At 46.8% G+C, this 72,089-nt stretch overlaps 1 protein-coding gene across 1 annotated transcript; it reads right to left on the bottom strand.

The window, feature by feature from the left end:
• Positions 1-23,006: 23,006 nt before the first annotated feature.
• LOC147661120 (DNA polymerase delta catalytic subunit-like) lies at positions 23,007-71,298 on the bottom strand (the record flags this gene model as incomplete). The annotated part of the gene is made up of 10 exons (XM_086951317.1): positions 23,007-23,018; positions 40,514-40,661; positions 40,998-41,111; positions 46,145-46,261; positions 47,225-47,313; positions 47,853-48,044; positions 49,705-49,815; positions 55,160-55,300; positions 57,015-57,119; positions 71,132-71,298. Coding segments are annotated over 10 exons (1,196 nt in total), but the record flags the coding sequence as incomplete, so codon positions are not given.
• Between the last annotated feature and the right edge of the window lie 791 nt (positions 71,299-72,089).

Raw genomic sequence — 72,089 nt, 5'->3', positions numbered from 1 at the left:
ACAGTTAATAAGAAAACGATATACTGGAAGGAACAGATCTACCTGCAAAAAGGAGAGCATCATCATCTCAATTTTATGGCAGACAGGAAGAGCGCAGTGTGGCGATTCTCTCAACACCTATTACAAATAAGTACCCTGAAACGTAGATTGAATGGTCTCTTAAATTGAAGTCTAACTGAGCCAGCCAAGTGGAGGAAAAATACAAAGCCTCCAAGGAGGTCTTAAAACCTTATTAGCTTAGTAACTGCTTTGGGGAGTGAGGGCTCTATAGCAGTAACATGAACCTATTGGTGTCTGATGTGAGGGATCCATTTTGCTTGAGGAACGAAGACCCACTGATGAAAGGAAATCGATGCAATACCTCCGAAAGAATTTGCATCATAGGAACTACAGCAACGTTAGAGACAACAACTAAAATAAACATTCAGCTACTTGCAGAACACTTAGTAGACACAATTATCTTGATTTTAAAGCCAACAAAATTTGGAAGGTAAGGGAACTTGGGAACCTAGAGATGACAATCCGTTATGTTTCACACTTTGTAGTCACAAGAATTAGAAACTAGGGTGACTTAATTCATTATTGCCCACTTAGCTCCTAGTTCACATCTTCTTTGTACTATCTCCCTAATAGATAAAGGAACATACAAGACAATTCTGCCTATGCTATCAAATACCAACTTGCATTATGTAAGGAACATATCTTATTCTCACTCGTAGTAGGTACTGTGAACTTGCGCCAGATGAGAAGTACCAAATATTTTCAGCAAATGTTTTCTCTAAGATTTCAGTCTTTTCTTCAATGCAATAAATCAATGCACTGACATATCTACCAGTAGGCATAGACAGAAGCTGCATTGAACACCCCAAACTCAGTGGAAGAGTTGCACTTTTTTTTGCAGCTCAAACCTTTACAAATATACTGTTTGTAAGACATAAGAGATTGGAACACATAAATGTTTTGCAGAAAAACCTCTGAGAAGAGGCAGGCCAGGCTGAAGTCCCTGCTAATGGCATACTGGATTTTCAGAGTTAGTCACATGTAAAGCATAGCCTTGTATTTCATGGATAACAGACAATTTACCATGCTGCTGTTTTAATTGAATTCATTCAGAGTCCTTTACATGCCTGTAACTCTTCTACAAGTGAGCTGAACACTTGGTGACAGTACTTCCCCACTGTCCTTACTTTCAAATAAATATCATTTTGTTTGTACTTTAAACTAGAAATATATTACATTGCGGTGAAGCTGTACCGCATTTTATTTTTTTACTGGAATGGACCTCCCCTGACCCATCGATGTCTTTCTACTAGATCTGAAATGATGACATACCAAAATGGAAAATGAGAAATCGGGACTATGATAATCAGGCCTAAATTAAAACAATCTTCTCCTCTGTGGTACATATTTAAATATACATGACCACTTATTCTTCACTACTTATTCTGAATACACAGCACATTGTAATTCAACATTCCAGCATGCTTTTTCCACTTTGATGCACTTAACTAAAAGTCAAGCTGTGACATATTTCACTCTCCTCAAAGGACAGAAGAAAATGTGGATTTTTAAAAATATTTCTTTGTGTACACTGCAAATCAATAGCTAAAGGACGATCAAGTGAGACTTTATAATCTCGGAAACAAAGATTCATGCCAGTATACAGCACACTCTCCTATTTCTATTACTAGGTATCACAGGCTGGCATGCGACAGGCACCAACCCATATGATTCACCTATAGTTCAGTCTGCCTTTACCCTTGTGAGCCAAGGAGACTTCACCTAAGACTGCAATAGGCAACTAGGGACATTGTTATTGAACTCTCCTTACAAGTGCATCCCTTTATCTTGGAGAATGAGCACCCATCAAGGCTGCAGAGGCTTTGTCGCGTTAAGACTAAGGCCCGAGGTGGCACATCAGTTTCCAAACCTAATCTCAGTACTGATCTACTCCAACCACAAGAAAAAGGTGAAGGAATCTGATTTCGGACTCTGTTTGCAAGACGGGAAAGAAGTTGATTATGGGATGCGATGAAGGGCAAAGAGCCGTACAGCCAGCAAAATCAGTTCGTTTATGGATCCAAGTTTCTTAAGCATGCAATGTTTACATACTGCAATAGAACGAGGCCGTAAATTCCGTCAGGAAGCATTGCTGGCTTCTCAATGATCGGATCGCACCTCAATCAGAAAGCAAAGCAGAGGAGCAGTTTGCCAGGTTTTTTATTATGGTTTGAAAGAAGAAGAGGCAACGCAAGGGAGAATGTGAATGGCTTAGAACATTTGTGGAATCAGTTACTACTTCTAGAGCAACTCTAAAGGTGTTCAATTTGCAGTCACACTCCAGGATCTCAATGCCTCAGTCAAATCCTAAAGCATAAATTCTGGAATTCAGCTAGCCAGTTGGACAGCCCAGTACGGACCCATAAGGGTGGATGAGCATGAAGCACGTTTAACAGGCGTACTCTATACAAAGTCTGGTCTCTGAAAAGGAATCCAACACCCTCCTGACAAGCTTTTATGTTTAACATAGTTTGCAAAGGTCTAACCCAGACTTTTCTTGAACAAGTTAATGTACATATACTAGGGATGTTCTTCCTTATTGTTCTACTGAGTCACCGGATGAGGACCTTCAAGGTTGATCAGTGGTTAAGCACAGAGGACATTGAATAACCCGGGTGCATGCTGGTTTGGTGCCTGAAGAGGAGGAACAGCTTCATTTTTCAGGCCCCTAAAAGTCTGTATTTTCTTCTACCCACAATGTGCAAAACTATTTATATACCCTCCGGGGTGGAAATAAAAAGCCAAGGAACATCTTTATCAGCTGCTGCCCTAAAATTGGTATTGTGTGGGAGCACTGGCCAGCATCTGATCATGAACTGTAATTGATTTAGGGAAAAAAGTTACTTTGGGCTGTGACAGTATATTTTGTACAATACAATGGTGCCATCTGGCTGTATATACATTTAGTTCACGTGACCTATGAAATGCATTACTTACCTCCAACTACAATACTTCAGTGTTGGAGTTGCACCTAGATTCTATGTCAGGACTGGAGGCTTCAGATTATGCTTTTCCTTCTTCGCTGTTTATTACAATTACAAAACACAGCAGCCCAGAAAAGCACTGAAGTTCAGAAAAAATGACTGTATAATCTCCAAACAAAGAGATTAAGAACATGTATCATCCAAATCCAAGAAGAAAACTACATTTCCCATCAAGTCCATGAATAACCATACAACAATAGTCCTTTCACAGTGTCCATCGCACGAAGATAGGGCGTCCATCTTGTGTCCCCTTCCTCTTTCTTCGCTGCTTCGCAGCCAGTTAAATCCCTTGCTTTTTTCTCTTACGCTTTGACTTTTGGTTAGAGTTTAAACTGCATGTTTCGGGCTTATTATGCTGTAAAATGCTTGCGTGGCTATTTGAGGGCTTTTTCTAGTGTGGTATTGGTGTGTTTTATTTCCACAGAGCCCTTTGTCAGCATCGCGGGGACGCTTTCGCCCCTAACGCAATGTCCCCGATCTTGATGCGGCGCTGATCCGGCCGCTAGAGGGAGCCGTCACGTCTCGTTCTCCCCGGCGCGGTTCCTCTCACTGACGGGGACCGCGCTGAGGAGAAGGAGCCGCGCCGGAGCCTCGCCTTTGCCGCCTCAACCCAGACGCCCGTTTCGGGCTGTATTTTGCCACAATTGAGATTTTGACGCCCCGACGGAGTCTGTAAGGCGGATTACCGCTCTCGAATGCCTGCCGGCTGTAAAACGGCACCATAGCGGTTTTAACTGCATTAACACACAGCGTTCCCTAAGTAAGGGCCAACTCTAGTGAACCTTCTTATAAGTACGCAGGGGAGGTGACATAGACCCGGTCCTTGAGAGGGTCGGCGCGCTTAGAGGCGGGTGCTGCCTCGATAGGTCTGGCCCCCAGTCCACCTTACCTACTAGCCTCTGGCTGGGCCATACCCAGGTACTGCGGTTACCTGTAATCCCCGTGCCTTCCACCCTTTTGTTTCTTGGCAGGGTAGTTCACCATGGCAGAGGGGTACTACGTAGAAGAGGAAGAATCTCATCAGTATCTTAATGATTATGAGTTCTACGACGCTGTTGACAGCTCCATTTATCGCTGCGTGCAGGAGATTGTAGGTCCCATGGAGGACAGGCTCTCCGCGCGCATTGTTGAGGAGTGTGCGAAGCTAGGTCAAGAGCATTTGGGGGCCTCTGGAAGCAACTCTGCGTCCTCAGAGGGGGTACCCCCTGCTCCTAAGAAAGTTTGTAGGGACGGGACTACTGGGGCCCGCAGGGTGTAGACAGGGATGCCTTTGAGCGTCTGCGTGACGCTTTTTTGGCAAAGGCAACCGATCCTACCCCTTCGTCGACCCCGGCTCCGGGACCTTCAGGGCAGACTGGGACAGCCCCTTCCTCCCCGGGAGGGATCTCCCCGGTAGACACGGACGACGAGTCGGTGCGCTCGTGGCGGTCGTCCGGCTCCGCGGCGGAGTTACCACAAGATAGCTCAGGCATGCTGGACCCGGACGAGATTGTCCATCCGCGGTCAGCAGCCTGGGGACAAAGTCGCGAAGTTCGTGGCGGCACGCCTCCGCAAGCCACTAGAGTAGGAAGCTCGGAGTTGTCTGAAGGGAGAATGTCCGCGTCCTACCCTAGAGGGAAAAGTCGCCATGACACCAGAATTAGATGGCAAAATGGCCACATTCCTGGCGAAATTTGTCAAGTCCCCCGTAAGGGAATTGACCGGTCCTGGCGTTCCTGTCAGGATAAACTGCTGGACGCCATAGGCCCCATAACAAAGATCCTGGACATGGCCGAGGAGGCCAAGGTTTCTGGCACCCCCATTATCGCCAGACGTGCTATCGAGCTGGGCGTAGAGGGTGGTCATATTTCTGGGGAACGCAAACTGCGCCCTCTCGACTGAACGCCGCCGGTCTCTGTTGATTAAGCTCGACCCCAAGTTAGGAGACTTAGCCTCTTCGGAGGCGGTAGCGCAGGGCGGCTTGTTTGGAGACCCATTTATCAAGGAGCTGGGCAAGTTCGTCAACACGTTTACCTCTCTAGACAAGGCCCAATCCAGCATAAAGAGGGTGTTCCAACAACGTTTTTCCCGAGGGGCCGGTCGCGGTAGGGGCCACGCGACCAGCCGTGGCGGTCAAAATTTACCCAACAAAGGGCAAGGCTCCGGCAGAGGCCAGTACAACACGTCGGCAAACTACACCAACTTTTACCCGACGAGAGGTCAGCGCTTGAGGGGGCGCGGAGGCAGTTTCCGGAATGACGCCGGTGGTAACAGTTTCCATGGTAAGTGTGATACCTGCGAGTCAGGTGCAAATTGGGGGACGGCTGGCGGGTTTTCGGGACGCCTGGGCAGCGAATAAAGCAGACGCATGGGTGCTACAGACAGTGTGGGGTTTCCGCATAGAGTTTTACGATCAGCCCTATCAGCTAAGGGCGCCACACCCTATAGTTTTTTCGCAGGCGGATGCAAACTTAATCGACGAGGAAGTCTCGGCTTTATTACGCAAGGGAGCCATCTGCCGGACAGAGCGGCATCCCTACGGGTTCACCAGCAGCGTCTTCCTAGTGGAAAAGACAGACGGAGGACAGAGACCCGTGATCAACCTAAGAGATTTCAACGGGTGGTTAGTGTACCATCATTTCAAGATGGAAGGGATCCATCTGCTCCGGGACGTTCTGCTCCCGAACGACTGGATGGTCCGGTTGCACCTCAAAGATGCATATCTGGTCGTACCCATTCATCCTCCCCACCGTCGGTTCCTTCAATTTCTCTGGAAGGACCAAGTCTTCGAATTCACCGCCCTTCCGTTCGGGCGGTCATCGGCCCCTTGGTGCTTCACCAAGCTGCTGCACCCAGTGGTGGAAGTCCTTCGGGGTCAGGGGATCCGAATGGCCGTCTATTTGGACGACATCCTGCTGATGGACCAGTGCCCAAACAGGCTGCTCCTTCAGCTCAATCGAACAATTTCGTTGTTGCAGGGCCTGGGGTTCATCAACAACGAGGACAAGCCAGTTTTTTCACCTTCACAGACGATGATATTCTTAGGTTTCGTAGTGGACTCTGTGTAGGCCTCACTCAGCCTTCCCCCAAGGAAGATAGCCAAGATCTGTCATGTACTGAAACAGACGATTGCAAAATCTCATACCTCCCTGCGGCAGATTGCCAGAGTGGTAGGACTCCTGTCCTCCTCCATTCAGGCATTCTTCCCGGGACCCCTGCATTATCGTGCCCTACAGCGCATCATCTCAAAGGGTTTGTCCTACGACCAGCTGGTCCCTCTATCACAGGAGGTGAAAGGGGAGATGGCTTTGTGGCTCTCCCATATGGAAGCGTGGAACGGCCGAGCGATCTTCGGCTCCGTTCCGGACTTGGTCATCGAATCGGACTCCAGCAGATCCGGTTGGGGCACCCGCTGCGGAGATTTCTCTACAGGCGGCGTTTGGTCGTCAGAGGAACAAAGGCTCCACATCAATTGTTTGGAGCTGCTGGCGGGTCCTTCGCGATCTGCTGTTGGACCAGGGACTTGGTAAAATCATGCGTCCTTTTACGTATGGACAATGTCTCGGCGGTTCGTTATGTGAACCATCTGGGCGGTCCTCGGTCCCGAGCACTAGCGGATCTGGTGACGGATTTTTGGGATTATTGCCTATCCCATCGAATCTCGGTGACGGCGGAATACCTTCCGGGCCGGGACAATCAAGTGGCAGACTGGCATTCAAGGTATCTGCGGGATTCCAGTCTTTGGAAGTTGGACGCCCAAGTTTTCCAATGGCTGAACAACCTGTGGGGTCCACTCTCGGTGGACCTGTTTGCGTCCCGTCTGGATTTCTAGCTACGGAGTCTACAGTTGGAGACCGGACCCACTGGCGGAAGCCACGGATGCGTTCCTCCAGGATTGGAGTCAGGGAAAGCCCTATGCGTTTCCCCCTTTCTCGATGGTGCTGAGGGCGGCAGCTCAGCTCCGCCGCCAGAGAGCAAATGTGGTTTTGGTGACGCCGTTTTGGAGGTCTCAAGTTGGGTTTCCAGTTCTTCTGGAACTTTCCTGGGATTCTCCAATCCTACTCCCCCGGCTCCCTCATCTCCTTCTCATTCCGAACGGTGATCCACACCACCTCATACTGCAAGATTCTCTCCGCCTCACGGCATGGCGGCTCTCCGGAGACGTTGGTCGCTCCGAGGCCTTTCGGAATCGGCTCAGAACCTTTTGTCTAAAGCCTGGGCCGGCAGTACTGCAAAGAGGTACCGATCCGCTTGGACCAGGTGGGTTCGTTGGTGTCTTCGACGAAACCTGGATCCCCTGGTCGCAGGAGTTGTTCCCATCTGGAATTTCTTAGCAGACCTGGCGGCGGAAGGCCTAGCGTACCGCACCATTAATGCGATGCGGTCAGCAATTTCAGCGGCTCACGAGCCTGTGGACGGAGCTCCAGTGGGGGAACATCCCTTTGTTTGTAAACTCCTAAGAAGAGTGAGACTGTCTTTGCCCCCGCAGCCGAGTTATTCCGTTCTGTGGGACGTGAACATAGTGCTCAATCTTTTTCTTTCCTGGCAACACAACAGGTATCTTTCCCTGAAGGAGCTGTCCGCAAAATTGGCTATGCTCCTGTGTTTAGTATCGTGCCGCAGGGTCTCGGATTTAAGGGCCCTGGACATTTCCGCAAGAATTTTCTCACCAGAAGGGGTGAGATTTACAGTGGGTCGTCGCACAAAGTCGGCGACGAGATCAATCTCCTACCCAGCTTTCGCGGATGTCCCCAAGCTCTGCGTGGTTCAGTGCCTTAAAACATATGAAGATGTCACTCTTGAACTTCGCCCTCTGGGCGAAAGGCAGTTGCTCATAGCCCTGCCTAAGCCACACAAGGCGGTTTCTTCCCCCACCATAGCCAGATGGGTGCGGTGGGTGTTACAGGAAGCTGGCATTGACACCAAGATGTTTGGCGCTCATTCGGCTAGGGGGGCCATGGCCTCAAAGGCTTTCTCGTTGGGTGCGCGTTTGGAGGACTTGATGCGTGCGGCGGATTGGTCCTCGGATTCCACCTTTAAAAGGTTCTATTTTAAACCAGTGGTGGATATTGCGCATCTGGTGGTAAGTAAGCTTTGAACGAGCATAATCTGAAGCCTTCGGTCCTGACATAGAATCGAAATTTGCCTAGCTTTGTAACGGTAAGTTTCAATTCTATTAAGGAAACGGAGGCGAGGATTATCCCTCCCGGTACTTTGGAGGAGATCCCACCCGTATGGCTGTAAGTAAACAGTTTATTCTTTCATGGTTATTAAGGGAATTGCTGCATTCTTCCTTTGCGGATAGTTGACGAATGTTGTTACTAATTTTCCTATTTGGCTTTGCAACACTTACGCTGTTGTTGTTGTGTATTCCGCTAGGTAATGAGGGTTCGAACCAGGACCGTTGATGTTTCGGCGTGACTCTCGCGAAGAAAGAGGAAGGGGACACAAGATGGACGCCCTATCTTCGTGCGATGGACACTGTGAAAGGACTATTGTTGTATGGTTATTCATGGACTTGATGGGAAATGTAGTTTTCTTCTTGGATTTGGATGATACATGTTCTTAATCTCTTTGTTTGGAGATTATACAGTCATTTTTTCTGAACTTCAGTGCTTTTCTGGGCTGCTGTGTTTTGTAATTGTAATAAACAGCGAAGAAGGAAAAGCATAATCCTCGCCTCCGTGTCCTTAATAGAATTGAAACTTACAGTTACAAAGCTAGGCAAATTTCGATTCACATGATTAAATACTGTTCCATTGTCAGACTGCATATCGAGGTTAATTGCTAATTATCTGTACACCATATTAACATGTGAAGAAAACAAAAGTGTTTGGGTAGAACTTTCACTTCCGTGAAAATAGTCCAAACCTTAGCCAATAAGGTGAATGCGCACTTCAGAGCCTGCCATAGCTCCTGTTTCGTAGCACAAGTACGTAAGGAGTATTGGTGAGCCTCAGGAAAGAGTAGGCAGGAGGTTCAATTGTAAATCTATGAAAGATACCAAGTTGGTGAACTATTTTACAAATAACTTATTTCTTCTCCATTTTTAGGTCCTTCAGAGATTTACATGCTTAAAACAGAATAGCCAGCATTGCATAATGCATATAGAGAATGTAAGACATTGGTGTAAGTGGGCTTGCCATAGCAAAACAGATTTCTAAAATCTGCTTGCCCAACTGCACAACCACCAACTGTCAGTCCAAGCAAAAATGCTTGATGAAGTTTGTCAACTTTGCCATACAACAGTCGACAGAAATGATGAGTGGAACCACCTACGCACAAGGATGCTGTGGTCGCCATGTCTTGTAGAACAAGCAGGGAATCTTACACCGAGAGGATGGCAGGGCTCATTATTTCAAAGAATTATGCAGGCTGAAATCAAACCATTGAGCAGTGTCCTGCTTCTAGATAAACAAAGGCAACACACAGCTGATTAGAGATACTAATGTTTTTTGTTATTTGTTCAATGTTCAATCTGAGATAGCACCAGACATCTATAGAAAGGAGGGGGCTCAAAGCTGCAGTAGTCTGGCTAAGAAAAGAAGACTACAGAAACAAACTGAGATGAAAGTTTGAAGGAATCTTCGGTGTGAATGTTCTGAATGAATTTGAGGTTTACATGAAGTATATCGTTTGGTTTGTCAAACCCAAGGTATGGTTCCTTGACTGTGAAAGTTTGAATGCCTTTCACTTGTCTCATTATCCACTTTGTGAATGGATTCAAAAGCTAGCATCTTCAACTGCATCAGCTAGGAGTTCAATTCTCAGGAAGCTGAATTCTGATGCACAGGATGGTAAACCTTTAATGATACTTAACACTTTTCAGCATTTAAATGTACTGGGTGGGTAAATTCAAGGCGCTCATGAAACAGAGTGCTGAAATATGACTTGCCCTTAATACTTGGGAGAGAAGTGTTGGATGAGCCTTAATGTCAATTTGCAGCGGAGGAGCTTCATGTGCTAGCGACAGTCTCGACCAAACTGGAGCAATTTGAACAACCGTGAATAATTCTCTCTTGATCTATCTGATTAATCTTTAAGAGTGTGGAAATTAAAGAAAATACAAGAAAACATTCCACACAAAATCATTGAAAGGGTTTCCCCTGTTTCTGGCTGTCTATATCTGAAGGCGAAGAACCAACATTTCTTGTTCTGAACAGGTGTAGATCATGCTGACCCAAATGCTAAAATACCTCCTCCAACAGCAATTACAGTCTGCGAGAGTTTTCTCCCAACCTGCTGAGAGAATCTACACTTTCTAGACTTGCCAAGTGTTCCACCTGCAGACTGATGCACTAAGGGTCTCGGAGGGTATTGCTGGTCATGATAAGCTGTGGCATTGGCTTCCTGACTGAAAAGCCCACATGGATTTTAAGCAGTTGCTGTCAACACTGCAATGCAACTTTCAAGTGTGGGGTGACATTAACTGTACCACCCCATGATTCTGAGACCTGCAGGCACAGTGTCCTGAAAGGAACACATGGGTCTTTCTGGAAGGGGCACGTGCATGTGGCAAACACATATTATTAAGATGCAGAAAGACATCAACCCTACTAGGGTCTAGAACAGATGTGTTTTGTAAATGTGTGTCACTGTTGGACGTGTCAACCAGAGCTTTTCACACCGGTTCCTAGGAAGTGTAATCTATTACATGAGATGTGTCTAATATTGCACCTAAAACTGTAAACGAGTGCTGGGATTCAGGAAAGACTTCTACCGATTTTTAAAACAAGCGCTGATCTGCTGACACTAGCATGGGGTAATGGACACCGCTGACAACTGTGCAGAAATCCTTTAATTAGTTAATCATCAACTTAGGGAAATTCTGATGCCTCCTCTCCCTGAAGTGGACTTCCAATGGGTAAACACATTTGAGAACATCCTGGGTACTGATTTGACCCGGAAAGTGAGGGTCTGTCATTAATACTAAAGATAATGGCCTCTGTGGTGCCTGAATAAGGATAAGAATATCGAAACGTGCATCCGATGATCCACGGAGGTAATAAGAATTCAACCTCTCCTTTCTGGAGGGTCACCACTGGAAATGACTGCTTTTTTCGGAACTTGCTAAGCTGTTGGATGTCTACAATGGGGTGCCATTTCGTGGATTTCTTCTTGACTAGGAATAATCTGGGACAGAAGCTCTGTTTCGTTGACATTCAGAAATACTTATTGTAGGAAGCTGGCTCTTTATATAGTATACCTAAAAGAGGTAGATCGTGCAAAGAGTCATATCCCTTACAAGTAAACAGAGGCTTGCTCTAGCAATCCCAAGGTGCTCTCTTTGGGGTTAGTGTGGTCGACCAGTGTTAGGCTTATCAGAGAGGAGTGTTAGACATCTGTAATACACACACAGTCCATAAATGGCACACATGACTCAATAAGGAGATCCAGACTTATGTATAAAAAATTCAACAAAAAAATCACACACACACATACACATACATATATATTTAGTCACCAGAATCAATACGATCAGGTATGTATATTTCAAAATGATAATATTTGCAGGTTTTAAAGTCGAAAGAACAATTTTCAAAGGCAGCAATGTTATCCTATGGAGGACAAACAATTACAAGTTCTTCGCAGCGACATAGGAGACCTACCTCCTGGATTTAAGGTGAGTATAGGGCAAGGTCCAAGGCAGCACCAAAAGGTCACCTCGGGCAGTACTGGGATGGCCGAGTGAAGGGGTGCAATACAGCGTTGGGTGCCCCGTTGAAGTCAATGGGTATCAGTTCTGTCACAAAGTGGCTGCAATTCACTACATTACTTTTCTGTCTCTTGTTGAAGAGCACCCTTGCTGTTTTTGTATTTTATTGGAGAGCGCTACTTGAGGTCAACCTTCACAGAAACATCCTTAGGCAGAGCTTTGCGAAGGGCAAATACAAAACCTCTGTCCCGGTCTCTGAGAATATTAGCCAAAAATGTATCGTTTTAGGAATGAAATACGGGTGCAAACAATAGAGACATTCCTTGCGAGGACCACATATTTAAGCCTTTTTTAAGGCAACACATAGTACAAGGCCTGAAGAGAAATGTGCATCTATGCTAATTTGTTTACTGCTATTTAGAAACTACTCTGGTCTCCAGCCTGATGTTGGGTGAATACTTCTAGCATTTGAACCTATAAAAGATCAAATGCTGAAGGATAAAGTCAAAGCAGACTGTGGACAGCCTGCACTCTGGTAACCAAAGGAAAGCAACCTCTCTACAAAAGTGACTTCAGTTATCGTTAACAGAGTCAAATGCCATATCCTTGGATATCAAGATGAAAGACCTTGAATCGCTACAACTTTATTTTTTGTAGTCATTAGAAACAAGGATCAGATGTGATGAAAAAAAACTGCTTGACATCACATTTACACCATCCTAGTCCAGGGCTGTGATCCAGAGTTCTACTCAAAATGGGGACACTGACAGAACCTTGCAGATATCCAGCTAGACTTGGACATCAAACCTAGAAACTTGGCGGAACTCAAATATGGGCAATGGCAGGGACAAACAGACGCAGTTACTGCCCTTTCGTAAAATTCTAGGACAGAACAACAAGGCCAGGCTTACAAAGTTTGGGAAATCACTCTGAAGGAATCGGGCAATACATTACTTTCATCCCTGACCGAACTATGCATATTTAGATTTGGGAGTACAACTAATCAATTCAAGAGGTGTTTGAGGCATAGCCTCCTCCAATGTTTGAGAGTTATTTCGCTTTCATTTGAAAGGTTGTAGGTTTCTTATCCACAGAAAGGCAATGTCAAGCATCAGGGGCCAAGCAACTTTGGAAAAAAAAGTGATTTCACACATGTCGACAAAGGTAGTCTCCGAACAAAATCTCCCTTCCTAAAGAACAGACAATGACAAAGTGCAGGGGACAACTGCCCTGCTGTTTGTCTTGGAGCGGACCAGCCATGTTCTCTCATTTCTTAACACTAACAAAATTGGTAGGCACTAAAGGCACAACCTGGATGTGGGCTTTGTGCCACAGAGAATTGGAAAAAAAACAAAAGGCTTTTTTCAATCATTTTGTTTTATTAATCTACAAACATTCACAAAAAAGGGAAGCTAAGCAGCAGAAAGCACCCATCTCAACAAAGGGCCAACACAGGACTGTGCCAGCTTCCTCATGGGAAGGGTCGCATTGGGCAGGACTTTTCGCCAACTTCTGTTTTTTAGAAGGCCTTTGTATGTCAGTTTAAGAAAGAAGTTGTTGTTTTCATGAGTGACCTCTGTAGGCATTTATGTGCATGATTGGAAAATGTTCAGGAAACATATAGGCTGCTGAATACAAGTGGCCTTTACCTCCCTCATATCTAAGTTTAAGCTATTTCAGTTTTCCACAATGAGAGAGAGCCCCAAAATACATATATGGAGGCTCTTCATCACATCTTTGGGCCCTCAGAACCTGTAGTTTTGTACACAGTAACAGAAATGCAAAGGAGGGCCCTGTTACTCATCTCTAAAGGATGAACACATTAAAAACCTATTTGAAAGTCCAAAGCTGCAAACTGCTAATGTTGGAGGCTATGCCAGGCAGGGGTTTGAGGGCCAGCCCATTTGACAGCCACGCACCTGCTCTGCAATAGCAGTGGACATCACCCGGATGATAGCCCTAGAAGTACAATAAGGAAGAACAGCAGGACTTGAAATTTTCAACAGCCTAAAGAACCACAAAGAGAACCGTCCTTGTAGTTTTGAGCAAGTGTAAGCTATGGTCATCTATATGGCTTAACAATGCAGATCTAGTGTCAGCTTAAAACAAGGTGGAAGTAGAGGGGAAGAAGAAGAAAAACAAAGATGTAAGTGTCTAGCCAACACATATTACATGGACGTTGATGAAAATGTTACACTGCCTCAGTTGTCAGTTTAGTGTATGGGCTACTTCCTATTTAGATGCACAAAATGTCTAGAATTCCGTCGGGAGGATCTGAGGACACCTTCAGTAAGGAAAATGCAACATATCCTGCAAGAATCTGTTTGTAGGATATAGTACTGTAGATTCACATGCGTAGCATATTCCTGCCATCTAGCATTTGCAAGTGGTTTTTCTTCTAAGAAGTTCCTCCAGTCAAGAGATGTGGTGTAACTCCTCATCTTGGCATACACTGTACATGGGCATGGACTCCATGCTAGGTTGTTTTCGCACAGCAGCTGAGAGTGTATATGGAGTGTTAATGAAGGTAAGGTTGATAAAAAGTCTATGTGCAGTGAAAACGCAGTAAGAGCTTTCCAAAAGACAGATGACTCTGGGGAGGAGGCCGGGTGCATGTGAATCTACTGCGCAACACGCTACTAACATATGTGGAAAGAGTAATTGGCAATTTTCCATTTGTATGATGTGTTGGTGGAGATACATATGCCTAGCATAGACTGTAAAGCAGTGCCCTTCAAAAGCAATAACTAGAATGTGGATGATGCAGATGTCTAGATCAAGGTCCTTAGCACCGTTTGGCTCATCTTGGCTTGTTGATGAGCTATGTCCCCACTAGTGCACAGTAAAGTTGCAAGGGAACACCCCGCCCCAAAGCAGTCGTGGCTGCCGTCGCCCTAGTAGGATGGGCGCGCAGTCCCACCAGAGGCTTCTTTTTAGCCAAAGAATAACAAGCCTTTATGCACAGAACGCCCCCGGGAGATGGTCCGCTTGTGCACGGCCCGACCTTTCTTGGCGCCCACGTAGCCAACTAGGAGCTGGTCATCCACCCGGAACTGTTGTGTGCGGTTCAAATCGAATGAGAGCGCACGTTTTGGGTTTAGATGGTGGAGGCTCTCTTCCCCTTTTGAGGAATGCGGAGGCGGAAAGAAAATGGGCAAAGTGATTGTCTGCCCGATGTGAAAGGCATTGACAACCTTTGGCAGAAAAGACGAACGAGTCCGTACAACAACTTTGTCCGGAGGGATTGAGAGAAATGCAGGTTTAGAAGAAAGAGCCTGGAGCTCACTCACTCCTCTGGCAGAGGTGATGGCCACCACGAAAGCAGTCTTTAAAATGAGAAGACGAAGAGGACAGTTGTGAAGTGGCTCAAAGGGAGCACACATCATATATGTCAGAACCAGGTTCAAGTCCCTATGAGGCATTATGAAAGGAACAGGAGGGAAAAGAAGAGTAATGCCTTTAAAGAATCTATTTACAACAGGGGGCTTGAAGGCTGATCTGGAAGCCATAAAAAGACTGAAATGGCAGAGAGATGGCCTTTGATAGTGCCCAGAGCAGAGCCCTGCTGGGCTAAAGAAATGAGAAAGAGGAGGACCTCTGAAAGAGGGGCAGAAAGGGGATCAACAACCTTTGCTGTGCACCATGCCACAAATGTATTCCACCTGCAGGCGTATACTGTTTTAAAGGAGGGACGCCTGGCTGCCAAGATAACATCACAAACTTCGGGAGGCAGGTCAAAAGAGGTCAACTACCGCTGCTAAATCTCCATGCAAGGAGGTAGAGGCTGGACAGGTTCAGGTGGAGAACCCTCCCCTGCTGCTGCGACAGAAGATCCTCCCAAAGAGGAAATCGGAGCTGGGGATCGATCGCCATGCTGAGTAGCTCGAGATATCATACTCGTCGAGCCCAGTCCGGAGCCACAAGAATGACTTGGGCACGGTTGCGCTTGATCCTTTTCAGCACTTTGGGTAGAAGTGGTATAGGCGGAAAGGCGTATAATAGACCGCAACTCCACTGGCGACGAAAAGCGTCGCCTAGCGAGTGCCGCCTTGGAAATTCCAACGCGCAGAACTGATGACATTGTGCATTCCCTTTGGTGGTGAATAGAGCTAACCAAGGTTCTTCACATCGCTGAAAGAGACCTTGCGCCACGTCCGAGTTCAGACACCATTCGTGATTAATCATGCACCAGCGGCCGAGTTCGTCCGCCAAGGCGTTTAGGGAACCTGCCAGGTGTTGAACCACCAGGGAAATGCCCTGATGTTCCAGCCATGTCCAGAGGCACAGAGCCTCCTGGCATAGGGTTCACGACCCCACTCCGCCCTGTTTGTTGCAGTACCACATGCAGTTGGGGTTGTCCGTGAACACCTGCACTACTCTCCCCAAGACAGACGGAAGGAATGCCTTCAGTGCAAGCAGGATCGCCCAAAGCTCCAGAAGGTTGATATGGAGTTGGGATACTGCCGGAGACCAGAGGCCTTTGATCTTCACCTCTCCCATGTGGCCGCCCCATCCCAGGAGGGACGTGTCCTTCACCACTGCCTGCTAAGGTTGGGGAAGGAAGAGGGATCTGCCATTGACCCAATCGCAAATTTGTGAGCCACCACTGCAATTGTCGTGCAGTGTCCTCCGTGATCAGACAGGTTGCCCGGATGCTGTGCACACTGGAACTTCAAGTCCCACTGCAGAGCCTGCATATGCCATCTGGCATGATCCACTAGCAGGATGCAGGAGGCCATCAGGCCCAGTAGCCGAAGGGTCTCCTGCCCAAAACCCAGGATAGAGGTTGAAAGATCGGAATCATAGCCTGAATATCCCGGACTCGCTGATCGGGAGGATGAACCCGAAACTACGCCGAGTTCAGAACCGCTCCGATGAAGAGGAGCTTCTGCAAGGGAATAAGGTGCGACTTCAGCACATTGATGGAAAACCACAGCAAATGCAGGAGGCCGGCCATAGTCTGTAGGTGGGAGATGACTGCCTGGGGCAAGATCACCTTCAACAACCAGTCGTCGAGATAGGGGAAGACTGGAACCCTGAGGTCCAAGATAGGACACAGGCCTTGTCCTTCTTGAGGACCAGAAAGTAGTGAGACTAACAACCACAACCTACTTCTGGCCCGGGAACGCGCTCGATGGCCCCCTTGGCCAAGAGGGCCGTGACTTCCTGCTGAAGAAGCGCAAGATGGTCCCCCGACATGTGGTGGTACCGAGGTGGTATGCCTGGAGGGGTAGTCTCGAAGGGAAAGGAGTAGCCCCTTTGGACTATTTGTAGCACACACTTGTCCGAAGTGATGTTGCGCCAGTGGGGGAGATAATGGCGTATTCTTCCGCCCACTGGCGTTTGATGGGCCTGAAAGGTCAGACTAGGAAGACTTTGAAGTGGATGCTGCGGAGGTGGACGTTTTGGGGCACCCCTTCAGTAGCCACTAAAGGAGCAAAAAACAGAAGGCGGAGGAGACCGAGTGGGCGAGAGGCCCAAGGACTTGGCCGTAGCCCGTGAGTCCTTAAAACTCTCCAACACACTATCTGGTCTGTTGCCAAAAAGGCGAATCCCATCAAAGGGTATGACCTAAGTGCTCTGGACATCCCCCGAGAAGCCAGTTGTTCTCAGCCAGGCGTGGCGCCGAAGCGCCACCGTCGTGGAAATCGCCCTGCCTAGCGAGTCGGCGGTATCAAGCCCATAACCTATGGTGAACTTAGCTGGGTCCCTCCCAGCTGCAATAGCCTGGGCGAGTACTGTCTGGGCCTCCTCTGGAAAGTTGGGGAGCACCTGCGCAATTGTGTCCCACACAGAGTGGGAGTAGCGGTCCAAGAGGCATGCGGTGTTCAACGACCGCAGCCCTAAGCTGGCAGATGAAAACAGCTTCTTGCCAAGCTGCTCCAGCTTCTTGGATTCCCTATCCGGGGGTGCGGAAGGGACTGCACTCTGGGATGCAGAGGATTGGACAACCAAGCTCTCAGGGATGGGGTGCTGGGAGAGAAAGAGGGGGTCGCCCGGAGCCGGGTGATGGCGTCAGGCCACGTTCCCGTCCACAGGAGACCCTGTGTTGGGCCTGGACCAAGTGCCCAAAAGAACATCAGACAGTGCATCATTAAAAAGCAGCAAGGGCTCCGAAGGGGTTTCCGCTGGTTGAAGCACTTTTGTCAGGAGGCTAGTCCTGACTGCCACTGTAGGGAGTTCGAGGTGGAGAGCCTCGGTCATCCAATGCAACACCACTGCATACCTTGCTCCCTCCTCAGTAGCCAAGGAAGGAGGAGACAGCATGCCAAGGTCAGGCGAGGTGTCTAGACCACTGGCATCTCCCAAATCCTCTGCCCAGTCCGGATCATCACCACACTGTTGTGTGAGAGGGACTTCAGACCCCTCCCAGTCCTCCCCTTCCTCCGCAGTCTATGAAACAGGCTGAAAATACGGACGGACGGACGTAGGGGTAGAAAGGCCCCATCTGTGTCAGAATCGGCATAGATTGATGCATAGATTGATGCCGTTCCAGCACCGCGTTCGGTTCAAAGAGTCGGGCGATGGCAGCAAGAAACTCTTGCACCTGTGCAGGCGTTGCCGCCGAACCGGAAAAGGGTGGGTAGACCGGTGGAGATGTTGCAGGATCTGCTGGAGCCGCGGGGGGCACCACCCGCAGCCACAGCCGTGTCAGGCGCGGGGAAGTCGCGACGGCGCTCCGACATCTTCTTGGAATGCTTTGACTTACCCGACCCAGAGTGCGAAGACTTGGATTCAGAGGAACGATGGTGATGGCTCCGCGACTGGTCCCTCGACCTCCCACGGGACTGGGACCTTGAGCGGCACGAAACCGACTGCCGGACTTCCAGCAACTTTCAGGACCGCTCCCGCAAAGCCTTCGTCGCCACTGCCCCGCAGCCGGGGCACAACTGAGTCGTGGTCGCGCCCCAGGCAGTAGAGACACAAGCGGTGAGGGTCCGTCACCAACATCATGCAGTGACAGTCCCCGCAGTTCTTGAAACCGGGCATCCCTATGACACCAGGAGTCGATCGACTCAGTAGAAAAGAGGTAAAAGTCCTAGAAAAAACTTCCTGGATCTGCGCTTGCTAGCGCGGAAAAAGAAAGAACGGACGTCAGAACGCGTGGGCGCGTCTAAGTAGCTCCAGCGACGTCATCCCAGTGACAACGACGCAAGCGGAGCCGCACGACGACGCCTACCGACGCGCAGGGGTACTGCTGACGAAAAACTTTCCGGATCCAGGCTAACGCCTGGGGGTTATTCCAAGGTAAAGAATCTATCACTGCGTGTTTCTTTCAGATAGCCGGAACATGTTAAACACCTATGACTTTTCTAACATGCTGCACTATGCCTTAAAACACAAAAGGCCTGCTGTAGGGGTCATTTACACACCATAGATTAAAATGGCAAAGTTGAGCTGGCAATTTAAAACTGCCCTTTCAGTCTGCAGAGGCAGACTGAGAGCCATGTTTTACCTTGTCCCACTCATGGTAGCACAATAAGTGCTGCCGTGTCTGAGGGAACACTATGACTTACAGGCCCTGTGTACCCCTGTTACTATATACTAGGGACTTAGAGGAAAGTTAGCTTGTGCCAACTGGGTATCAGCCAATCAAGCACACATGAGTAAGGGTCAGGGCATTGACACCGAGGTATGATTAGCAGGCTTCAGTGCACTCTCAGAGTTCAAAAACCAGCAGCATCTGTCCAAAACCTTGGGGGTGACAATACAAAAGAGGTATGTCCCTATGGTGAACAGGATTACATCACGTTAGGAAGGAACTTAGGATTGGTTCTAAGAAGAACCCTGTCCATATGGACCTGTATGAAGGGCTCTTGTGGAGTAAGCACTTCAGTTTGCTACTGCGTCTGAGCGGTAATGGCCACTGTAGGAAGCTGGCTCTTGATATAATATATCTAAATGAGACATATCGTTTAAATAAACTAGGAGTTTCCCTATGAGTGGACAGCGGCTTGCTATGGATATCCTAAGGTACTCTGCTAGGGGGTAGTGGGGTTGAGTACCCTTAGGCTTATCACAGAGGAGTGAAAGACATCTGAAAATACACATATTGGTCAATAACCGAGAAACACGACTCAAGAAGGAGATCCACACCCATTTATAAAAATAGCAAGTATCTTTATATATGTTTAGCCATCAGAAGAAAAACGTTCAGGTAGGTACATTCAGTTCTGGTGACAAGAGCTCCTGTAGATACTGAATTTAGGGGTGTTAGGTGAGTGTAGGGTAGTGGCAGATAGACTACTGACCCTTGGGGTCACTACACCTCCTTTATGACCACTTCCTGTGGGAAGTGGGCATACCCCTGTCTCAACACTCTTGGGAATCACTCTTGAAGAGAACTCCGAGAGCGACGACTTAGCGAGGCGGCCCTCGCCCAGGTCCTCACCACGAACTTCTGACGATGGCTGGCAGCGAGTCAAGCGCCGAAACGGACCCAAGCGGTCCCTGAAACCGGATCCTCAACTGATGGCGCAGGAACAGGCAGCAGCCATCCAAGAAGTATCCAAGGACACGGCGACATTGGAATGATCCCATGAGTTTTGCACAGTGACTTGGAGCACTGGTCTTAGCTGAAGCTGTGTAGGGGGGTTCATCGGCTTTAGGACTAGCAGGTCAGGGGGAGACGGGGGAGACGACGGGGGTTCCGCTGCCACACACTCCTCCACGTGAAGACTCTGTGGGCCTGAACGGTGTCTGGATAGGCCCAGGACTATGATGAAGTTGGGGTTCCAGTTGATGTTGGGGTTGGAGGGGGGAAGGGTACAGGGTTGGGGACCACAGTTGGGGCGGGGGGTAGGTCCTCGATGGGGGGGGTTGGTGGCAGTTGATGCAGGGATGTTTGGGGGGGCGCTGTTGGGACAGGGGAATGGGGGTGGGGTTGCGGGAGGGACCCAGTGTGCCGGGGAGTTCTGTGGGACTGACATGCTCTCCGAGTCGATATCAGCTCCACCAGGGGGATTGTACTTCCATAGCTTGTGGAACGCTTGATTTTCTATGATGGAGTCTAGTTTGAAGGTATTAACCCTTAATGTGAAAGGCTTGAACAACCCAATTAAAAGGAGGGCTGTGATCTCATAATTGGAGAACTCCGGGGCCGACATATGTTTACTGCAAGAAACCGATCTCTTGCCTAAAGACTGGCATAGGATGCGCTTGTGCTCTTTCCCCCAGCAGTTTTTTTCCTCGCTCCCAACAAAGAAGGCGGGGTGGCTATTTTGGTCTCCAAGCGCTTCCGCGGCAGCGTGGGGGACAAGATGGGAGAGATTAAAAGGCAGGCTGTTAGCACACACCTTCTTACTGGGGGTCCAACGCTTCACAATTGTTTCGCTATACGCCCGAACTCCGGACAGGAAGCCTTTTAAAAAAATGCCATTTCCGAGTCCCTTCACTCCCCTACCTCTCTTCTGCTCGTTGGGGGGACCTCAACCTAGTGATGGACACAAACATGGACAGATCGGGTCATCAATATGGGGAAACTGGCGCCATAACTGCCGCCGGTAAGGAATGGTTACGCGAAAGGGACCTAGTGGATCTATGGAGAGCTGCTCATCCCAACACATCACATTTCACGTTCTACTCCCACGTCCATCGCACATATGCCAGGTTAGACCACAACTTTGGTTCTTCTGAACTGCTCGCCATTCTCAGAGACGTAAGTATTGTCCCAGCAGCACTGTCTGATCATGATGCAGTGGAACTGATACTACAGGTTCCCAAGTCCACCCGCCCCCCGGGGACATGCTCCCCCCGGCTGGCACCATCGCGAACCTACAGGCTGCCTTCCATCATTTCATCTGGGAGGGCAAGCGAGCGCGCCTACATAAACGACTAGCATATAGAAACACTGACGAGGGTGGCCTTGGTGTCCCCAACCTTTTACAATACTTCCAAGCTGCACAACTCCGATATCTGGTGGAGTAGTTCAGGCGGGAATCCGAGAAACGCTGGTTATTCCAGGACAGGGCGATGGCCAGTATATCCCTTTGGAAAATTCCGTTCCTTCCTCGACAGCACCGACCGCGCTACCTCCTGCGATCCCCTATTACTCGTACTGTCATGCAGGTATGGAACGCGGTTGCGGTCAAGAAAGGGCTTACCACCTTCCCCTCTCCACTTACCCTGTCCTGGACAACCCAGACTTCCCACCAGGCAACGCTCCTGGAGCTGCATTAGTTGCCTTTCCGCCGGCCACTTCTTCGACCTGCAGGGCTTCCTCACCCTGACGGACATAATCCAGGGCTATGATGTTGTCTCCCCCCACTTATTTCAGTACTTCCAGCTTAGGCACTGGCTCACACACCCAGACATCGTTCCCCTAGTTGGCAGACCCATGACGACCTTTGAGAAATGGCTAGTGACGAAGGACTCGGACAGACATCTTATCACAGAACTCTACAAGAACTGGGTAGGGCCCTATCACCCAAGGAATGGAGTTCTATCTACTATAGAGCCGCCCACACCACGCGCAATACCGCATCCAGAGAGGCGGCGACGAAGTTGGCCATATATTGGCACCTCACCCCAGTCCGGCTCAATAAAGGTACCCCCACACGTAGCGCGGTATGCTGGAGGGACTGCGGGGAAAAGGGCACCTTAACTCACCTCCTCTGAGAATGCCGTGAAGTCCAGGAATACTGGAAGACAGTCCTGGATGACATTGATTCCACATTTGATACTGAAATCCCCAGATTCCCGACATATACCATTTTAGGCCTACCCAATGCACTCACCTTCTTCCCCCAAAGTCTCCTAGAGGTCGCCAGATGGGGATCGCCTTGCAAGCCGCAACACAACACGTTCTGTCCCTTTGAGGCTCCAGCACCAGACCCACTCACACGGGCTGGTTACATAAAATATGGTTCACCTTGGGAATGGAACGCATTCACGCCACGCTCACACACTCCACGGCTGCTTATCAGAAGGTATGGCTTCCGCTGCTTTCCCTCTTGTCCAAAGAATTTAATGAGATCACATGCCGTAAGTACCTGCGCATACTACGACTCACAGCAAACACACATGACTCCTCGTGACCATCTGTGTGATTGCATCATCTACTATACAAATGTAGCTATGTTTGTTTCACTTGTTCGGCACACTGGGTGGGGAGGAAACGGAGGGGGGTTGGGGGAGTGGGTGGGAGTTTTGGTTGGGGCTTTTCCTCCTACGATTTCATTGCCTCACTACAGGGGACATCTGCAATCCAGGCACTAAACCTTTGTTATACCAAATACAACTGGCCAGCAATACGCCCAATGGACACTGTATACCTATCTGTTTTGATTGCCTTTTATGCCTATTAAGCCTTCCTCGCAATGTAGTGTCTACTGTTGCTCCTGAAATCAAAAAAACAAATTTGAAATTAAAAAAAGGAGTACTTTTCGATAGCCACATGAAAGCTACTTTGCAGGAGAAGAACTGAAGGGGGAAAGAATGCAGGGATTCAAAGGGTGGTGCCCTAAGTCTCATGAGGACTACACTGAGATTCCACAAAGGAGCAGGAGGCACTCTATGGGGCATAACCCTCTTGAAACCCTCCATGAAGCCTTAATAACTGGACATCTAAAGAGGGATGAGTGTTCCCTATACAGCATGCAGGCTGCAACTGCACTGCAGTGTAAGCAAATGGAGGCATAGGGGAGGTATACTTTTTGCAAATGCAAGAGATAATAATGTCCTGCACAGTAGGATTTAGAGGGTCAAGGTTCTTGGAAATACAATGGTAAACAAATGTTTTCCATTTGGCAGAGTAACAGCACGTGTTGTGGGCCGTCAGGTTTCCAATCAAATGGGTATACGTTTGTGGGAAAGCTAAGGTACCTGAATTCTAGCATTTCAGGTGCCAATTCGCAAGAGTGAGCTATCCGGATGCCTGACTTGGTTTTGACTCTACGTGACAGCATGAGAAGGTCGAGACTCAGCAGGAGCTTCCTATGAGGGATAAAGGACATCTCTAGTGAGACTTCAGTACCAGGGTTCTCAGGCACAGGTTGCAGCTATCTGAATGCGTGTCAGCAATATTTGCATCAACTTCTTCGTCGTTACCTTTGACCCTGCTCGCATGCAGGTCACTCCCCACGCCACCACACAGCCGCCAGCTGCCTCGTTTCCTCCTGCTGCCTCGTTTCCTCCTGCTGCCTGCCGCCGTCTCCCTGCTGCCTGCCCCAGTCTCCCGCTCCTTCCTTCTCGCCGCTGCGTCCCTGCGGCCCGCCCCCCTGGTCCCCCCTTGGCCACCCCGCTCCTGCCTCCCAGCCGCTCCTCCCTCCCTTTCCACCTCTTATGGAGGACGCACAGCCGCCGCGCGCTGCTGGCGCGCCAAAGGCAAGCCCGGCCGCGCCTGGACCGCGCCCAGCGCCTGAACCCCTGGACCCCGCAAAGGCCACAACACCAGACTCCGCTACGGCGCCAGCACCCTCTATGCACTCAACACCGGCCGAAACCACACCTACTTCCAAGCCACCCCGAAACGGACTCACGGACCTTTCTCCTGCCACACCTGCAGCTTCACCTGCGACAGAACCACCAAACCTCCAAGGACTGGACCCAACCACCTCTGAGCATACTCCTCAACACCCGCTCTGCACACAAACACGCTGTCGAGCTCTGGGGTCTAGCGCCATGAAACCCTTGGTTGAACGTGCGCTGTATAAATTCTTGATAAGATAAGATCTGCTGACACCTCGGCCCCAGACGTGGCCTTCCTGACCGAGACCTGGTGGAACAACTCCTCTGCACCCGACATCGCCATAGCCATCCCGGACGGCTACAAGAGCACCCACAGGGATCGCGCCAACGGATTCGGAGGAGAAATAGCCATCGTCCACAAGTCCAACCTCAAAGGTCGCCACCCACGCAGACGATACCCTCAACACCGCCGAACACCTGCACTTCCGGATCCACACCGACCCCACACCACCCTCAAAGGAACATTCATCTACAGACCACCCGGACCCCGAGCTCAATTCAGCGACTCCATCGCCGATCTCGCCAGCACCCACACACTCGCCTCCACAGACTACATCCTCCTCGCAGCCCTCAACCTCAGACAGTGGATCGACGACTGCGCCAACACCCTCGCCCCACTCAAGAAACCCTCCAACAACCACGCCAGCAAGAGAGCCACCTGGTTCACCGACGAGCTGCAGACCTACAAATGCGCCTGCCGGAAACTGGAGAAGATTTGGCTCCACGAACGCACTCCGGACAACCACGCAGCCCACAAGGACGCCACTCGCAGACATCACCACCTCATCAGAATAGCTAAGATATCCTCCTTCAAGGACCGCCTGGATAACAACGCACACAACAGCAAAAAGCTCTTCAGCATCGTAAAGGAACTCTCCAACCCCAGCGCCAACGACATACCGCCCTAACAAGAACTGTGCAACTCACTAGCCATCTTCCATGACAGCTTAAACACCATGACCGCCAGGACTACGCCAGACCTCACCTCCCCTGTGAACAATACCAGCGCCAACCGCCTGACCTCCTTGTCCAACGTCAACGAGACACGCAAGGTCATGAACTCCATCCACTCAGGATCTCCGTCTGACCCGTGCTCACACCACATATTCAACAAAGCAGACGCTGCCATTGCGCCCCAACTACATAAGGTCATCAACATCTCCTTCGAAACAGCGAAATTCCAGTACAGCTGGAAATACGCCAAAATCAACGCCCTCCTCAAGAAGCCCAAGGCGGACCCCAAGAACTTCCTGCCCATCTCCCTGCTCCCGTTCCCAGCGAAGGTCATCGAGAAAATCGTCAACATGCAACTGGCCCGCCACCTGGAAGACAACAACATCTTGGACCAGTCCCAGTTCGGGTTCAGACGAAACCACAGCACTGAGACAGCCCTTATCGCCGTCACAGACATCATCAGGCGCCAACTACACAACGGCGAAACAGCCCTGATCCTCCTGGACCTGTCAGCCGCCTTCGACACAGTCTGCCGCCGCAATCTAAAGATATGCCTCCTAGAAGCCGGAATCCAAGAGAAGACCCTTGACTGGACCACGTCCTTCCTCTCCAGCAGAACCCAGAGAGTCCGCCTCCCTTCCTTCCGATCCGAGGCCACCGACATCATCTGCGGCATCCCCCAGGGCTCATTGCTCAGCCCGACGCTGTTCAACGTCTACATGGCCCCCTCGCACAAGTGGCCCGCCAACACGTCCTCAACATCATCTCCTACGCCGACGACCCCCAGCTCATCCTCCCCCTCACCAAGGACCCGCACACCGCCAAAACCAACCTCCACGAGGGAATGAAGACCGTCGCCGACTGGATGAAGAACAGACGTCTGAAGCTGAACTCTGACAGGACAGAGGTACTCATCCTCGGACCCACCCCCTCAGCCTGGGACGACTCCTGGTGGATGACCACACTGGGAACAGCACCGACACCCGCCGACCATGCACGCAACCTAGGATTCATCCTCGACTCCTCCCTCTCCATGCCTAAACAGGTCAACACCGTCTCTTCCTCCTGCTACAATACCCTCCGCAGGATCTACAAGTGGATCCCGACCGAAACAAGAAGAACGGTGACACAGGCCCTCGTCAGCAGCAGACTGGACTGCAGCAACGCATTCTATGCAGAAATCCAAGCCATTCACCTATGACTACAACGCATCCAAAACGCCTCCGCCCGACTGATCGTCAACGTCCCCCGCCGCAGCCACATCACCCCCCACCTGAGAGACCTACGCTGGCTCCCCGTCGACAAGAGGGTCACCTTCAAGTTCCTTACGCACACACACAAAGCACTCCACAATGCCGGACCAGCCTACCTGAACAGCAGACTCACCTTCTAAACACCCCACACCCGCCAGCTCTGCTCTGCCAGTCTCGCCCTCGCCCCTGTCCCCCGCATCCAACGAACAACCTCAGGTGGCAGATCCTTCTCCTACCTCACCGCCAAGACCTGGAACACCCTCCCTACCCACCTACGGCAAAAACCAACCCCTACTCGCCTTCAGAAGACTCCTCAAGACCTGGCTCTTCGAGCAGTAGCGGCACCCCCTCCCCTCAGCGCCTTGAGACCCTCACGGGTAAGTAGCACTCATTACAAAAACTCCGATTGATTATGTAGGGAAGCAGTGCGAGACGTAATAAAGCATAGGCAAATATCCCTGACCAATTCATCCATAGTGCACTGCCCATTTAGTGTGGGTACCAGGAAGTGAATTTTTGGCATTTGACGTTTTCTGGGGATTTCAAACAAGGCTATCTTTAGGTTGCCCTAGCACTGGAAGTACATCTGTAGAACTTGCGGGTATAGTTCCCACTCATGGACTTGTCGATGCACCCTGCTGAGCAGGTCTGCAAAATTGTAGTCCACTCCGAAAAGATGTTCCTTGATGAGGTAAATGTTTTATAGTGAAGTGCACAATGCCAAAACCCCTGCCATGAGACGGTTGGGGGTGGAGACAGCTGTTTCTGTATGTAGTACATGGAGGTCATGTTGTCGGTACTGATGAGAACTACTTAGTACACAAAGCCTGTTTACAAGTTATTTGGTACAAAGAGAATGGGTAGCAGCTCCAGGTGGGTTGCTGTGGCGACCCTGTAGTTGAGAGGGCAACATTACCTGCAGTCATGTTGTTGATGTGGTAATGGTTGCCTGCAGTACAGGTTTTGCAAAAGGCAACAAGAAGCAGTGAGGTCTGGCATGCATAAACACAGATCTTCACAAAGACCTTCCATTTGGGACCAGTGAACGGGAAGGCACTCTTGCAGGGTGCGAATAGGACGCCTTGGAGATTATCAAGGCAATCATTTCTAGAAGGCGCATCACAGATCTTACTTTGAGCTGATGATTGGTCTGAAATAGAGGAAACAGCTGCTGAAAAGCCACTACTATTCAAATTGGGGTAAACCTTCACAGAGACTACAGCCAACATGGATGCTAGGAAGGGTTAGATCTGAAGAGGCTGTAGTTGGGATTTGGTGGCATTTATGGTGAACACCAAGCTGTGGAACAAGGACATTGCAATGTGTGTGGGCTAGACACTACATCTTCCTGCCTCTCTTCATAAGCCAATTGTAAAGGGAGGGAAAGACGTGAATGCCCTCCCTTTAGAAATGCACAGCCACCAATGCTAGGTTCTTCGTAAATGCTCTAAGAGTTGTGTTAATCCTGAAAGGAAGCACTTAGAATTGGTAATGTTGTCCACTTACCACAAAGCAAAGGTACAGTCTATGATTAGGGGGAATGGGTATGTGGAAACAGGCATCCTTGAGATCAAGCGCCATAATACAGTTGCCTGGTTGAAAGAGGTGAATGACATCCAGTAGAGTTGTCATGCAAGAATGTTCTGATACGAATTGGAGGTAGAGCGGCCTCAGGTCAAAGATTCGAGGATGGGGCTGAGAGAGCCATCCTGTTTGAGGGTGAGAAGGGATAGCATACACACGGTTTCCTTGGTGTTGCAGGTGCACTCTCTCTTTAGAACTCTTTTGTAGGACGGCGGGCACGTCTTCTTTGCAAAGTGTGTATATAGAGGGTGTAATGTTGGTGAGAAGATGTGTGTATCTCAAGGCAATAGACATGCTGACAAATGCTATAACTCACTGGTCAGACGTGATTACCTCCCAATGAGAGGAAATTGCCTATCCTTCCCAGACAGGTGAATCTGTGATCCAGCCAGAAGGTGGTCATGTTTTTGTCTGGAGGTAGCTCTAGGACTATTATTAGCCAAACGGGAAATAGCGCTGCTGTGGAGCCAACGTACTATACCTACCCTTCAGAGATGGTTGCGTAGCTTGTCCTATTGTAATGTTAACTGTGATTTATATTCTTCCCTGATGCTAAGCTCATCGCGCCCAAAGGACATATGGGGACCCTACACGGCATACATTGAACGTGAACGCAAGAAATATGCCTCTCAAGTTGAAAGTGGAACAGTGCCTCAGGGGGTGGGATGAATGTACTGCTATTTCACTGTCTATATGTTCTAAACTTTCCTTATAAGTGCCGTATAAGGGCAGGATACGTTCAATGCCCCTTTTTCCTTTTGGTGGTTTTCCTTTTCTCTTTGTTTAGGTGGGATCTGTGGGTGGATGGTCCTTGCAGGTTGGGGGAACGGGTGGACTGATTGGTCTGACGCAATTCGTATTTGCCATTATGAATACTTAGGTTGCCAAATGATAGAGATATATTATATGAGACTTTATATATGTGACTACGGTTATGTGACTTGATATTCGTAATGTACCACTCTATATTCTTTATGACTCCAAGATGTATAAAAAAAATGGAAAAATAAAGCTTTAAAAAAAAATGTTTAAGTCATTTTCTGGAGGTTATAGTTCCCTTCTTAAAGCCACCTTTGCACCTATCCCTGTTATTACCGCTGTAGGAGCCTTTGTTCTCCCTCCTTCCTCCCCGGCTTGCTCGTGAAAGGACTGCAACTAACTCTAGAAAGAGATGGGCTGGTCAGGTGAGTTTGTTTTTGCTCCACCACCCCCAAGGCTGCTGTTTGAAAATGGAGCCCCTACATAGAGTGGTTTACAGTACCCCAAGGACTTTGCTGTCTCTGTATCTTCTTTTATTTTTTTTCAGCATCTCCTCAAGCTATAGCTTGAGAAAATGCTCCCCGTCAAAGATGTGGTTGAAAAGTTGCTGCAGGACCTCCAGCTTAAACCGGATATTTCACGGACAGTCCGTAATTTCGGCCATCTGTCCGTTGTCCGTGAAGGATCCTTTAACGGACGCCATTTGTCCGTAATTTTAACCAGGCACAGCTTCCACCCACCTCCCGTCTTAACTCCGAGGCTGTTCTCAGATACCCAGCAGCATTGGAGAGGCACAGCGGGATGGCCTCACACCTCCAGCCCTTGATGAGCTGTTAAGAGGTGCTCGAAGGTGACAGAGGGAGGGGCTGTGGCTTCAGGGGCAGGGGGCATCTATTCAGATGCAAACAGCCCTGAATGCGTCTCTGCAATTTAGAGGGGGGCTCACACATTCCCTTTCTGCCAGGGCCCCAAACATCCTAAAAACGGCCCTGATTGCAGCACTGGTTCTCTTCTCAGAGCAGTTCTTCAAACATGCAGCCTATAATGTAATAAAGTAAAGGCACAATCGCACCCACACTGATTAACAAAGTATGGAGGACAATCAGTTAAATCAGTTCTCTTGGAGTATCTCCTTTAAGTGCTGTACATCACATTGGGGGTCTGGGGGGATGGCAAAACTAACATTTTGGAAAGAGAGCCTGTCTTCTCGTTGTTTTGTCCAGGAGGGGGTGAGGAGCCCTACCCCACCCTGGAAGACACAGGATGATACTAGAATACTGCATACCCACCCCTGCACCCACCCTGGTTGATCCTGTTCCCCCTCCTGTGATCGCTCCTGCCCCCCCCCGTGATGACTCCTGTGCCCCCCATGTGATGGCTCTTGTCCCCTCTTCCCCCCCCCCGCCTGTGATGGCTCCTGTCCCCCTCCTGTGGTGGATCCTGTCTCTGCTCTGGGTGGCTTCTGTCTCACTCCTTGAAAGGCTCCTGCAGGGAGGGTGAAGTTCTTGTTGGGCCTCTTTTATGTAACACTTTAACCAGAGACCAGCCTACCACAAAACCGAACAATGGAAGTATCGATACCAGGAAGAAGCCTTGGTTCAACCTCACACTCCGGGAGGAAAAAAGGAAAATCTCACGTGAAGTCCGGAAACAGGTAATAAGGATGAAAAACGGAAAGAAACCGGATAAGGCGAAATTAAAGGCCATGCGAAAAAAATACAAGATACTGCTGAGTAAAGTAAAAAAAATCATAACAAGAAGAAATCTGGACAAAATTACTAATAGCTGGTAAAAACAATAATGGTCGGTCATTTTGGGGCATCATTAACAAACTGAAAAGGACAACCAACTAAGACAAGATGCAGGAATTGGAGAAAGCAAATGGATTCAGCATGTTAAAAACATGTTTACAGGTAGAGAGAATGGACAAAAGCGGCATTGCAAAAAAGAGTCCGGATTATGCGCCAAAAATGTGGAGCACGCAAGAACTCTTAAGAACACAAGAAGTCCCGCTGAAAGAAATCAGGGTGCCATCACAGGCCATGGATAATCGGCCCAAAGATAACATTGGTAACGAGATTACCACACCTTCAAAAACATCAGAAGAACTAATACCAGTCTCAGACCCCCTCGTAACAACTAAACAGCTAAAAGGTATAATAAAACGCCTAAAAACAGAGGGTGCAGCAGGCCCTAATGGGCTCCCAAATGCTCTCTTCAAACATTCCCCTGAGTTCTGGGCAGAATATTTAACACCACTCTTTAATTTGATTTATAGCCAGAACAAAAAGCCCAAGTCCTGGAATGGGAACATAATACACCCTATTTTCAAGCAGGGTGATCACAATGACCCAGGGAACTATAGGCTGATATCGCTGATCGATGTGGAGGCGAAACTATACGGATCATGCTTGTTACTGCGCCTCCAAGATTGGATGGAGGACACAAATATAATACCCATGTTCCAAACGGGTTTCAGGCCAAGGATGGGCACTTTAAAAAAATTGACATCCTAAGCCCTCCTAAAAAAAAAGCAGAAACAAAGAAGACCAGATTGTTTGCTTGTTTTATAGATCTACGAGCCGCCTTCGACAGGGTGAATCGAACAGACTATGGGAAATATTAAGATGATGGGGGCTACCGAAGAACCTATTGGAGGCAATAAGCCTGTATAGTGACACCTGGGCAAGAGTTAAACTGGGAGACGACAGCAGCACTACTGCCGAAATTAGCACACAACAGGGTTTAAAACAAGGCTGCGTCCTGGCCCCAAGTTTATTCAATCTTTACATGGCGGATATCATCAAACAAATGCAGGTGGGAGAAGGACATCCACCGAATTTGGCAAAAACCCCAATTCCCTTTCTGCAATATGCTGACGACATAGTTGTGTTGACTCAAACCCCAATAGGGCTGCAAAGAATGATTAACAACCTTGTAACTTATTTGGAGCACGAAGGCTTGGAATTAAACAAAGAAAAGACCAAAGTGGTCCGCTTAGTAGACCCGAAAAAATCAATGTTTAAATGATACGCTAATAGTACCCAAATAAAGGAGGAAGCATCCTATAAATAACTTAGGTCTAAAACTGGGGCGAGGCCCAACCAATAAAGAACATAAAATCGACCTAAAGGCAAAAACCTACTCCTTGATCTATGGACACCGGTTATTGCAGAAAAAAATGGAGTTGCCCAAATTATTCACATCTGCTAAATGTGATGGAAGCACATACCTTACCCACCTTGTCATACGCACTGGTCATCTGGTGTGGTAAAGAGACAGGGTTGTTAAATAATCTGCAAACGAAGGTATCTAAAGCGGCTTTAAACCTACCAAAATCAGCCTCACCAGCACAGGTTCGTCTAGAATTTGGCCTACTGAATCAGAAGTTTCGCAGTATGGGTACCTTCGCAAAACTTTGCCATAAAAGACGTCTGTAAGAGGAAGGCTCACTGGATAGCCTGTGTTGGAAAGAAATTGAAAACCAGCAGAAACAGGTCACATTAGGTAGTTGGGGAGATTTCTTGACTCAATCCTTGAGGGGCTTAGGAATCCAATCGACATGGGATTCTATCCCAGACAGAACCAGCTTTGACAAAACAACAAATAATGCTGTCAAATGGGAATCCTTTCTGGAAGATAAATCGATAATCTCGAAGCGACGACATGGGTGGACAGTGATAAGTTCATACTCTGGGATAAAGCCGCAGCCTTATTTAAAAAGTCACTTTAACGAGAAACTAAAACGGAGATATATAGAACATCGGCTGGGCTTACAGCATTCGAAGGGCTTGCTACCATCCTGGAAAGGTAGTTATATGGACCCTCATTGTCGCCTATGCGGTTACCAAAATGAAACACTACCCCACCTGCTATGTGTTTGCCCAGCTCTTATGGACTTAACCGCATGCGCGCTAGCGGAATTCCGCTAGCGCGCTGGGTTTTTCAAAATCGCACTTTGCGTGACGAGCTGGGCTCGTCATCAGTGTGCGAGCGGGCTACACCATGACGAGCCCAGCTCGTCATGAGTGTCGAAGGGGTTAAGGAGACGACTTTTAAAAAATATTTTTAATAAATTGAACATTCGTACATGCAGGCAAGCTGTAATTAGATGGTTGGAGGGATCATCTTCCTTGTTGGCTTGGGGGGTTAAATATATGAGAAAAGTACAATCCCTCATACTACAAGCGGAGCTCGGGGAGACAAGAGACATTGAAAACGGCATATCCAACACTTGACAGATAAAGCTTGGCATGGTCATAACAACCCTTTAAAGTGCAGGAAAATGGACAGATTTGAGTTGAGCAGCTAAGTAAGAAGAACACAACAGAAAATAAATAAACATAATTAAATAACTTTCTGTACCAGCTGAAGCTATGATGTACAAAACAAGCACATTTTTAACGAGTGATTTTGTAATGCAAATGTAATATTGTAATAATTTTTAATAATTGGAAACAAACTTTTTGACTTTGACTTTGCATGTACCCCAGACTCTTATTTCTTAGTCAAGGTTACCTGCTGACTCATGACATCAAGAGCTTGTCTTTAAAAAATCATTGTTTTCAGGGGAAACACCTAAACTGGACTGGAAGATACTGGCAGAAAAATGGTACGTTTATACGCAACAAGAAAACGCTCTCCAATACAGGGATTAATAGCACCCCTATCCTGAACTCCAATAGAGGATTTCGGACTATTCTGTAGGTCTCAGTAAAAGGTAAGAGCACAGGTTTTGAGCTGGAACGTAGAAGTGTAACCACCAGAGCTGCTGTGCTTTGCAAAAAGCGTGGAAGTATAACCAGAAAGTTAAGGTTCCATTAAATACTCACCCACCTGTAAAATCTCATATCGTCTTTGAATACATCTTCACAGTAAGATTTCAGGCTACTTAATAGAGCACACATACAATGACCTATTACCCTTGAGATGTGTGGGGTGCCTTAGCTCAGCAAATGCCAAACCGCTAGTATGCCTTTGAATTGTTGTCCAGGAACTTGCAAATGCTGATTTTATCATGTTTAATTCTAAAACTCAAGCATATGATACCAACTAGGTAGGACCCCAGGATACTTTTTTTTTTTTAAGAAAACTGCTTAAAAAACATATATATATTTATTTTTATAGTATGGCTTAAAATACCTATTAGAATTAACCTGGTGTCACAAAAAATAAATTAGGCTAATTATGCCCATTTTTATACTTGCTGTAATAATGGAAACTGCAAAAACAACAGTTGATGGACAGAATGCAGAACAATGTCATACATTCCCCCCAGTAAGGAGATCTGGGCCTAAATCTATCCTTTTTTTGCATTCCACCCCACCCCAGTTCAGACATGGCCATATGCAAATCAGCCTTGACCCTGTGCCTCATGGGAACAGTCCAGCCTGAACTGCCAAGCCATGTCTTTCCTGGACAAGAATCAAGCATCCCAGGACCGGTTTCTTGCGATCAGCCAGGATAGCTTGACTCCAGTGGTGTGGAGAGCATGGGACTCACGTCTGAGCATACCCATCCCACTCGGGGGTTTCAAATGCAAAAACAACAGTTGATGGACAGAATGCAGAACAATGTCATACATTCACCCCCGTACAGAGATCTGGGCCTAAATCCATCGTTTTCTTTGCACTCCACAACACCCCAGATCAGGGTATGCTCAGACGCGAGTCCCTTGCTCACTTTGCCACTGGATTCAAGCAAGCCTGGCTGAAGACGGCTGTAATGCCAGAAACCGGTCCTAGGAAGCTTGTTTCCGGTCCAAGGAAGCCATGGCTTGGCAGTTCGGGCTGGACTGTTCCCATGAGGCACAGGGTTAGACTGATTTGCATATGGCCATGTCTGAACTGGGGTGGCAGTGGGCTAAAGAACGGTGATGGATTAAACCCAGATCTGTTGACTGGGTGTGAGTGTTTGATTGGTTCAGATGCTCCGCAGGTATGAGTAACTTATACAGTGGAATTCAACCCTGTAATTTTAAAGGGGAAGTTTGCTCCAAAGCACCACTTTGCAGTAAAGCTACAGTTAACCACATTTTTGACTGTGGAGTAGGATACTTGAGCCCTAGATTTGATCATTTTCCATGTAATACTTCCAAGTATCGATTTTGAAGAAATGTTATTCTCTTCAAAAGTCATCTTTAGCTTTCAGCTAACTTTAAAAGCACTCTTGCTGCAGGTACGGTTGTTTTTATTAAACCTATGCAGTTGCTTTGTCAGCCACCACACCAGCTCTCACAGACATAATGCTGTCTCTTTGATAAATTGACCCTTCAATGTTTTAATTTTTTTCTCCAAAATAATAGCAGTGATTTGTGTGTTAGCTATAGTCCTGATTTTCCTGCTGTGTCAGTGTATCCTTTTTAAGAGAAACCTCAAACAGCAGCCTCATGTGTAGACGTGATTTGGGCTGCAGGCTAAACTTGGAATTTAAAGCAGGCATTCCATATCTCCCATAGAATAATGTGTCTTTTACTGTGGATTAGGGTCTCAATCCAACAAACGGCCTAGGAAGGGCATTACCTCAAAATCCAAACTTGAGAGAGTCCTGACCCTTTGTTGTGAAGATCACCAGCAAAATGGTGGTCAACGCGGCATCTTTCGATATTTGCATCTTTGATGTGGAGGCACACATCTCCGAGGGCCCAGAGAAATGTGTTTGCAATCGGCATCAAAGACATTCAGTATCAAGGATTCTCAAAAAAGCCACCGAGGCCTCCCACTGCACTAAAACATTTTCATAACTTCATACTGGCTCTCCTCAGAGGCATGATCCAGTCCTCATCCTGAGGCAGGTACCAATCACAGTGGAGGGGCAGATCTGAACACAAGAGCCATAAATCAAGATTACCAAGAGGCTTCGCACGACTGCCTAAGCCATGCAAATGTTGAAACAACTCAGCAGAGTCCCGAGATCCCTATTAGGATTTCATGGTCCAGACCGAGGACTGACTATGTTGTCGCCAGCTCACTGCCTACTAATAATATCACAACCCGGACAAGCTATTTGAGTATTTATGAAGCTCAATAAAAAATTGATCGAAAAAACTTTGGGTGCTTCTGCCATCTCTCCCACAGTACTGCTGAGAATAACAAAGACCCATCATCCTTAACACTCTGGATGAATCGTCACACCAAAATCATTTGATTCACAGAATCTTACCTGTTCTGATGCTATAGCCAACTCACTCTTGGATCTTCTCGAGGCGGAGAGACTAAGTCACATTACATTGATGCGCTTGAATTTACAGCGCTTGGAAATCTGCCATGAAACGCTATACGTTGTGAAGCGCCACCGCACGCAGTTTGCAGCCCTTGTCCCTTTGCATGGATGTAGGTGGCATTCATAAACAACAAATACACGTGTATAAATAAACTTTTTTCACTACTATGCCTTTAGTTCCCTAGACTAAATAATTGAATTGTTCTGCTTTCCCTTGTATTTTGGACCTTACATTCTAATGAGACCAACAGTGTTCCCCGACGGAAGTCTTGCACCCCGAGGTTGTGAAGACACAGACTCACAGCCGATCAAGTATGCGAAACTACATAAAGGGCTGGAAAAAACATGAGGCGGAGGGCGTCCGGACTGCGGGGGGGGCACAGAATGGGTGGGGGGGGGGGGTCGGGATGATGCAGCGGGGGACCAAAGTCGCGGTGGGATGGAGGTTGAATGGTAGAAGAAAAGTGCAGTTGCAAGGGAGAGGGAGGTTCAAGCGGGCAAAGGTGGCATGGGCTTGGTGGTTATGCGGATGGGTAACGTCATGCGAGGAGGAGGAGGGCGGAAAGCATGCCAGTGAACTCGGCAGCAGGGGCTTTGTCAATTTAACGTTATTGCTAAATACAGCGTTTGCCTTGAAGTTCTAATACAAACTTCATCAGTGTTGAAAGAAATGCATAGCACATTAGACCATATGCTGCACACTTCCAACAGTAGAAAACATTGAATAATGGGCCAGTCTAAAGGTCATCGGGTCGGATTGCCAGTAAAGGAGGGAAGGACCGGTTTGGGGGGTGGGGGGAGACTGTCCAGGAGAAGGTGGGGGGGCCCGGTGAAAAGCGAGCAAGGGGTGGGAGAACGAAAGGGCGTCAAACAAGTTTAAAATTAAAAAAAAGTACACTGGTGGAGGAGAACACAAGTTAAAACGAGACACTGCCTGGCGGCCTTGAAAGTTGCGGGAGAGGAAATGAAAAGTGGACGCAGGCGATCTCCCAACACTGCATTTCTCGACATAGGAAGTACCCAACTACTTTTAGGAGAGCTACAGGCAGCGGGAATGCAGAAAAAGAGGCCATACCAGCAGCACAGTCTGGACGGATCAGAAGCATGGGCAGAACAAGTTAAAACGAGACACGGCCTGGCGGCTGTGAAAGTGAAAGTGCGGCTGTGAAAGAGAAAGTACGGCCGGCCGTGAAAAAAAATGCGAGCAAGGGGTGGGAGAACGAAAGGGCGTCAAACAAGTTTAAAATTAAAAAAAGTACACTGGGGGGAGGAGAACACAAGTCAAAACGAGACACGGCCTGGCGGCCGTGAAAGTTACAGCAGAGGAAATGAAAAGTGGACGCGGCCGTGAAAGTTGCAGCAGAGGAAATGAAAAGTGGACTCGGGGATCTCCCAACACTGCATTTCTCGACATAGGAAGTACCCAACTACTGGTGGCCTGAGAAGCGTCCGTGAAGCAGGGGCGGGGAGCCGAACCCTTTGATGTAGCTCATGGCCTGGCGGCCGTGAAAAAAAGCAATTAGGTGGGAGGAGAAGTGAGGCCAGCGCGCACTGCGCACACTGGGGAAGCATGTGGGAGGGAGGCTGATGGCTTTGATGTGGGGAAATGCGCCTGCTTGTGTCCACGTGCACTGCATGAAATCGCCAGTTTAGTTAAACTCTGGATAAGGCCCTATAATCTCGCAAGCTCAATGCGCAAACGCATTGACAGGCGAGTCCTAAAAAGCACATGCCTGACAAACACCAGAGGTTTTCTGATAGTCTCTGAGCAATAATCGAAGGGAGAAGGAAGAAAAATAATAGCTTTTACTTCGTTAATACTTTTTAATAGTTTTATCACAAAAAATGCTAATGATTGAAGAAGCAGCACCTTGCCTAGTCCATCCGGCCCTCTTCTTCCTGACCCTAAAGGTTTGGAGGGGACCAGACTCAAAAACATTTTACTCTGGTGTATGTTGAGGCTTACAAAAATGGTGGAAATCCCTTAAGTGTACACCACATGTAGGTCTAAAAGGCTCTGTAGGGGGTGTTATAATTGTTTTTTCACTGGGTATTTTGAGCATATTTTTAATTTTGTGTGTATAATTTCGTTTTGTGTGTATTAAAGTTTGCTTCCTATTCAAAAGAAAAAGAACTAACTGTAAAATGATTATTGAATGTTCCTTTTGCGGCGCTGAGTTCCACGCACACAACACCTTGGACATACCTCTGCCTTGCTATCCTGAAAGTCAAGTACTAAAAGGGGTAACTGGCAACAGATTTAGGGTATGCAGTACAGGGGTATGAGAACACCAGAAACAAAAGAACTCCGCTCATGCAATTGGGGCACAGTAACTTCTGAATTCGCTGGGACTGCTAACTTAAATTTTTCAAAGATACTGACTTCAAAATTAATAACCAAATAATAAAAAAAGAAAACCCTGCACACAGACTAATTCTGACCGTCCATAAATATGTAGATTGAAGCAATCCGGGTTGGTGCTGAACATGTTAACAACTACCTTCATTCAAAAGAGGATGATGGAAACCACAGAGCTGCTGAACATGGGTCAGAATTAACGGCTCTCAACTTCATTTTGTTTAAATGCCTGTGTGAATCCCACAAGTCGTCTTTAGCATGAAGAGGGTTATTTAGAACCCAAAGAGTGGTCGCCATGATGCCTAGGTCGCACTCCCACCCACCCAGTGGCATACTGCATTACCTAAATACTGCTGCAGCTGTGTAGTTTTCTGTTGAAAGTGCTTCCGTCGGTGTGTTTGAGTACTTTTGACAGACATGAATAAAAACTACTTACGCAGGGGTTTGTTTCTCAGAAAGAAAAAACAATAGCACCAGGTTGCGAGTTTATTATGTGTAAAGTGGCCATTGTTGATTTTCCCCTCTCTTTGTTTGCAATGCTTTGCATTACATGGCAGACATGGGTAATGTAAACCTGAAACAAGTGGATCCCCATCCATATCATCTATCTATGGATCTATGGATGCTCTATATAGGGATCATCTGATGGAAAAGTAACACCCATGGAGTAGAAGACAGGCCTTCGCCTTAGACCACCACTGGAGCCAGAAGAGGCTCCACTGGATGCAACCAGGAGTTCCTCCACCTCTAAATGAGACTGGGGAATTGTAGATTTGGCAGGGTGGCAGCCCTGTTGCTTTGCAGCAGGCTTCTTGCTCTTCCAAACCCTAAATGGTTCCCCAAGTCTGGAACATAAACCAAAGTTGTTAACAGTTATGGGTGTTACTGTGGCTGTGACTACACCTGGTGGAAATTGTGATCGAAATATGAATACCTTTAGAATTGATAACTTGAACATATCAGATTGTAAGGTGATATCATACATGCTTAATAGTAGAGATGCACAGCATGCATGCAGATCATAATACAGAAGGTTCAATACCTGGTGCTGACACTCGTGCAGAGTGGACAGCAGGAAGCTATGCAAAGAAATCTAAAAAGCAAGGACATTGCTGAAACGATGTAAACAGGCAATAAACCGGAGATTTCTCCAGGCAAAATACAGGCAGTATTCTTGATGTAATGAGCCTCAATCACAAGGTTTCCATCGCCAGCAGAACAAATGTACGGCGGCTGACAAAAGAATTACATGGGGTCCAGCCAACATGAACAACTGCGACGGCTGGAAACACACTGTTACAACCCGGTCTTGGGAAAATGAAATAAACGTAGTAACATATTGGTCCTCACTGCTAGACAAGCTCCATGCATCATTAATACAACAAAAACATAGAAAATGTCAAGCAGTGCCCAAAAGAGGCTTGTCACCTCGATTCCCCAGGACATGGAAGATCCTAGAGAGCAAAAGGTTGTATTGACACGCTGAACAACATATAAAAGAAAGAACCACTGTCACAGAAAGCAAAATGCAAGGGGCCTGAAAACAACATTAAAAAAATTGCATGGAGTCAGAAACAACGACAAACTCGGGAACAATTAAAACATATGTACTTTTTGTTACCACCCTGCAAGTCTTGGGAATTCTCGGGCTACATAAATGGCATAGCAATCACAAAGTGTAGCGAGGGGAATGCTGTACCGGCCTCTGAATGGGAGTCGCATGTGAAACAAGCAAAAAAAAAAAAAAAGACAAGACACGGCCTACCGGCCGTGAAAGTACTGCCGGCCGGGAATAATTAGGGGAGGAGCAGCCAGGAGAGAGCAGGAGCGGAGGCGCCAAGCTGGGGAACAGATGGCTGGCGATTTCATGATGTGCACGCGCATTTTAGCTCAATGCGCTTGCGCATTGACCTAAAAGCGCACGGGCACAGCATCAAATCGCCAGTCTAGTTAAACTCTGTTTAAGGCCCTATAGTCTCGCAAGCTCAATGTGCATGCGCATTGACAGGCAAGACCTAAAAAGCTTTGTGCTGTAACCATTGTGTAGCAAAGTCTTTCCTGTGAGAGCTCAGGGATCTCGATGAGCTGCCCGTACTCCCGGCAGCCCATAGTTCAAAAACAATAGCTAAAGCATTAAAAGGGTTTCTCTAGATTGCTCAGGATGCTTGCATTACCAATAGAATATCAGGGCTGGGTTTCATACTATCCTGGAAGGTCCTCTGAGAATGCCCCTTACCTGTGATATCTCCAGACAGGGCAATTTGCCCACCTGCGCCCCGGTAAAGCCATAGACAGAGTTGGCACTGATCTTTAATGCCAACTGTCGCCCATCCAGCACCTTCTGCTTGAAAGGATCCGTCTCGTTCTTTAGCTCTGTCTTTGCCCTAAGATTAAAGGATTGATCATCAGGTATACCAAGGTTGGTAAATGCAGCAATAAGACAATGAATAAAAGACTGGAGGTAAGTAGAGGTGCCCAGGGCTACCCTGATTCCCTCTACAGTGAGTGGCAAAAGCACGTCTCGGTCTCAATTATGCTTTGGTTTCTGTTCCTAGGTGTTATGAAGAATAAGAAAGACAAAATGGATAAGTGCCAAAGGGACAACTGGTAACTCACTTCAGATATTAGGCTTCCCACTTGTTTTGGAATGTCAAAACATGTAGTATTCTAGACCTTTGTTAATCTCCTGCCTATGGCCGGAGGCTACCCTAAGCACTTACTTCTTACGGGCGGAAAGCAGATTCTCCAGGATCTCTGGCAGCAAGCCCTTCCGCACAGATGCCTTCACAAATTGGTCACCCGTCGGGGTTTTAATGAAGTCATCAGGACCCAAGCTGAAATATGAAGGCATGGAATTAGACAGTGAAGACCACACTTTGGTGAGCTTTGCTAATTGCCTTCCTATCATGTTCGCACAGCCAGAGTGGAGAGTGAAATTATTGACAAATATCATACAGATTTTCATTCCAAACAATGGTTCTTTCTATCTTTCAAGTTATATTCACTCTCTCACAATTCTATTCTTTCCTCTTCTAGAACATGGGTGATGAAGAGATTCAGAGAGGGAATTTTGTTAGCTCTCCTCTTCCTTATACTCTTTCTCTGAATTTGCTCTTGCTTGTAATTTTTCATTACTTTTTTCAACTACCTGTCGATCCCATCCAGTAGCACTCAAAGCCCTCTCATAGCAGTCTTGTCCCATCCCATGTCAAGGACATGCATTGCTAGATATATCTTTGCACTCAAATACAATTTTATTGCAGCACATAAAAGGTTAATAGTCAGTATTGAATGCACAATGCTGTTACTTTTTTCACTGATGATATGCCACTGATAAGCCAATTAGTGCACCATAGAAGGTGAAATGGTTATTATAGGAAGACCACGAAGGCAATGTCTGTGCAATATCCTCAATGTTTTCTTCTGTTTTTTGGTGTTTGTTTCACATTTTGGTCCGGGCTTAAAGGGATCTTGTATTAAACCTAAAAGTTAGTGTGAAGAATACTGGTCATTGGTTTCTACCAGGTATGTGATTTTTTAAAGCACAGAGGGGATTACAGTACTCATGCTTTGCGCCAGAGTTGCACAAGCCACTTTACTTTTGTTTTTTTGTGAAGCAACAATTATTGGGCAATTTCTGTCTTGTGGGGAAAGAATGAGCCCAGCTCTATAAGTTGCCATTAAATGCAGTCACACTCATTTGTTCTGATAATGGTTCTGTGCAGTAAGACTGGTCCCAGCACCACAGGGTCCAAACTTCATTTGGACTTTAAAGGGAGTGGGAATAATAGTTGACAGTGTCGTTCCTGGGCCAGATCACAAATACACGTTGCACCTGTGCAAAGGCTCTGAAAGGGAAGGCACTAGTTTCTCTGGAACGTCAGAAGGACATTGATTCCAGGGGCATCACTAGCCAGTTAACTTTGTTGCCCCAGCTGCCTAAGTGATGGAGGAGGACATCATGATGGTAAGGCTTGCCCTAAAATGAGACCCTACTCATAATTCTTCTGAAAATCTGCTTACTACTACATAGCAGTGTTCAGACAATAGGGAGCTGATGCCAGATGTACCAGTTACTTACCTTTCGTAACTATCTTTCAGGTAGCTACTCTAACCACAAAGAATCTGCAGTAAGAAGTATCCCTCAGAAGAACCAATCTCACAAAAAAGCAGGGATGTGGGGATGAAGTCGGTCCCTGGGTTACTTCGCATTAGGCTATACATGGGGCACAGAGGGGGAATCCATCATAGTAAAGTGCTTTAAAATGAAAGACTGTGCTTAAAATGTTTTAGCGCAATTTTGTATGCCACTTACCATAGATGTAGAAGAATCGCAAGTTTATTGAACTGACAGCAAGAAACATGTTGACCCACACGTTCTAACAAGGACACCACCATGCGAGTGATTATCCTCAGGCGAGTGCCTTGTACGTTGTTTTTAGTTAGGGTAGGAGAACCCCAGAATAAAGTTCATCCTTCTAGGTACTGCCAATCCTATTTTAAATCACTCACTGCATCTACAAAGTCCTGGCCCCACACCCGCACTTCACCACACGGCAATTCGAAAGAAGATCTCCGACAATGTGCCCCTATTTTAGGCAGCCCGTTGGGTATTGCACCACCGACTCAACGAGGAGCAGCTGATGAAGCATGACACCTGAAATGGTGTATGAGGGCATTTAGATCCAACATATGGATCCCCATATATGACTCTTCCAGGGTTTAGTGGGACCAAGTCACTCGTGACTCCACCAGCACCTTTTCCAGAGGAACACCATAATCCCATTTTTGAAATATGTTGAGGCCTCCTTTATGCTGGACCTCCCCACTACTGTTTGAGTGGGAAAAAGGCCCCCGTACCCTTTCTTGTTGTTTGGCCACATTGATAATTTTTACAGCACCAGTTTCAAAGCCTTTACAGGCACTTCTAAAGACAAAGTCATGAAGTACTCCAAGGTTTAGCATTGTACCAAGAGGCATTATTGCTCAGCAAAAATGGTGTGCTGTTCTAACAGGTCTGCTTTTACAGCTAAACTGGACGAAGACCCATCAGTCAATTTGTCGGCAAAAAGACTTTGCATCCCTATTTTACTGGGGGTTGCCCCTCTGCCATCTATGACCAGTCCTGGCGTGCACAGTCTTGTGACAGTCTAACAGGAATCATTCCAGTCAACAAATATGGGACAATTGCTGCTGCCTATTGTATTCACTAGAATTGTAAAGTACAGTAAAATCATCATCCACAGTTTCATTCTTCTTAATTTACTTTATTGTATTGCTAGAGGTTTGTATACATGCCATTTTTGTTTTCTTGTATTTTTGGGGAAAATACAGATAAAACCTTTTAATGGCAAGACAAATACACTAAGCTATCCTTTAAATGGCAACTTGTGTATGAATTAATCGCATCAGATGTGTATTAGTAAAGTTTCTTAATAGGTACACCAGACATGGGCAATATTCAGTCTCATTGTTTGCTAAGGGGTACCTTCAGGAAAGCTGGAAGCCTATGTCCATGGTTCCCAGACTGTGGTCCGCAAACCCCCAGGGGTCCATGACACATCCCCAGGATGTTGGCAGGCAGCAGTTTTAAAAGAACTGCAAAGTTCCTTGTATGATCAGCATTTTCTGGTAACAATAAGAGTGACAAGATAACTCCGGTGATTAATGTAACTGCTGGAGAGAGATGTGAGTTGTCCAGTGGCAGCTTTGACTCATCTAAGGTAGCGAAGAGGGTTAATATGCCTGCTGCAAAGAACGTGTACCATGCATTTCAAAATACAATATTTTATGTGCATAGCTCAGTGGGTCTGCTTTTGTCACAGATATTCTGTTGGAACTGTGCAGCTCATAAATTATAATCATAATCTAGCACAGTGAGCTATGAACTGCCATCAAAGAGCTGCATGCAAACTGCATGGTACAAGTTAGTAAATTATGTTTTTTTCTCAGTCTTTCATTATCTTGAAGCTGCTAAAAAAGGTTTATTTGGGTAGAAATACATTCTTTTTTTATTAAAGTCAATGCTAACCACGGTGTTATGTTCTGAATCCTGAGTTTGCGCTTCTCCAGAGCCAGCACTCTTAAAAAATGCATACCAGTATGGATGGCCTGTGAATCCTACACTTTGTAGTCCCCTTTACCTTATGTACTATTTTCTATATACTGATTTACACACTTATGATTCATTGTCTCTGTATGTGTGTGATGTAGAGCGCTCTGACACTCTACATAGGTATGAGAGGTTCTATAAAACAAATGAAATACATGTGACAGAGGGGCTATGGAGAGATAAGAGGCACTGTCGGAGGGTGATAGTGAGGGAATCATTGAAAAGCCTCAACAAAGATTGCCTTAACCTAGCGCACAGTAAGATCATAATTTACTATGCTGTTAAAGATAATGCAATTCAATATATAATGACAAATGTGTTGTGGAACGCACCATTTTCCTGCTAACCCCTTTGTAGTAGTCAGGCTCACTTGGTGTACACCGTACGGGGACTGGTCTGACATTTTCCAGGGCTGCTTTGGGTTTCCAGTCTGGCCCTGGCAGGAGCCTCGTACCGCAAACAAAAAACTTAACATTGAAAAGGTAGCCGCCTAGATGCAGCACCAACATTCCCATAAAAAGTTTTGGTTTGTGCAAATTCTTTCAACATAAAATATTAAAATCTTTAGTAATTAGAGTATTTTTTTGGTGTGCACTTGTTTATTTCTTGCTAATTACTGTTTTAATATTTGAAATTTAAATAATACAAATTGCTTGGAGGTCCAATAGTGACTCAATGCGGGTAATCAGGAGTCAAATGTTTGGGAACCACAGGCCTATGTGATTCAAAACAAGACCACTGTATATTGCACTGTGGGTGGTTCACTTTGAGGGGTCAGGTGTAATAATGAACTTTGCTGTGAACAGTGGAAAATGAGAGACCATCTACTGTGTACGGGTGAAATTACAGAATTGCGTCTTTAGAAGGATTTTAGCTATTAAATTTCTTTTGTTGGCTAATATTTTCCCTCCTGTAATATTTAGAATTCTTTGGGCTAATGGACTATTGAGCTTGTGCTAGAGTGACATTTTACATAGACAATATCCAACTTCTTCTAAGCGCAAGGACCGTATACGGCATTGCAGAATTCTATGCATTAAGCCTTGTGAAAACAGCCCAAAGCGAGCACCTGGGCAGAATTTTGTGTCTGATAAGCATGACATGAAGCCATAGGACAACACTATTTCTTGAATTCCAACGTTTTGCAATCAATAATATTTTCTGTGGCATTTATTGGACATATGTCTTACATAAAATACCAAAGAGCAAATCAGCAACCTTGTCAAGAGATCATACTCCCCTCTGTGCCCTCCTCTCACCCTTTACTTGCAAACTCAGCTTATCCCATTCCAGAATAACAGATGCTCACAGTTGTCAGAATGTCTCAATTACATTACACAGCACTCCTTTACTTTGTAGCTAGATCCGTGCTATTAAAATCCACATACATAAATATATTCATAGTTTGAATATATTTTTAAGGCATAAAAACCAAAATAAGCTTCTTGGTACCTCAAACAGTCCGAAGACAAGAAAGGTACTTTCACAAAAGCATTGTTTTATATGTTTTCCTGTGTGACTGAAGCATTTCTCCTTGGACAGCTACCATAATCTTAAACTACCATGATTTTGGTTATGACCATCTACTCCTGGTTATATGACTAAGCGCTGAAACTATACCAGCAAAGTCTCTTTTAACCCTCCACCCATATTTCTAAATATTTTATCTCTGTACCACATTGAATGGAGAAGAGTGCAAAGAACCTGCTTAGAGCTCCAACTACAGCAAGGCAAATACATGCACTGGACACTTACCCCAGCTTCTCAACTGCACCTGATTGCAGCAGAGTGGTGTAGCACAGGTTGTGAGCCATCATAATTGACGGGTACAGAGAGGAGAAATCTAGTGTGGCGATGGGGACATCATAATACCTGTCAAAACAAGTGTCATTAACCTTTTATCTGGCAGGATAAGGGAAGGAGCAGACTAGAAGGCACAGTGCAACGTCAGTAGGGCCATATTCACAAAGGAGATACCAAAGGTAAATCATCAATCAACCACTAGGAAAATTTAAACAGGATATCATAAAATGATTCAATTCAATTTACGCTTTATTAGATTAAAAAAGTAAATTATAAAAGCACAGTACATTAAAAAGGAATAAAACAACATATTGTGTGTAAGTTTAAAAATCCATTAAAACAAAACATGTATTAACAATAAAAAAGAGGGGTATCAAACTCATTACGTACATATCCATAGCATAAATAAATGTCAAACAATTTAGATATAAGGTGGCTTTGCATGGTTTTCCTGTATCTAACCACCTCTTTCAAGTATTTGGCTATATAATCAGTAAAAATTATGTATCCAACAATTGTAGCTTAAAATGAGTCAAACATCTGGGGGCCTCAGGAGCTGCAGGTGCAGTAATGGGGTCTTGAGGCACTGGGAAAACACAAATGGGCTCCCCAAAGGCATATGGAAACATGCAGAACTACTCACACAGATCATAATACCAGATGTACCCTCCTCACCAAGCCCAATAAGGAAAATGCTCATGCTTGACAGAAATACATGTGGAGCCCAATAGGTCATCCGGAAAGGCATTGGAGTCCTCAGAAACCAGGCATCCAGTAACTGCATTTAAGTCACTGAGTTAGCAGAAACGCCTAACAAGATCTCAAGTAACTGGGAGACTGAGAGCCTTCCGCTCCATAGGAGGATTTCAGTAGGCCTCACAACCTCACTCCAGTGCCGACAGCAATGTCTGGAGGAACCTTCACATTGCAGTAAGGTCCAGTATTAGGCAAAACCTAAAAACCATAGGTGCAGCAGCACACTGGTAGGGTACCTGCCATTGAAACTGTAGAGATTATATGTGTAATCCTCACCCTTTCACAGGCTCGATGACCGTAGCCCCAGTGTAATCTTCACCACTTTGGGGCTTAATTACTGGCATCACTAGGTCCTGCTTCACTGCCTGTAAGCACAGAAACAGAGCAGTGAAATCAATTTCCTCACCTGCCTCATGGAGAATGAAGCAACCCATGGTTCCCGAAGTATCCTACCTCCTCAGATTCCTATCCCAATGTCCCTTGTCTGTTCTATTACTCGTTCTGTCATCTGTGCCAATCCTCTTCCTTCTGCCCGTATCCTGATCATTACTCCTCCATTATCCTACCAGTTTACCAATTCCATCTCTCTTCCCCAAGTCGCTCATGCTCAGACGCTCGCTCAGCACCCCATCCTCCATCTAGGAACCAGTCAACACACAAATGCCCCACCTTCCATGGCTGACCCCATCCACTAATTTTCCTCAAATATCCACCCAATTCGTCCTTTTATAGCTCCCTAATTTGCTTTACCCTTCGAAACTCACCTAATAATCTAAATTTTAATCCATTCTCACTCCTACCTCCTTTCTACCTTTCATCAACAAAGTTTTTGACCATCCTGCCCAGCATGTAGCTTTGCTATTTTGGCACCTCTCTTGTGTCCTCATTCTTCTCACATACTCACCTGTCTCAACAGCTGTGACACCACCTTGATCTGCTGCCCCCTGGACAGCAAGTAGCTGAGAGGGACCCCAGTCACTCTGGCCATCTCCATGTAGTTAATGACGCACATAAGCTTCTCCAGCAGTCGCAAGGGCAGGTAGGCATCCTTGAGGCAGTACACGGCCAGCCGCCGGCGTGTCTGCTCATTACCATTCTGCAAGGAGCCAAGACAACCTCAGTTAGGGAGATAATCGAAGCCGACCACGCAGTCAACACATGATGACAAAAAACCTGAAAACTTCTGCCATCTAGATTTCTTTACATAGAATTATAGCCTTCGAATCCCCGACAACACATCCTCATTGAGTGTGCTGCGACCACTGATCTGTCATCTGGCTGTAGACCTGTTAAATGAATCTTCTAACGGGCACAGCTACTCCAAGGAGTGTTTCGGCGCGGGTAAAACTGTGCCTCTACCCAATTACATTTGACAGAACCCCTCCGTCCCTCTCTGCCTTCCCAATATAAGCATAAACACAAAAGTTCCTGCTAGCAACACAACATGCACCTCTACTTGTGGCCCACACAAAGGTCTGCCGATGCCCGTAAATACAGACTAGGTCTCCAGTTTCATATGTATAAGCCGGCTCTCAATTAATCAAGCCTCATTAACACAGTGCCAGAAAATGTTTTTACAGATGTGCCCTTCAAAAAAGAACCAAGGCCTACAAACTCATAGGCAGTACCTTTTAATGAAGGCTGAAAATGAAACTCTGACATCCTAATAGCTAAAAATAATATAGAATATTGTGAGCTGGTGTAAGAGGTACAGGATAAGGACTGACCAGCTACGAAGGGGGAAAGCGAGAGCTAAAAGTACAGGCTTCACTGATCTAAGATGGCAATAAGTGTTAGAATTTAATTTATTGGTGTTTTCAAACACTAAAACAATTGCTAGGCACCTAGGATAAGATCAGTCTACAGTGTTGGGTATAACATGCAGCTGATTTTTTAAATGTTGCCAAGAACCATCGAAGCATCACAGGCAAGCAAATAAGATTGAGGATCTCAAGAGAGGCTTGCGCGCCAGTAGGAGAAGGCAGAGTGCCTGAATCAGTTTACCTTTTATTTGCTGTTTCAAAGCACTGAAAAAGCCTAAACCCCCAGAAATAGACTTCCACTGAGTAATGTTTTTAAAATTATAACTTCCAAATTTTGATTATTGGAAATATTTTTAAACTGGTATATAGTTCCCCTCGGTGCATTTCCAGGTGCCTTAACTTAGTTCACTGTCCTCACATCCGGACTATTAGAAATGCCGTAAGCCACTCGGTCGTTCATTTAGGAAGAAAAAAGAGCAAATATGGAGGACAGTGCCAGACATCTGATCCATGAGTTATCTTGCTGTGAAAGTTACTTCCTCCCATAATTTTAGACACTATGTATTTGGACTTCACAAAAATTGTATTGCCTTCCAAAATGAGAGTCATGACATTTCAGATTTCATCCCACAGATTTGTAATTGAAGTACTATTAAGCAGTGAGATGTACAATGGCAAGGATTTGACATGTAGATATGGGAGCCTGTAAAAATCAATTGAAGGCTGGGTGAATGTGTATAGGAGTAAGTGGTGAGCTTCATATCTCAGGCGACTTGCAATCTGGCAGCTTCCTTTTGGGGGATGTCAGGAGGGAAGTGGGGGACCTAAACACAGTGCGGTCCTCAGCTGCATGGATGCGAAAACGATCATACTCTGTACTGAGGCAGGGATTACTAACATTTTCCCCCCTATGTCAACACTAAGCGCAGAAATTTGTGCCCGCCCCTCTCCACCAGCATGCTTAGGTATCATTAACAACAGCGGCAGAAATACCTGCAGATCTGTTATGATGGAGTGTTGCACATCTTCCTTTTGCTCCTGTAGGAAGTGGTAGCTCACTGCATTTAGCGTGTATGAGCGCAGCTTGTAATCCCGCAGCAGAACCTTCGAGAAGAGAGAAACAAAAGTGATTGAAAAGATTAGGGTGAAAATATAGTACAAGAGGAGAACAAGAGCTGCAAGACTAAAGAGAAAAGAAGACTGCACAGTAGCTAATTATAGAGAATGATATAGTGACAGAAGAAAAACAAATGGGATAGAGAAAAGGGGGGAGAGTGAGCGCGAGGACAGGATGAAGAGAAAGTGAGGGACCTATGATGGTACAGAGTGGAAAAGAACAAGTTACTTTCCCTCGGCAATGCTCTTTCTGGTGGCTACCACTTTAGGAGGGCCTCCTGTCACAGCAGCAAGGCAGAGAACTCCACCGACCCTGTGGTATCATCCCCCTTTGATGTGCCGCCTGAGGTGTTGGAAGCCACTCCATGAAATCAATTTATGTTGGGCGCCTGGACAAGATTTCACACTGGTGTGAGGCCTGGACCACTGACTTCACAGGCAATGATGTTGGGCGTCCTTTTGTTTGAATGGTCTTTAGCCCAACAAGGTCATGCACTGGTCGAGGAAGCTGGGTTTCTGTTGCAGTAACCCCCCACCCTCCTTTCCCAGATTGCTGATGCACTTTGACTTGATGTGCCCTGGGTCCCTGCCAATCAGGTTTCCAGTGCCTGTGTTCTTTCCCAAAGCTGTACCTTTGTACCCCCAATTGACACTTCTCTGGCCACATGTAAGTCTCTTCTAAAAGGTACCATGGGTACCAAGGGAACTGTGACCAGGGAAGGTATTGTGCCACCCTTCGAGCTCCTGTACCTTAAACACACACACTACCATTGCAGGCTGTGTGTTTTGGTGTAGGAAAAAGCTAGGAGTCGACATGGCATACACACCTGTGTCAAAAAAATGTATTGCAACCTGCACACCTGGCTAAAGTGAATATAACTAAGTTTTAACGATAACAGTTTTAAACCATGCGTGCTGCTGTGACTTGAGGGCTCTGCCTGTGACCCTGCGAACAGAAATACTAAGGTACAGTATACAGAGAATCTCTGTTCCTTCTCACAGTGCACAGCCAAATGTCCCTAAGGTTTCTATAATCATGTACAAATTTCAAAACATTTACAAAAAAAATACCAAATTGCACAGGTTTGTAGATTAGTAATCAATGATTGCATAGTTTCTTTTATATTAAGCAACCTGTATCAAATGAACTTGAAACTAATGATTCATATGCATTACAGTGCTTGTTGACATTCACAAGATTCACAATGTGTTTAAAATCAAAACCACCAAACTGAAGCAACCCAAATGCATTTTGGGTTGAATAACCCTTCTTCAGGGTAAAAAAATGAATGCGAAGAGTAATGTAGTAATGCCAAGATATGTATCAGTCTTCAGTCGCCTCCTGCCGGAACAATAAATGAAATAATAGAAACAAAGTATCAGTGAATGTAAACTGTGTACCATCGGAGATTCTCCGTATCCATTACCTTAATACATACCTGTGTGCCATGCCTGCAACCCACTGCCTATGGTATAGGTAAGACACTATTCCACTTGTGAGGGTACAGTTGCATGAGCACTGTACACCTACAGTGTCTAAGTACATTCTTAAACATTGTAAGTGCAGTAAAGCCATAGAAGAGTATATGGTGCTGGGGATTTGTCATTACGAACTCCACAGCACCATAATGGCTTTACTGAATTCTGGGAAGTTTGGTGTCAAACATCTCAGCATAATAAACCCACACTGATGCCAGTGTGAGATTTATTATACGATGCACTCCTCTTCGAGATGCCCCTTGTAAAACGACCAGCCTCTAGTGGGTTCCCTGACTGGTAAACACCAGCCTGCAACCACAAAACATGTTTCTGGACCCCTGAGGTGGGAGCTTTCGCTTCCTGATCCCAGAAACAAAGCATTTCCTGGGCGAGGTGAAGCCCACACTTCAGTACCCGCCATGTTGCAGATGGCAGGCACTCTACTATCAGGATTAGGGATTGTGCCCACTCCACCACGTGGGGTGAGCACACTAAGTGTGTAATCACCCTAAGGTCAGTAACCTACTGGCTACTGACCTCAAGACTCTTAAAACGCCCTCTAAATACAGTATTTAGGGGCAGCTCTGAAACAAGAAGGCAGATTCACGCAACCTACGAAGAAGGACGAAATAAGGCGCCCAGCAGAGGAGACTGCAGAAAATACCTGACTATGCCACAGCCCTACTGGCCCGTCTGCAGTTTCCAGAGATCCTGAGCCAAAAGTCGCCTTGTCCTGCAGCCAGTGACCTCCAGATCCCCTGGGAGGATTGACTGCCTTCCACAAAGACCGGATGTCTTGTGAACAGCAGCTCTGTTCAAACGAAACACCAAAGAAATACTCCGAGCCTGCTGAAGTCAAAGAAACCAGATGTCTGAAACCACCATTGCACCCGACGACTATGGATCGAATCAGAGTGGCTCACCGGTCCCAGCGAAGTCACTCAACGCTCCAGAGACCGAGTTCATTGTGGGTTGACCCTTCCATGACTCCCTGACCTTGCCTGCAGCCTCTCAACAGAGACCCCCCCGAGCCACTCTGTGCCCTGGAGAAGAGGACCGGAGGTGCACCTACATCCCCAAGCCCTCCAACCTACCTGCCCAGCTGTTGGTTTCTCCCGGAAGACTTCCTTGACCGAGGCTGCAGTCAAAATCCCAAACCGGCAACTTCCATTAAAAACAAGACACCTGATGCCAAAACAGCACCTAGCACCCGCCCCATATGCCACTTTGGGAGCACCTTGGGTGCTGAATCAGATCCCCCTTTGCCCTGAGCCTAAATCCAGGAGCTTTGCTCCACCAACCTTGTTGTCTGCTCGTGAGCAGCCACTGACCAGAGGCTCCCTATCCCCCTTTGGATAACATTTGGCCTCAGCACTCTGCACCCAGCTGCCCTAGTGCCACTGAGGGTGCTTTGAGAGTGCATCTCCGACCCTGCGGGAACCCTGGTTCTAACCCCAGAAGACCAACTCCTAAGGACTAACATTTCTCATGTGTACGCCTTCACAAGACTATACATAGCTGCTCCATTGGCCTCCTCACCTTCAAGACTGTTTTCCTCAAGGCTTTTACGCTAGCATAGAGTATGAGTGAACAACAGGCAATGTGAATGGATTTTCCCTTGACCATGTTTTTCCCTGACAAATTGGTGTTGAGGAGACGGGCAGCCTACTTACCAAAACTCATGACCCCTCCCCATATTAGGCAATACATCACTCGACCAATGCTCAGTGGTCTCCTTAACCTCTCAGAAGACCATGAGGGGCTTCATTAGTAAGACCTCAAAGGTGCTTTAAGCTTCTACATAGTACTGAGGACCAATGAGTGGACAATCGACTTTTTGTGGGGTTCTCAAGAGCAAAGAAAGGGATGGCTGTAGATGAAATGAAATGTTGAGGTGAATAGTCCAGTGCATGAAAATCTGCCACGCACTGACCAAGTCCAGCCTCGTAAAGTCTGAGAACCCATTGCACCAGGGCCAAGGTTGGTACTACTGCACTGGCACAGGGTTCAAATCTACCAAGCTGCGAGCTGGGCATCACTACTGTTTTGGCAGTCTGATCCGGCAGAAAGGACACTTCACCGACTCAGGTCTGCAACACACCATAAACCCTCTACTTTCACGAGATATTGCTTTGTATCTTTTCTAAGTTGACAAATCTGTGGTTAGAAGTATCCAGCAGAAATACAGGTTACTTATCTTCGGCAATGCTTTTTGTATCAGATACCCTGACAGCAGAATCCTCCCTGCCCTCCCACCTCCTAGTTCTGTGGAGAAGGCTTCTATTTTTAAAAAGGTCCTAAACTGTTGATCAGCACACTATTACCAACAATTATTTATGATCTGCATCGGAATGTGTAGAAAGGGAAAAGGCAAGATACGGACGTCAGCGCTTATGGGTGGTTCCGTGACATCGGGGCTGTTTGGAGTAGCGCAGAGCAGCACAGCACTGCTACGAAAAATCTACGCACCCAGTCTGGTGCCTAAGGGACATTCTGAGGTGAGGAATCTCTGGAGAGAATGCATCAGAAATTAAAAATAGACAAAAATGGAGAGGTAGTGTGAGTAAGAGCAGTTGAATGGAGAAGCATGAGAGACATAGGTGGCTCTGATTACCTCAGTAACACAGCACACTAGTGATTTACCTTTTGCAAACTCCCCACCTTAGAAAATGTCAGTGCAGATAGACCTGCTGCATGGAAGAAGAGGTAGTTATATTCAGGTCAGAGAGCCCAGAATGCTACAATTCTTCAGCTCCAAACGTTGCAAGAGGATTTTGATATACAACTCTTAATAGTAGGTGCTAAACACACCTAGTAGCATTTGTGGGTTCAGGGATGTATGTGCAAAGCGAGACAGCTTCTACCTTTCTTAGACAAGGTATAAGGGGTCCATGACCTTGACTTTCTGCGGCAATGAAACTGCAGCAAGGAGTCTGCTTCATACCATATCTAAGTATCTGCTTTTACTCTCTGTAGCCTCACTTTTCAGTGACTCTGGGCTAAACGATCCTTGCTTGTTGCGGTCACCACTTTATGAGTCAATAAGGGTTTTTCTTAATAATCAAATGTATTATAACATGGTTTAACAAAACTTAATCTTGCAGCTTGTTCATCATCTGACTCAACAGTGGAGAGGAGCCATGAGTCTCCTTTTTGTTTCGAGGGTAACCGCAAACAAGAACAGAAAGGGAGAAAGATTATGCTTGTCAGGGGAGTAAAAGGCCAGGTCTGTGGCAGGTAACCTGACTTAACAAGTATTAAACAAATAGGTTCCAAGTTCTGAATTTTACACAAAGCTTATCTTTCCTTCCTTAGTTTAGGTCCAGCTTCAGGATATCAAAATGTTATCCCAGGAGACTAGGGAGAAAATGAATTCTGCACCAAACAGCAACAGGGTCAGTCAACTAGGAATCAAATAAAACAAGCTATGTGCCAGGTTTCTCCTCATATAAGGTATTTTGTTAAATGATGCTGTTTTTATTCTTTTGGTCTCTTTAACTTCTGCTTGCTCTTCTAACTATTCTTTTCTCCTGAACAACTGCACTAGTCTGGAAACATCATTCATTTGTACATAATTATACTGCCAAAATCACGTATTGCTATTCACCCTTAAGACGCACATTTTATCCAGCTAAGACAATTAAGCTGTAGTATCTCAGTGGCGGTAGTAAGCTGCTATCGGGCATATTGGTGCAATCAAAAGGTTGGATTCTAGAACTCTCGGGTTACAGTACTAGCCATAATCTGTAACAGTCAGACCCTAGTTATGTCTATAGGTCAGAAGCAGCAGATCGTAGAAGGATAGAGCAACGTCAGGTCAGTAAACTAAGCCAATTATCATCATGTGTAGTACCTGCAGGAGGTCGAACTGCACACGCCCCTCAGTGTTTATTACTTTATTCTCACGACGCCCCATCTGCTTGGACTGGAAGGCAGAGTCCCGGATCACTGACTTCATGGACCGAATTCGCCCCAGATAGGGGAACGTGGAGACCTGCAAAGACGGGAGCCATGAGAGCAGGAAAGACATGCACACTGACAACCAACAAGACACACATGGCACCACCAGTCAACCAACAGTACACCTGGCAGAACTGGCATGCTAAACTGAAAACACATAGCTCAGCATGTTATCATGTTAACCAGCACATCACTGTAAGACAAAATGGATACATGGTAAAGTGAGCTTACAGTACCGCCCTTAACACCACCAACCAACTCTAGTGCACACGCACTAAATCTATCAAAGCATCATACAATGAACAACCAGTGAATACTAGCTGACTCAACCCCAAACTTTGGAACACGCTCCCCCATAGAATTAAGATGCCTAAACAATGAATCACAGTTCAGAAAATGTCCAGAAGCAACACTAGGTCTTAGCCAGCACTGGGAAGCCTACGGGTAGCCATGCTTTAAAAATCCACATTGCATAGCCACCTCCACCCAGTACAAATGATACTTCCATCGAACACCAGTACATATGCTGCTTCCAGCCAACAGCTTCATACATGGAACCTCTGCATAACACCAGCATACTTGGAGCTAGGGTCACCCCCCCCCCCCTTACTCATTATCATAACAAACACTGTTTCCAGTGACAAGCATTCAATGTAATGCATTCTAGGTGTTCTAGCCTTTGTTTGTTTCCACAGAGCTAATTAGACTAACTTAACTGGTAGCAATAATTTATAGACGAAAAGCCCAGGACTGGAAATACACATATGGGCACCTCCACTCAACACCAACACACATAGGTATGCCCGACAACTGATCTTATACTGAAGTGTCAATTAACACACTGGACCTGAAACCAGCACACCAGCATTGCCAGGCAACACCATTATCAGCACCAATACCAGCACACAGAGAACTGTGGGCCAGCCACCCACCTCACAACACCCCAGCACCAGATCACAGAACAATTGCAGGCAATAACACACTGCACAGTTCCAGGTAACACCGGCACACACTGCCCTTCATTACAACATGAGACACAGGACACCTAGACTAACCAACAGAATACATGTCAAATCTACCCACATCCATTGTCAGCTAACAGCAACACACACTACAGTATCAGCATGACTTCAAAGTCAGCAAACAGCACCTACCTCCCCTTCTACCAGCAAAGCCACATAAAGTTCATTTTGGCAGCCATGGGACCCATCTACCCGAGAGAGAGAATTGGTACCCACCTCCTCTCTAATCAGCAATGGCAATCAAGTCCCAGTCGCAAGTGCTAATATTCATGTCCCATGCAGCCAACACTAGCAACCTCCTCGGCTCCAGCCACGCAAACAAAACCATCAACAGAAGACCCAATAATCAGCCAAGTAACAGATGTATAAACACCTGTAACAACTAAATCTGCCAACCTACACCAAGAAACATATCTCATTCTGTCATTACTCATCACTTTCCCAGCCTACACCTACCCCTCACCCCATATTCTGTCTTCAGGAGCAAATACCACAACTATGGCGTACATGAGGACACACTTCAGGATAAGTCAACACCAGCTGAAACCTTAGTCTTGATCACTAAGCAATTAGTGTACTTTCAGACAATAATAGTATGCAAATTAGCGCAAATCGCATTGCAAACCATTATCAGAACACCAGAGATTGCCACCAAACAATGAACATGATGTGTGTGACCAAGCATAGCCAATGATGGATGGCATTTGGAAAAGAGCTGTACTGTACCTTTAAGGTTTGTGCTCGATTGATGAGGTATGGCATATCAAAGTTCTGAATGTTGTAACCGGTGATGATATCTGGATCAACAATCCGTACAAACTCCGCCCAGGACTGCAGACACATGAGAAACTTCAGAGTTAATACATTACTATATTGACTTTCACACGATTACTACTGCAGCAATCTGCACTGAGGACGACAAATGATACATCAGAGCACAATCTACTGCAATCAGCATTATAATCCTCCATATGTTAATCTCTCATTTGAGTAAAACCAAGCATTTTAGTGTGTGTTTAATAATAAACACTTTTGTTCTTCACTGGCAGACTCTTTTGTAATGTCCATGTTCAGAATTTGTATGATCTAGAAATTCCATGTTTACTGAAATGTGATTGGCTTTCTATTGTAGTGCACAGTAAGATTAATCCCAGGTCATCTCTATTCTTCTGTTAATTGAGTAAGCTTCACTCTCTGACAAAAAAGAAAAGGAGTGTCTAGTTAGAGTGAGAAGAGAATTTTGTGGGCCTGTCAGAGGGAACTCAGCTTTTGTAACTGCAAACAGGTTTTGAACTTTTTGAAATGTTATTTTAGGTTTTCTTTTCTAAGAATATTCAGTATTCTCAGAGGACTTTGGTACAGGGATAAAGATGGAGGAGAATGGCTAACTATCAAAGGTTGGAGAACAACAGTGAGACAGCGAAAAGGAGAGTCAGCTAGTGAGAACCTTCATGTATCAAAGCTTTTAAGAGGAACAGCTACATCCTGTTAAAATTAAGTGCAGATGTGTGCCTCAATCAATGGGATTATAACTGGAATGTGACATCCCCATGCACATCTCCAAATCCAAATCAGACACTGGTCTGTTATCAGAACTTATGAACTCGTTCAGAAAAGTAATTCCCGGACCTTCGAAGTGGTTTAGTGCTACACTAATTGCACACTATTCAAATACTGATTACCAATTACTAAAATAATTAGTTGGGGGAAAAAGTGCCGAGTTTATCACCTAGCCACTCTATTTTACCCAGGAAAAAACAGGCAAAGTAAAATTGTCGATACAGAAAAAATGGTCCAAGACCTCTATATTTTGCAAAGCCTGAATTAATCAATAACTTTTTAGTTCAACAGACTTAGAAGCTTGTCACTACGGATCAGCTCTAATCAATAAATGTATCTCATTCTACAAAACACAAGAAGTTCGAAAAATAGCAGCAGAAAAACACACTATACAACCCAGAATAATATTTAATATTTCAAGGTCAGCAAGTTAATCATTTCGAACATTATTTTGGTTAATAACAATGGCTGCCCCAAATGGAGCGTGTACATAGAAAAGATATAGGTGAAAAGGTTGTGTGAGAAGTTAAGACGGAAAGGAATTCACAGAGAATATTTGTGACATAAAATATTCATAACAATTTATTATACAACAGACGAAAAAATAATTGATCATACAGTTCAACCTGGCCAAAGCAAAACAAATTTACTCAAGCTTTTTTAGGTCTGCACATCAATATACAGAGACAAATTGGTCCAGGTTTTTTACTAGGGGCGTCAACGTTTCGACTCGTCTTTACAGCCTATCGGTCAGTTTAGCCTTGGCCATGCGAGTCTTCATCAGGACAAAAAACTGAAAACTGACAGGGCAACCAGGGGTGATAGATGACCCATTTCAGAAATGGGGTGGCGCTTAGTCCCACGTTCCCACGGATTTTCAATCCGAAAGTGCGTCAGAGGAGGTGGCTTACTCCATGAATTAATGTTCTCAGGTGTGTAGTTAAATAGACGCGGTCTCAGTAGCGAATAAAGCACTTATAATATTCCGGGTATCTGTAATTACTTAATCCCACGGTGTATCAAGCTCGCTTGAAAATTTTTAAAGGTTCTGGCCTCAATCTATGCTGTAGAATCCTGTATTCGAGGTACGATCAGGTGCTCCTCCTCAAGGTGTACTAATCACCAAACCGGAGTTGGGGCAATGTATTCCCACATCTCACATCGGGTATCTGCATCAACTAGCATCGGGTATCTTGATGCAGATACCCGGCTAGATAGTCTCTCTACCAGATAAGGCATCACTGAAGGTAAGTAACTTGTTTATCTGATAGAGACTTCTAACTGCATGTTCCTTACCTTAGAACAGATACCCAAGCAATACCTCTCCAGAGGAGGAGCTCCGAACTTGATTTGGAGTAGGAAGCCCTGCAGGAGCAAACGGATCAACCCGTCCCAACAGACCTGACTGTCTAGGCAGTAGTGCTTGGTGAACACATGCAGTGAGGCCCATATTGATGCATGATGCCCAGGAGCAGAACTTCACATGCCAACAAAGTAGTTGCAGCCTTTGATCTGGTGGAATAAGTACATAAAGCCTCTCAGGGTTGTGTCTTGGCTAGTGCATAGCAGATCTCACAGCAGAGTACAATCAAGCAGGAGATGGCTCTTTTCGGCACGGCCTTCCCTTTTTTGGTTCCAACATATCCCACCCAGAGTTGATTTTCCACCCGGAACGGTTTTGTGCCGTCAAGGTAGAATGACAAAGCTGTTTTTAGGTCCAGCCGGAGGAGTCCTTCTTCCTTAGAGCAATCAGGTGGAACATAAAAGGTAGGCAAAGTGATGGACTGGCCTACGTAGTATGGGGTAACCACCTTGAGCAAGACGAAAGCTTGGTCCCAAAGGACCACTTTGTCTGGAAAGAAAGAAGCGCAGAGGTTGCGATGACAACGCTTTTTGTTCATGGACCCTCCGAGCAGACATACCTACTACCAGAAAGGCCATTTTGATGGTAAGAAGAAAGGTATGAGCCAGTTCAAAGGGAGCACACATTACAAAGGTAAGTACCAAGTTAAGGTCCCATTGAGGCATAACTAAGGGAACTGGAGGAAATAAGTGTTGCAGACCGTTAAGGAACCTATTGACAATAGGGGACTTGAAGACTGAAGGCTGATCTGGAAGCCACAGGAAGGCAGAGATGGCAGATAAAGAACTTTTAACGTGCCCAATGCAGAGCCCTGCTGAGCCAGAGTAAGGATAAATAAAAGAATTTGGGATTGTGGTACTGGTCTTGGTAGAGGGACGTCGAGCTGCCAGCATAACATTACAGACTTCAGCTGGAAGGTCAAAAGCTGTCAACTGTTGCCGTTCAATCTCCCCGCAAGAAGGCGGAGTGGTGACAGGTTCGGGTGGGGAAACCTCCCCTGCTGCTGCAGCAGAAGATCCTCCTGAAAAGAAAGCCTGGGCAGAGGTCTGGAGGCCATCCTCAACAGCTCGAGATACTAGACTCTCCAAGCCCCATCCGGAGCCACAGCGATGTCTTGGGCCTGGTTGTTCCACCGCTATCACCTTAGTGAACACCCAAGGGGCACTCGTAAGGCCAAAGGGGAGCATGGTGAACTGAAAATGCTTGTGGTTGACCATAGGCAGGCAGGAGGGGAATGTGAAAGTATGCGTCCTGCAAGTCTAACGCTAATTTCCAGTCTCCTGGGTCTAGGGCAGGCAAGACTTGGGTGAAAACATTCTGAACTTCTTTATCAGGAAGAAATCGAGAATGTGCAGGATAGGACAAAGTGCTTCGCCCTTCTTGGGCACCAGAAAGTAGGGGAAGTAACAACCACAACCTACTTCTGCTGCTGGCAGCCTATCTATGGATCCCTTGGCCAAGAGTAATGAGATGTGGTCCTCCGTCAGCCTGTCGCAAGTGGGTGGCAGAGGTGGAGGGGTAGTCTCAAAAGGGAGGAAGTAGCCCCTTTGGACAACCTGGAGAACCAAGCGGTCTGATGTTCTCGATCTCCAGCGGTAGAGGTGATGGCGTGTCCTACCTCCCACTGAATGCCCATGATGGTCAGAGGGCAAACTAGAGAGAGTTGGCGGCTGTGGCTGCTGGGGGGGTTGTAGACTGGCCCAACCTCTGGCTGTGGCCTGTGTGCTGTGGTGGCTGGGCAGATAGATGCGGTTGGAAGCCCCTTCCGTGGCAGCGAAGGGCGGGCTGGGGCATTGGCAAGGGCCATGGAAAGGCCCAAGGTCCTGGCTGTAGTTCTGCTCTCCTTGAAGGGCTCCAGCTTGGAGTCCACCTTGTCTCCAGAGAGGTTGAAGCCATCAAATTGCATGTCCATGAGTGAGGCCTGGACATTCCCCGAAAAGCCAGTGGTTCTCAATCAGGCATGCCACCTAAGGGCCAGACGTTGAAACCGCTCTGCCTATTGAGTCGGTCATATATAGCCCACAGCGTTTGACAAAAGTAGCTGTGTCCCTCACGTCAGCAATAGCTTGAGATAGTATGGCTTGGGCCTCCTCCGAGAACACAGGCACCTGCACGACCGAGTCCCAGAGTGAATGAGAGCATCGGCCAAATAGGCACGCGGTGTTCACCGACCGCAGTGCCAGGTGGTGGAACAAAACATCACCTTTCCCAAGGTATCCAACCTCTTGGATTCTGTGTCAAGTGTAAGGGTAGGGAATGAGTTAGGACTTACTCGGAAAGTGGAGACTTGGACCACCAATCTCTCCAGGGTGGTGTGCTGGGAGATGAAGTTGGGGTCCCTTGGGACAGGTGATGGCAGCTAGTCATTGTCCTATTTTCTTGAACACCTGTGCAGGGCTTGAACCAGGCCCCAAGTAGGACATCTGTGAGGGCTTCATCAAAAGGGAGAAGCAGTTAGGAAGGAGTGGCTACTGGCTAAAGCAACTCCAGCAAGGCGTTCGTCTTGACAGCCACAGAGGGCAGTTAAAGGTCCAGAACATCGGCGGCCATCATTACCATAGCTAATGAGGCTCCCTCCATCGTAGCCATGGCAGGAGGAGAGACCAAGCCAATAGGTGTCTAATCGACTGCCATTCGCCAAATCCTACATCCTTACATAAATAAACTAATGTCACAGACATATATATATAGTAATGGGCCAGAGGCCTCTCATTAGTAACATATCCGTGTCCTTTTGTGAAAAGGACCAAACTTTGGCCAAGAACCAATCAGCTATCACCACCCCCTAGAACCTTCATGGAAGGAGCCCTAGTCACTCAGATTTTCGTAAGCACAGTGCTAAGTAGTATACTACTGAGAGAAACTAAGGTGAGCCCTTCCAGGGGAGGTGGGTGGGTTGCATGGGATTCTATGAAAGATACCAATACTGGATAACTGCAGTTACAGGTAAGTAATGCATTTCTTATCCAGTATTAGGGGTATCTTTCATAGATTCACATGCCTGAATCAGAGTAGCAAGCAATAACAAGCACATTTCGAATGGTACAACATGAAATCTCACTAGATAATATATCAATTGTACAATGCAAAAGGTACCAAAATGCAATAGAAGAGAGAAATGTGCAAGTAGACAGTAGGAAGGTGGGATGAAAGAGAAGGCTCACCTCTAGTGAAATAGATGACGGAGCACAGCTTGTCCCACTGCTGAATCTTTCATAAGTTCAGAATCCAAGCAGTAGTGCCTCGTGAACGTATGCGGCGTCTTCCATGTCGCCGCTCTGCAGACGTCAATGATGGGCACTCCCGCAAAGAGCGCCATGGAGGTTGAGACTGCTCTAGTGGAATGAGCACGAACCTTGGAATGCAGAGGATGTCCTGCTTGCTGATGACAGAAAGCAATAGCTGCAGAGATCAAACGTGAAATGCTCTGCTAAGTCATTGGAAGACCTTTCCTAGGTCTGCTAAAGGTAACGAAGAGTTGGTTAGACTTCCGAAATGTCTCGGTTCTGTGGATGCAGAACTTAAGACAGCGTTTGAGATCAAGAGAGTGGAGAGACCTCTCTGCTGCGGAAAGTGGATTCGGGAAGAAAGACCGCAGGACTATAGGCTCATTAAAGTGAAAGTCAGATGGGACCTTTGGAATGAATTTAGGATTAGTCCTTAGAATCACTCTGTCCTGCCTGAATTGGAGGAAAGGGTCTTGGATTGAGAAGGCTTGGAGTTCGCTTACTCGTCTCGCTGAGGTAAGCGCCAGTAGAAGAGCCGTTTTCCAGGAAAGAAATTTGATATCAACTTTGTGTATTGGCTCAAAGGGATGTTTCATTAATTGAGCAAGCACAATGTTTAGCTGCCAGGTAGGCGGTAAAGACCTCACTGGAGGGAATGTCCTAAACAAACCTTTAAGAAATTGTTTTATGAGTCTACTGGACCAGAGGGAAGCACCAGTTGAGGAACGTCTGAAACGAGATATGGCAGCCAGGTAAACTTTTATTGAAGCATGAGCAAGACCAGAGTTTGCCAAATAAAGAAAGTAAGGCAAAATCTGTGCAGGTGACGAAGAAAAAGGATGTATTTTCTTTGATTTGCACCACATGCAGAACCTTTTCCATTTCAGGGAATACGTTATGTTGGTACTGTCAGCCCGAGCCCGGGCTAGAACAGCTCTGCAATCTTGCAGGATGTCTAAGTTCTGGAATTCTCTGAACTCAGGAGCCAAGCCGATAATTTGAGAGATGCTGGATCCGGATGTTGGACTTGTCCGTGGTTCATTGTGAGGAGATTGGGGCACGGTTTCAATGGGATCGGCGGTTCCAGCGATAGGAAATGAAGCTCCGTAAACCAGTGCTGGCGCGGACAAGCTGGAGCTATCAAGATCAGGGTACAATGTTCCGCCTTCAGCTTCCCAAGGACCCTGGGAATCAGGAGAAATGGAGGAAATGCGTACGCAAAGACGTTGAACCACGCGATCGAAAATGCATTCCCTAGAGACCCCTTCTGCGGACGCCAGCTTGTGTAATGTTGGCATTTGGCGTTCTGTTTGGTTGCGAACAGATCCAGGTGAGGCCTGCCCCATCGGGAGAAGTTGGTGGTCCAGCTCCCACTCGTGGCACACAGAGCGCTGTCTGCTCAGTGAGTCTGCAAGGACATTGTCCGTTCCAGGGACGTACTCTGCCCGAAGGGAAATGTTGTGAAGGAGTAGTCAGTTCCAGATTTTCTGAGATTCGTGAGACAACGTCAGAGAACGAGTCCCCCCTTGTTTGTTTATATAGTGCATTGTGGTGGTGTTGTCTGTTCTCACAAGCACTGTGGAATTTTTGATCCGCGGCAGGAACGCTCGAAGCACCAGGTAAACTGCTCTTAACTCGAGAAGGTTTATGTTCAGTTGTCGTTCGGCAGGGGACCACTGTCCGTTGATTCTGAGTACTTGGAGGAACGCACCCCAACCTTCCAGGGATGCATCGGTTATAACATGCAGCGAAACTGGAAGCAGGAAAGGCATACCCCGCATAAGGTTCTGTGGGTGAATCCACCACTGTAGAGCTTTCACCACGGGAGGAGTCACTCGGATTACATTGTCGAATGATCCTGTACACTGGATCCATTGAGTGGATAGCGCTTCTTGAAGAGGGCGCATATGAAGACGGCAGTGTGGAACTAACAGGATGCAAGAGGACATCATCCCTAGCAGGGACTTGTAAAGGCGCACCGTGAGGGTTCTTTTGGTTTGTACACGGGCCGCCAAGGATGCCAGCTTGGATTGACGCTCCCGCGAAGGGAATGCTATCTTTTGAGCCGTATCTAGGACAGCGCCTAGGAAAGTGAGACGCTGGGAAGGCTGAAGGACAGATTTCTCCCGATTGAGAGTAAGGCCCAAGTCGTTGAAAAGTTGAAGACAGGCGTTGGAGGACTTGGTCACGCCTGCAAAAGAAGGTGCCTTGACGAGCCAGTCGTCCAAGTATGGAAAGACTTGGAGATGTTGCCGGAGGTACACTGCTACTTGAGACCGGCATTTTATAAAAATGTGTGGTGCAGACTTCCGGCCAAAAGGCAACACCCGAAACTGGTAGTGTTTGCCAACCACAGCGAGCCTGAGGTATTGCTTGTGATTCCTGTGGATAGGCACGTGAAAATAAGCGTCTTGAAGGTCTAGAGACACCATGAAGTCGTTCGCATTGAGGAGTTGTAGCACCTCCTGAATTGACACTATACAGAATGACTGTTTTTTGAGATACTTGTTTAGGTCCCTCAAGTCCAATATAGGTCTCCATTTTTTCTCTTTCTTCCGAATTAAGAAGAATCGGGAGTAGAACCCCTTGCCTCTCTGACCTCGAGGGACTCTTTCTATAGCGCCTTTCTGGAGCATTAGTGAGAGTTCCAATTGCAGCAGATGTAAATTCTTGTGGAGCATTGGGCGAGGAGGGGTTTGAGGCGGAGTTTCTATGAATTCCAGAGAGTGTCCAAGGCGAACCTATCGATCCGTAGTATTCTTTCTCCAATTTTGTAGGAAAGATGAAATTCTTCTTCCAACTTTGCATGGTGGAGAAGAAGTGGAGACCTGTGGCAGAGAGAAGTCATTGTCTTCTGGCTGTGTCCTTCTTTCCTCCTCTACCACGAAAGGAAGACTTTGTGTAAGACGACTGTTGTTGCTGTCTCTGCTGATATTGGGGTTTGTATTGCTGATTTGAGCTGTACGAGGACCGGTAACTTTGAAAATCACCTCTTGAACATTGGCCTCTCCCTCTTGAGCCCCGAAACTGAGGATTTTTAATCTGGAGGGTACCCAGTGCCTTCGCTGTATCGGTATCTTTATTAATACCTTGAAGCGCCTCATCAATGTGTGCCCCAAACAGAAGTTGGCCGTCGTAAGGCATGTCGAGCACCTTAGTTTACATTTCCGATCGGAAAGTAGTTGCCTTGAGCCAGCCTTGTCGTCTTAGTACCGCTGCTCCAGCAAGTTGGCGGAATCCCGTCGAAGCGATATCCATCGCACAATCAATCATCTCTGAGGCTGAGCCTTCGCCTTCTAAGAGAATCTTTTTAGCCTCTTCTTTTGCTTCCTCAGACAATGGTCCCAAATATGGGGCGATATCAGCCCACATTTGACGGTTGTAACGTTTTAACAGTGCCATAGAGTTTGAAGCGCACACTGTCAACGCGGACATCAAAGAAAACCGCTTTCCAATATTGTTCAGTTTTCGTCCCTCCTTATCCGGTGGCGCAGTTAGAGCAGCAGAAGGATTTTTCGATTTGCGCTGCGCTGCTTGAGAAATGACCGAGTCCGGCTTGGGATGGCCCGTAAGGCAAGCTGGAGCCGTGTCTGGAGCCCTATATTTTTTGTCCAGCCTGGGCAGAACTGGAGGCAAGGAAGAAGGGTTTTGCATGATTTTAACCCCTTGGTTCCAAATGTAGTCGATGATTGGAATGGACCTAAAAGCCTTTTTGAATGGTTCCTTAAAATCATAAAGGAAACAGTCTTATTGTTGATTGGTTATTGGAATCTTGAAACGCAAAGCTACCCTTTCCAGGATATTATGAAATCCCCCAATGTCCTCTGGGGGCGAATCGGCTTGCGTTGGCACAGGAGATGCTGGACATGGAATGACATAATCATCCCACTCATCAGGTGAGTCCTGGAGTTCCCCTTCCTCCTGCTGTTGCTCCTCCTCTTCGTCATCTGAGGATGGTGGAGGATGTGAAGGAGCAGGATCTGGCTGAAGCACTAGGAGGTGGAGTCCGAGGTCTAGGCGGAAGAGAAACCGCTGGAGGTGGTGGAGGTGTAGAGGGAAACCTTTGTTTGGAGTCCGCAATAAAGAACTGCAGATCCGGGACTATTGATGCGGGTAGACTCACCCTAGGTTGATGAGGAAGAGGAGGCTGGATTTCCTCTTGGTAATCCTCTTGTTGGTCCTGTTCTTGCTCTTCATAATCTGAACTCTCGTGATATTTTACGTTTAGTTCAGATGGGCTAGTAGCTGTCTGGAACATAGAGCCCTCACCCGGGTCTTCGTCGTACAGAAGATGCGCAGGTGGTAAAGCCTGGACTCTGCTCGGAGAGGTTAAATCCAGTGTCAGAGTGCGCTTAGTAATTTTTAAGTAAACTTCGCACTTTTTAAGGTAAGTGCCTGTGTCGTCGTCGAGCCCGTCGACGGGGTGGTAGTCGACGGAGGGACGTCGACAACTGATCCAGATGGTATCGTCGACGGTTGCGGCGTCGACGGTGATTTCTTTGTCAACATTTGAGTCGATGGTCTCGTCGATGAATTCGTCGACGGCGTCAACGTCGATGGAGCCTTCGTCGACGCCGATGGAGCCTTCGTCGAAGCCGATGGAGCCTTCGTCGAAGCCGATGGAGCCTTTGTCGAAGCCGATGGAGCCTTTGTCGAAGCCGATGGAGCCTTTGTCGAAGCCGATGGAGCCTTCGTCGAGGCCGATGGAGCCTTCGTCGAGGCCTTCGTCGAGGCCGATGGAGCCTTCGTCGAGGCCGATGGAGCCTTCGTCGAGGCCGATGGAGCCTTCGTCGAGGCCGATGGAGCCTTCGTCGAGGCCGATGGAGCCTTCGTCGACGTCGATGTTTTCGCCGCCGACGATTTCTTTATAGATATAATAGATGAAACGGACCTACCCGTCGACGACGAGGATGTTGTAGACGTCGACGTGGACAATGAAGAGGACGCCAAAGAAGTGGAGATGGTCGCTGTTGACGCTGTCACAGGCAGAGCTGATGTTGTGAAGGGTTTCTTGAAGGTAGAAGCAGAGTCCTCTTACCAGGTCTGAGCAAGATTACAGAGAAACTAGTCAACCAGCAACTATCTAACTATATCGAAAGCAACAATCTCCTACGCGCCTCACAAACAGGTTTTCGTCCCGGCCAGGGGACAGAGACCGCCCTGTTAAAGGTAGTCGAGGAAGCCAGATGCATCTTGGATTCAGGGGGATCGGTTTTACTGATCCTCCTGGATCTAAGCGCTGCATTTGACACGGTGGACCATAAGATCCTGATCCAGCGATTACTCAACCTGGGAGTGAGAGACAAAGCACTCAGCTGGTTTTCTTCTTTCCTGAAGGAAAGAACTTTCCAGGTCTGTGAAGGCAATATAAAATCTGACCCTTTTTTCCTCCAGTGTGGGGTTCCACAGGGCTCTTCATTGAGCCCTACATTGTTTAACACCTACATGGCCCCCCTGGAGGATGTGGTAACCCCCTTTGGGATTAAAGCGGTAACATATGCCGACGACACCCAAATGGTGGTGTCTTTTTCCCTTGAAGGCGAGAAAATAAAAAACCTCCATGATTGCCTTGAGGGAATCCACAAGTGGATGTCCAAATCAAGGTTAAAACTCAATGGCTCCAAGACCGAGCTTATGTTGCTGGGTCACCAATCGCCTCTCCCGTCCGCCATGTGGCCCTCCTGCCTTGGTCCCCTTCCTCAGCCCAAGACGGAACTAAAGAGTTTAGGCTTCTGGATAGATCAGGATCTATCTATGAAGACACAGGCCAAAAAAAACGCTGGCACCTGTGTCGGTATACTCCGCTCAGCCAGGAAAATCCTCCCTCTACTCCCTGCTCAATCTCAAAAACTACTTATACAGGGACTAATACTTTCGAGGCTAGATTATGGCAACGCCCTCTTCCTGGCAGCCCCAGAGGCCACTTTTAATGTTCTCCAAAGAGCACAAAATGCCGCTGCTCGTATGCTGACAGGAACATCTCGGAGACTCTCGGCCAAACCAGCACTAAAAGCTCTCCATTGGCTGCCGATTCGAGAAAGAGTTACATTTAAGGCCCTATGTACCACCCATAAGGCCCTGCAAAACCTAGGTCCACCTATGCTGAAAACCATGATATACCCTTACAAACCCAACAGATCCCTACGCTCCTCTCAAAGAAACCTGGCTACGGTCCACAGAGTAAAGAAAGCCCGCACTGGAGGACGCCGATTTTCGGTTACAGCCGCTACTCTCTGGAACGCGCTTCCAACTCAGCTCCGGGCCGAATCCAACCACATGAAGTTCCGAAAATTGCTTAAGACGCACCTCTTTCCACAATAATATTTCCCGTTCTTTTTTTTTTTCACTTCCCTTTCTTTCCTTACCTCAGTGATAGCTGCAATCTCAGCGCTGGGACGCTCACGGGCAGCCATGCGCTATACAAATCCTGCTTTCATTTCATTTCATTTCCTGAGGTGAAACCTTCACAGTCAAGGCCTTAGAATGAATCTCTGAAGACTTCAGCGTCTTCTTTTGAGGTGGCTCCGAAGATGGTCCTGGGGATGTCACTCTAGGCCTTTTAGAAGAGGAATGTGTACTCCTAAAGGAATACTCACTCTCACCAGAAGAGACTGCCTGGTCCTTATCTTTCAGTCTCTGAAGCCATATCAACAGGTGCCCCTCTCCGTCCTTGAGGGTCTTTGCTGAAAAAGCCTGGCAGACTTTACAATCCTTAGCAGAGTGGTCAGGGTAGAGACAATAAAGGCAATCCTTATGCTGGTCATTTACATGAAGCCTCTTCTAGCCGCAAGAAGCACAAAGTCTAAAAAGTCCTTTTTTAGGAGTATCAGCCATGGTAAACTGATAACCTCACACAAATAAAGAAGTTCTGTGAGAAAAGTACTGGAAAATCCAGAGAAATAAGGAAAACTGAGCAGAGCTCAGTGGAGACTCCCTTAGCACGACGTGCGGTAGAAAATCTGAGGGACTAGGGCTCCTTCCAGGAAGGTTCTAGAGGGTGGTGAATGCCGATTGGCTCTAGGCCAAAGTTTGGTCCTTTTCACAAAAGGACACAGATATGTTACTAATGAGAGGCCTCTGGCCCATTACTATATATATATGTCGTGTGACATTACTTTATTTATGTGCCGGGGACTCCCACCCCGACGACGGGGAATGATTCAGGCATGTGAATCTATGAAAGATACCCCTAATACTGGATAACCACAAGTTCTAGCCTATAGGAATAGGGCATAGGCCCGAGCATGGGTAGAATGCTTCAAGTTGGCAACGGACAACACCCATCCGGCTCTGTGCTGGAGTCTCGGACAAGTATGGGCGTCAGTGGTTTCGGGGGAGATCAATGTGCCTTAACCAGCACCAGCCCAGATCAGTCCATGGATTCGACTGGCACCAGGGGTGAACTTGCCTGCGGCAGACCAGTAGGGGCCTCTCCCAAGCCTGTGGAGCCCAGAGGTGCTCCAGCGGGGATAGACCACCCAAAAGCGAGTAGGACTGGAATCGCTCCAGCTCATGGAAATTCAGGATGGTGCAGAGACGGCCGAGGCTGAACCACAAAGTCAGGCCTTGGAATTCAAACATTCCCTTGTCTCATCAGATCACTTCAATGGATGGGGTACAGTCAAAGACCTCTTCGACTTTTTGTTCTTTTGCGCTTGTGGGAATTACCCGAATGCTTAGAGTATGGCGACAAGCGCTTGGAGTGGCTCCACAACTGATCCCAGGACCTTCCTATTGACCGGGATCAAAAGACAGTCGAAGCATCACACATCGAGAGGCAAGGGGCTTGAAGGACCACTCCCTCAAGGTCTTGGGGAACATGGCGCGACTGAAGATGTAGTTCTTGGCGTCATGTTCGCACTCAAGGCACCAGAGACAGAGGACGTGTGGGCCCGTCACTGACATTTGCTGGTAAGAGGCGCCCGGGGCTTAAAATTAGCGTTCCTTGCAGACATCCCTGCCACACCACGATACAATGTCTCAAAAAATCTTCGACAAAAGGGTTGAAGAAAAGTCAGTCAAAATATGAGTAGGGGTAGGTATTCTGCACTGCACTGACCGGCACAGAAAGACAAGAAATGCTGTGTGTGCGCTGTGGTGGAACCTATATAGACAACACGCACGTCGCATCCGGCATGGACGACGTCACACAGAGCCTAGCGCCACAGCCTACCGGTGCCCAGGGGTACTGCTCACAAAAAGTTTCCAGATCCAGTCTGATGCCTGGAGATAATTTGAAGGTAAGGAATAGACGGCTAGAAGTCTATCAGATGCAGCAATGTTTCCCTTTACATGGGGATCAGTCCCCGAAACTTGTTCCATGGTAGAGCAGCATGCACAGAAAAAGATCTGCTCCCACATCTGAACCTCGTGAAGAAGGTACCAAGCTGACAAGCAGCAGAGGAGTAGAGGGATGAAGTAGAATGCACTGAACAAACTCTCTAACGTGTAGGCCAAGTATAATGAAATAAATTTGACGATAATGGCTACAGATGAGGACAGGGGTATGAAGACCTGGGGTAGAATCTGTTATTTGACTCGGGCTGGGGGGGTTTGGGAGGAGGGGGAGCCGAGGGATGGTGGAGGGGGGTCTTTCCAACTGAAATTTACGGAGGTAGTCTGTCTCTGCAATTCTGCTCAGGTGGGACCAAAACGGTTATCTTTCATTCATTCATGCATTTAGAATTGTTCACCTTTAAGAGTTCACTCTCCTGTTCAAAGCACAGGACCTGGGAGCCCACAATGCTAGCACAGGAGCGCAGGGTGAACACGTTGCGCACAAATGGATCCTTCTCTCCCTGTCGCAGCACCATGTTGGCAATTTGGATCACAGGATCCTTCTCAGGCTCTGGAAAAATACCTAGAGTGGAGAAAAGAGCAGGGAGAAAAAAAATCAGGGGAGGCAATAAGAAAGAGGGTATGGCTGCAGTGGTGGGGGGCAGGGGTCAGGAAGGCAGTGAGAAGAAAGTCAACAAGGGCCAAAAAGGGACAAATGGTGGAAGCACAAAGATGAAGAGAACAAAGAAAAAACCCCGGATAATTAAAGAGGGAAATACAAACAAGGACAAAGGAGAGATTATAATGGGACAAAAACAAGATAAAACAGAGCAAGGTGGAAGAGATCAAGGAGACAAAATGAAAGAGCTAAACCGGGGAAACAAGAAGAGGGATAAAGAGGGGGCAAACAGGAAAGGACAATAAAGGACAAAGTAAAGAGACAATGAAAGAGGAAGTGATAAAGGGAGACAAAGAAGGCAAAACAACTAGGGATACATAATGAAGGGCAACAATTGAGAGATTACTGAGGAACATAGATCAAAGATGACTGTTACAAAGAGAGAAGCATAAGGAGAGACCACAGATGATAAACTAGAAAAAAACAAAAGACAGCTCCAAAGAAAGAAAGTTAGAAGAACAAGTAGGGGTCAATGTTGGTCTAAAGAGGAGTGATTAACAAAGAACAGACACAAAAAAGGGCAAAAAACATAAATCATAAAGAGGCAACATCAAAGAAGGGGAGATTTACAAAATATAAAAGAAGAAACCAAAAAAGAATAAAGTAGGAAAGATCAAGGGGACGTAAATGACAAGATCAAAAGAGACAAAGACGTGATACTAACATATGGCAAAGAGGAATAGGCATAGGAAAAA

The sequence above is a fragment of the Lissotriton vulgaris genome, unplaced genomic scaffold, assembly GCF_964263255.1.
Source record: "Lissotriton vulgaris unplaced genomic scaffold, aLisVul1.2 SCAFFOLD_6981, whole genome shotgun sequence".
NCBI lineage: Eukaryota > Metazoa > Chordata > Amphibia > Caudata > Salamandridae > Lissotriton > Lissotriton vulgaris.
The sequence above is the reverse complement of the archived record's forward strand: the minus strand, read 5'-3'. Positions and strand labels throughout refer to the sequence as shown.